Genomic DNA, 69,103 nt, shown 5'->3' on the forward strand with positions numbered 1-69,103 from the left:
TCAAAAAAAATATTACTTTTTGGAATTTGTTTATGGATTCATAAAATAGAGGGGATAAATAACAAGTGTGCAAAAAATCATTCAAAAATAATTAATTTTGCATATAGAAGTAAATGCATGAATATGTGAAGAAAACCATAACAAAATAATGGTAAAAAAACAAGGAAAGTGTGGCCAAGGGGGTTTGAACCCTTGACCTGGTGGTTGCAGGCTAAAACACTAGCAACTGTGCCATGCAGTACAGGGAATTCAAAGTTGCAAGAAGGCATAGGGTCATTGGTTTTAATGGATATGTTATGAATTAATCTGCACATGTGATTTTATGTTAGTTTTAGAAACAAATAAAAGTGTGAAGTTATGTGCAGCTAACTGGAAGTGTTTATTCATTTATTTTAGATTACCATTTTCAAGAAAAAATAACAAAATAATAAAAAGAACAATATGGAAACAAAATAACATTTTCATTGATTTAATTCTTGAAACACAAGCCCAAAGATTGTCACTTTCTCCTTAGGCATAACGAAAGGATTTTTTTGAAAAGAAAACAAACAAAAAAATATTACTTTGAAATATGAACAACAACAAGAACATCAATAGAGATCCAGTTTTGGCGAATCACTCCGCGAGCTATGAAGTTGGTCGGAACATCTTTAGGATCGTTTTCCAAAATGGCATTGGCTTAAGCTACTTCGTCTTCTTACCCCGTGATATATTCATGTTCTCTATGATGAGGAAAGTAGAAAGGCACATATGCATCTTTTTCCTCAAGATCGTATTCAGGATCATCACAGTAGGGTTCCCATGCTGAATCATCATCCTCAGTGATGACACTAACTTCTGGCAAAGTGGGATTGATGAACCTTCCATTATGGAAAGTTTCTTTGATTGAATGAACAAATCTTGTTCCTTATGAAATCTTCTTGGAAGTAGGAGAAAAGCCTAAACCCTATCGGTGTTTTTTTTTTAGGAGATCCAAAATTGTTCCCCAACCATCGGTTATACCATCATTTACTAGCCGTTGTGCATCCTTGAATGAAGAGATGGATACTCCTCTCTTGACATCTTTGTAAATAAAAGAAAAGGCTTGGAATTGAGTTCCAACAACTTCTTCAGGTTCAAGATAAGAGAAAGATGATAAGTGACTCACCACCAATGTTTGCTCCCCACAGACTGTCACTAGCTTCCCGTTCTTCATAAATTTAAGCTTCTGATGTAGAGTGGAAGTGACTGGCCCATCTTCATGGATCCAAGGACGACCCAATAAAAAATTATACGTGTCTTTTATGTCCATCACCTGGAATGTTATCTGGAAAGTGTGAGGTCCGATGGTCATAGGAAGGTCGACTTCCCCAATCACTGTTTTTCTGGAACCATCAAAAGCTTTGACAATAATCCCGCTACTCTTCATAGGAGCACCTTGAAAAGAAAGTCTGGAAAGTGCCGACTTCGGCATGACATTGAGAGGCGATCATGTATCCACTTACACACTTGACAAAGAGTCATTCATACAATTGATTGAGATATTTAGTGCCATGTTATGATTTCTTCCTTCTTCGGGGAGCTCTCCATTACTAAAACTCAAGTTGTTACGGGCTATGATGTTAGCAACAATACCATCAAACTGTCCAACCATCACATCATGTTCTACATAGGCTTGTTCTAAGACTTTCTGCAAAGCTTCACAGTGTGCCTCAGAGTTCATCAACAAAGATAACACATATATCTTGGAAGGTGTATGTAGTAATTGTTCCACCATATTAAATTCACTTTTCCTGATGATCTTCAACACCTCATCGTCATCACTTTTCGGATTCATGTTGTCAGATTGGCCGACCGGTTCAAAAGGGATCTCAACATGAGCCTGCTTTCCTACTGCGACATCCTTAGTCCTTTTTGAAAATATACACACACTCCTTGTGACTCTACTTACATCAGCGACGTTAACAATGTAGGGTAGAGGAACATCCTTTCCATTCTTAGTCATTGTAGCATTGTACTTGTAAGGCACGGCTTTATCAGATTGGTAGGGAACTGGGCCCAGTAAGTTAACGACTAGAGGAGTCACAGAAGTCTTCCGACTATCATAAGTAATCTGTATAGGCTCGGAGTCGTTGAACTGAGGAATTATGACATTCACTTCGTTGTCACTATTGACCATATTGACCTGATTATAATCTCTTGCTTGGTAGGCTACAATGTAACCTTGGTCCATTTGATCATGGAGATCCGTTACCACAGTTATGCATCCTTGAGAGTTCCTGGAACAAACCCTGCAAGAGGCGTAGTTATGTGGAGGCACAAAACCATTCTTGCTATATCTGGCATGTTCCTTTACTAAGTTCTCGCCCAACAGCCGTACATCATAGATCCGGAAACTTCCCGGGTAACCATATACCATGTTAACTCAGGCTGAACCGTGTTGCGGTAGAGGATTAACTTGAATATTGTGGTTTATGTCCTTAAATGAAAGGATACCACTCTTGATGAGCCTATGAACATATGACTTTAGACCAAAACAGTTTTCAATGCTATGTCATAGTGCCCCTTGATGGTAAGCACACAATTGATCTGCCTTACCAATAGGGAAAGTCCTTTGGCACGGGTGGTGGAGACCTTGTCTGGACATGATTTTTAGCTAGTAGTGTAGGAAACAATTATGTGTAGGACATTGGGATATGATTAAACTGTGGCCTTTTTTGAATACGATTTTAATTGTTGAATTGAGAGCGAGCCTAATGTGGAGGTTGTTGATGATGTTGGTTTGATGGTTGTTGATGAACATGTTATTGTTGCTGATGCTATTGAGGATACTATTGTTGATGTTGATGCGAGAACTGTGGCTGATAAATTGGCACTACCATTGATGGACTAATGATTGGTGAAACGGATGCAACATGTTGATACTTTCTTCTTTGTCTTCCATATGAAATGACACTAACATACGATTCTTTCTTCTTGGAGAAATTATTGGCGAATTTCTTAACATGACTAGAAACGTCAGTTTCCTTAGTCAAACGTCTCTCTCAGACTGCTTCCTTAAGTCGCATGCCCATGTTTACCATCTCAGTGAATTCACTGGGTGCGCTGGCGATCATGCGGTCAAAGTAGAATGAACTCAGAGTTTTCAAAAAGATTTTAGTTATCTCTTTCTCTTTAAGTGGAGGGAAAATCCGTGCATCCATTTCACACTACCTTTGAGCATATTCCTTGAATCTCTCTTTGTCTTTCTGAGACATGGCCCGGAGTTGATCTCTGTCTGGATCCATATCTACATTATATTTGTATTGACGAACAAAATCTTCACCAAGGTCGTTAAAAGTACGGATCTTCGCGCTGTCCAAGCCTATGTACCACTTAAGAGCGACACTAGTTAAACTGTCTTGAAAGTAGTGGATGAGAAGCTAATGGTTGTCAGTCTGGGTGGACATCTTCCTAGCATACATCACCAAATGACTTTGAGGACATGAATTTTCTTTGGATTTCTCGAAGTCTGGTACTTAGAATTTGGGAGGAATTTGAACATTAGGAACCAAGCAGAGTTCGGAAGCGGTTTTGCCAAAAAGATCCTTACCTCGAAGAGCATTGATTTCCCTTTGCATTTCTAAGAACTGATCTTGAAATCCCTCTAACCTTTAATCTACTCCCACAACTTTGCTTGGAGCAGCGTGATAAATGTTTTCTTCATTATAAGGAGTCGTATGCACCATAGGAGGAGGTTCAAACATCACAACATTCACTACTAGAGCTTTAGTGTTTTGAGGGTGGTATCCAGTTGGATTATAACCGTGAGGCATGCCCCAAGGAAACTGTGTGGCATGTGATATTGTTGGTCATTGACGTACACCACTGGAATGGGCATCGAGATGTTCTCCGAGATTGTTGTTCGTTGCAATGGATCTTGAAAATTGTTCGATGATTGATTCTGAGCATCCACCAAAGTCTCCATCATAGAATTAAGCCTTTCTAAACTGTGTTTCAAGGTGATTACTTCCTCCCTGAACTCTTGATTTTCTTGTTCAAGCTAACTCATCCTTCTCCAGCGATTGGCTCGAGTATTGTACTGGTGATTCAGTTTGACTATTGGAGGGAGAAGACATGTGTAAGTTTCTTGAAATGCAGGAACTTGTGCTTGGATGAAGCATGATATGAAGATGCAAAAGATAAGTTTTAATTTTTAAGAAACTCAATAATTTATTGCAAATATTATAGAGACAAAATTTGGTATAAGGTGAACAAAAACCTCTTTTTATTAAACAATTTGGGGATTACAAAGGATGAAATACAATTTCAACGATCCTAAACAACACAAAAGGAAAACAGCTAAGTGTATGAGTCATACGAAATCTCATTTGTTGAAGGTCTTGCTGCTGGATGATGCTTCCTCTTCTGCCTATTTAGCTTAGCGTTCTCGATCATAAGCTTGTCGATTATTCCCTTCCAAGCACCTGAGGTGGGAGGTATGCTGGAGTACTCATGAAATGGCTGGAATTTAGAGAGAATTAAACCTTCTTGTTCCTCTTGTTTATTCATAACTTGTTGTTCCAGAATCTCAATCAAAACATCCTTCTCCTTTAGGTGCTGTTCCATCTTCATCTTCTTATCATTCAAGACATGGTACTTTCCTTCCCAAGTGTCTCTTTCCAATTTTAACCTAGCCAAAATTTCTTGAAATTCTTCCCTATTTTCAATAGGAATGGTGGATGATGATTTTATAACATAAGGGAATGATGGCTTCTCAGAAGCATATGGCATCTTAAGTTCACTGGCTCTAGCACAAACCCATTGGGTGTAGGGATCAAAAGCAACACAATTATTTCTTCCTAATCGGGATTTTCCTTTCATGTGAATGTTGTGCCAAGCATTTATAATTATATCCTTCAAACTGGAACTCTCTTCTTTGTTGAGTTAAAAGAAACCTGACAACAGAAGGTTATCAGGTTTATCTTCCATAGGATATCCTAACTGGCGTCTGGCAAGGATGAGGTTGTAGTTAATTCCCCTATGTACACCAAGGAGAGGTACATTAGGAAATTCACCACAACTGTCAATAATTACTCCAACGGCATAGGAGGGGTCATACAAATGTATATTCCCTTGATCAATGGACATGAACCTCTAAGACCATATGAACTTCTATGCACAACAAAGAATGGTCCCAACGCCTTTTTAGTCATGTGATGGATAGAATAGTAGGTATCTCCAAGTAATGTGGGTACTGGGTTACCAATTAAGAAGATTCGTACAATATTAACATCCACAGAGTCATTATGTTTGGGAAGAGCACAATTCCATAAATGAGTAGAGCAAAAATGGCTTCAAAGGCATCTCTGCTATCTGATTCTGTAAAGATAAAGGGCTTCTCCATCAGGAATCTAGAGGTTAGACCTAGAATCCCTCCTTTTTTTTAATGAAGTTGGCCTTCACAACAGACGTTTCTAGGTGAAGTTCTTCTGTAATAGTTGCTGGTGTAGGGGTCTTCTTTGAACCACTGAATGGTAATTTGTCAAAGATTGGAAAACCAAACCAATAAGAGTATTCTTCTAGAGTAGGCATAAGCTGGTAGTCTGGAAATGTGAAGCAATGGTAAAGTGGATCATAAAACTGTACCAGGGTGTTCGGAACTCCATCTTCAACCTTGGTCTTCAAGATACCCACAACTCTTCTATACCGAGATCTAAAATCCTATGGACTAACTATCATAGAACCAAGCTTCTCCAACTCTGTTAAGTTAGGACTTTTGAAAGTGTATTTCTTGGTATTCCTCCTTCCAAGTTCCATTTTACCCATCGATATTTGCAAAAGAAAACTATTGAGTTTCTTGGTTTTTGTACCTGTAGAATAAGGTTCTAAAGTGGTCCCCAGAGTCAAAGATCCATCTTTCAGATATTATCGGTTTAACGACTTGCTCGCAGACCAATAATATTCTTAAGAGAAACTCATCTGAGTGTAACATTGCGTAACAATTACCTCAGATCTTACACCTGGGTAATCTCCACACTACATCCTAAAAAGGCTTAGAGAGGTTGAAAGGGTTCTATAGGTCCTCAGTTTCTTAGACTCCCAGGTCGAAGATAATAATGCCATTACGATTTACTCACAACAACAAATATTACCATTAAAGGGGTCTCCACTGAGCGGGGTTATATCATATGTTAATCATGCTTAGGATTACTCCAGACATGTAACTTTGATTATACCACCATCCTGTCTTATTTGTATTCTCTAATCCAGGTTAGGATTTCCTCACCACCTATAGATCTCCATAATGAAACCCAAGCAAACATAGCAAAAAATAATAATAAAAACATATAAACAATTTAGGTATCACCCACTTAATATTCTTTCCCCAGTGTAGTCACCATCTCGGTCACGGTGAAGAATCGGAGATCAAGCTATTGATTAGACTTGACTCATGAATCAAAATTTCACCACTAAACTTTAATTCATCCAAGGGAAGGGGAAAATATTCAAAAATAACCCAATATGTATATGCAAATCTAGAAGATTAAACTTAAGTTAAGCAAAAAGAGGAGGGGGGGGATATTCTAAGGTACGATGGTGTGTTATGAAAAGGGAAGGTATTGACACCCTAATCATCTATAGTAATCTATAGGAACCTTTTAAATATATGTGTTTGTTTTAAAATTGTTTGCTATTTGATTGGGGAGATGAGAAAAAGAACATCTTTTTATTGTTTGATGATTTGGAAAGACATTGAGTCTTATGCCTACGTACCCGTGAAGGATCAAAACCTCGTAGTTCGGGTTCAAAAGTAAGAAAGGATTTATTAGGATTGATTTTATGAGAAAGAGACAAATTGTCATCTTAAGGAGAAAACTCAATTTTTAACCACCACAAACATGTGGAAGATAGATCTTTGCATCAAATTGAAAGAAGGGCTCTCACTTGGATATAGAATCAAGAAGTATGCCACATACCTCTTCCAAATAGAAAAGAATCAATATCAATCTCAACAATGCTATGGGGTAGGAGATTTAAATCTCAACTAGGGATGACTCATGTTTAATCCTTTTATGAAAAGGTTTTAGACATGGAAAAGCCAAAGTGGCAAAAGGTTCTGAATTAAATTTATGTTTTTTTAGGTCTTATGAAAAGACTTTTGAATATTGTCACTACTAAAAAATTATGAATAATGACGGATATTAGATACGGAAATGTTTCCTTCTCAATTAGAGACGGAATTGGAGACAGAAATTTTAAGTTGGAGACGAAAATTAAATTAGACTATATATCGACCACTTTAGAGACGATTATTTCCGTCTCCAAATTATTCCGACTTTGAAATTCGTCTCCAATTAATAATTTTGATTTTATAAAAAAAGTACACGGTCAGAGACGGAATTTAGAGAAAAAATAGTTTCCGTGCGCAAAACAATCTGTCTCTATTTAATTAATTAAATAAATAAGTAATAAAACATTAATAGAGATGGAACTGATCGGTGTCTGAGTTGGTCTGTCTCTATCTTCCCTCTCTAGAAAAAATAAAATAAAATATTTCACTTAGGCGCTCAATTTCCACGAAAACAACAAATTGTTGCGCTCAATTTGCATTTTATTTTATTTCAATTTTTATTATTTTTTAATTATTTATATAGATAAATTCTATCTAACCCATTTTCTTCTCGAAAGAGGAAACAAAAATGGATTCTTCCATCAGTTGTTAATGGTAATCTCCATCTCATTTTTTCTTCGCAACTTTTGATTTCAGCCACAACTTTTGATTTAAGCACTTTTCTTTTAACTGTGTTTCAGTTTCAAATTTCTTCATTTCAATTTCAAATCTGTTCATTTCAATTTCAAATATCTTCTAATCTTCATCTTCAATCCTGACTATTTACTTTTTAATTTAATTTGTTGGTTTTTTGAGGTCTCATACCGTTGTGCTGTTGTGTTGGTGATGACTACGGTGTTTTTTTTTTTGGGTTTTTTGATGAACAATCAAATTTTTTGGGTTTTTTTTTAATGTTGTTCGTTTTGGATCTGATCTACGAACGATGGTTCCAATCATGAAAATTTTACCCTATACCCCTACAATTGTACCCATACCCCTACATTAAAATTTTTTTGACCAAAATACCCTCATATAAATAGGGTATATTTACCGTTTCAATTTTTTTTTACCATTTTCGTTGAAGACTTCCGGAGAAGACAAATTTTTGGCGTTTTGCACTGTATACCGGAACACTTAAGAGTAAGTCTTCCGGTTTGGATATTTGTACACCGGAACACTTCTCTAAAGAGTTCCGGTTTGTTGTCTTTAATGGACACTGAACCGGAAGTCTTTTAGAGAGTCTTCCGGTTTGTATACTTGTATACCGGAACACTTTCTTCAAGACTTCCGGTTTGGTTGATGTATACCGGAACTCTTTAAGAAAGTGTTCCAGAAGGCTTTTTGTTTTTTTTGCTAACCGGAACTCTTCTTGGAAGTGTTCCGGTACGTATTTTTTTTTTTTTTTTTTTTTAATTTTAATTATTTTTTTAACATTATTTTTGCAGTGGTTCGAAGAAGAGGTGCAGATGGCCGGATTCCAGTCCGCACGTTAGACCGGGGTGCATCTTCATCTGCAGTTGCAGCTGAGCCGACTGGATATCCAGGAGGGCCGTACGATACGTCTCTTTTGGTGAAGTACGAGCATCATGTTGCTCGACATATATGGTTCGGTGAGGTAAGTAAACGGGCTATATTTGAAAATGAATAATAGTTGAATATTTTATAATTTGTTTTCTAATATGTGTTTTAATTATTTTTAGGAAAGAGGACCAAAGAAAGAGTTGAAGGTTGCCGGACATGGACTGAAGTTGACTTCTAGGGTTCCATTGGCTCTTCCACCACAGATGGAGAGTTGGGTATCTAGATCCGGTTTAGCTTCACTGCAGAGAACGAGTCTGAACAAGATAGACACAAATCTTGTCTCTGCATTTGTGGAAAGATGGCATCTAGAGACATCTTCATTTCATATGCCGTTTGGTAAAATGAGCATTACTTTAGATGATATCGCATGTCTACTTCACTTGCCCATTAGGGGTATCTTTTGGAGTCCTCAGGATGTGACTGAAGAGCTAGCTGTTGAACTTGCTGTTGACTACCTAGGAGTGTCACAGGGTCAGGCACAGTCACATGTTCGGAGCTGCAGGGGGTCGTATTACAAGTTGGAGTGGTTATATGATATATTCGTACATCATAGGGCTGCTTCCAGCTGGGCATATGCGACTAGAGCATATCTATTGATGTTGGTGGGTTCCACCATATTTGCTGATAAGACATTTACACTTGTAGAGGCACGATACCTCCTCCTGTTTAGGGACTTGGATGGATGTTCAGGATATAGTTGGGGAGCAGCTGCACTAGTTACCCTCTACCGATATCTTGGAGATGCGTCCATGTACAGTTGCAAACAGCTAGGTGGATATCCTACTCTCCTACAGGTATATAATTTAATTTTGTTAATTAAGTGTTGGATTCATTTTATAAAATATTGTAACTTAATTTGTTTTATTTATTATGTTTTTATTTTGTAACAGTGTTGGATTCACGAGTATTTTCCAACTGTTGGAAAAAGAGGGGAGAATTGGAATCCTGCTGGAAACTGTGGTCTTCCCCGAGCGATGAGATGGTCGTATAGACAGGGAGTCCTGAAGGTCGATGATTTACGACCTATTTTGGACGAGCTGACACCTACCGACGTCATCTGGCGACCATTTGAGGATCATAGAGCATGGCGTGTATTTGATGAGATATGTCTTTACAGGGGCTGTTTGAAGTGGGGTGAAACAGTTGTTCCATACTTGCCTGATAGATGTTTACGTCAGTTCGGGTATAGGCAGTATGTTCCATCCCCATCTCTGGATTGTATGATGGCGACGGATATTGATGTTGATTGGATCAGTTACCATCAGAGTGTTGTCGATGTGATCGGTTCATCTTCCGTGGCCACCACTCCATCTGAGGTAGTAGACGGTTATCTGGAGTGGTATTATCGTGTTTCCCATCCACGGTTGGTCCCTCCCCATCGTGACGCTCCTAGAGAGGTACCCGTTCCTGTATATGACGCCGGGCCATCTGATCCTGATTGGGCTCGTGTATCTACATTGATTCGTCGCTATCTGAGACAGGTTAATGCTGAAGAGGAAGATCCACAGTTTTCTGATTTATTTGAAGCTTTGCATATTTCTCGTTCACATTGATTATATGTATTAAGCTTTGAATATAATAGACATAATAATATAGATTTCATGTTTTGATTACATATTTATGTTTTGATTACATAATCATGCTAATAAAGGTGTAAGTAATTGCCAATGTTGCATACGTCCTGCAAATCCTAGCATCCAAGTAGTTGCTATATGAGAACGAAATTTCTTCCAATCTAATGTGACCGATGGCAATGGAAACCCCTCTTTCATGTTAATCTGATAAAGTAAAATAATTAAAAGATTAAGTCATATAACATAAAATATTAACTGAAATAATTAAAATATTTAGACATATAAATACGTACCTGAACCCAATGATTCTGGTTAACAAAACCAATGCAATAAATAGAGACATTTGGTGAATGTGAACTTGTCATCGGAAAGAAAGTGATGCACGGATTGCCTAAATAGACAAGTACAACATTATAACGATTCGCTATCAAGTAACCCATATCTGGTAGACTCATCCATTTTTCAGGTGGCTGTGAACCAAACGATTCTATCATCAAAGATTCTCTCACAGTTGACAACCGATTAGAAAATAACTTGTCATACAAAGTTGACCTATCCTTGTCTATTAATTCCACTTTGGGTACCACTATCACTAATCTTGTGTTTCCCACCTTTATCACAACCAAATATTATTTTGTTACTTCTCCCTCTCTTCCCCGTTTCAGTATCTGAACGACTGATAATAACAGTTACTTTATTGTCGATTCCAACCTTTTTAATCCATCTGATAACCTCTTCTCGTGTACCAAATCTTTCCGTCGTCATAAACGCATCAGTAGTATCTACACATATTTTGGGAAGATTTTCCATTTCTGTAAAAAAAAAAAAAAAATTTTAAAAAAAAAAAAAAATTTGAAAAAAAAACGTACCGGAAGACTTTAGGAAAGACTTCCGGAACACACATAATGCATACCGGAACTCTTTGGAGAAGAGTTCCGGTATGCAAATTTTTTTGAATTTTTTTTTTATATGAACCGGAACTCTTTCCTTAAGTGTTCCCGTTTGTTTTTTTTTGTGTTCCGGAAGTCTTTCCTAAAGTCTTCCGGTTTGGAAAAATACATACCGGAAGTCTTCTCCAAAGAGTTCCGGTGCGAGGGGTGTGAAAGTGTAATTTTTGCAATTTTCAACAGAATGGTAAAAATGAAATGGTAAATTGGTTAAAACCAATTAAAGGTAAAATGAGAATTTTTAAATTTTTGTAGGGGTATGAGATTAATTGTAGGGGTACAAGGTAAAATTTTCTCCAATCATGTCCAAAACAATATCAAAACGAGTAGGCTAAGCTTGTCTTGGATTTCGACAACTTATTGGTCGGTTGACTATGAGTTTTTAATTTTTTGAGTTGTTTAGGTTGATTTTTTCTTTTGTTAGTTAAAGTATTTAATTAATTATTATGTAATTATTATTCCTCAATTAATGATGAAATGATATTGGACCGTTCTTTGAAATTTTTAGGCCTAGAAGAAGGAAGTTGTATGTAATTTGCTGGTAGTGAAATGCTTATTTGCGTTGTTCATGGTAAGTTCCAGTATCTCAGTTTTGGAAATTCTATTTGAATATCAAGTTTTTCTTTAATTTCACTTTTTAGCTTATTATTTTTTTACTGTGATGATTTAGTTAGTTACACACTCCAACTTTTCTTTTAGTTAAATAGCTTTTGGTTAAAAATATTATCTCACAATGTTATATATTGATATGTGGCTAAATCCTTCAAAAATGATTAGAATCAGATGTTAAGGGATGTCCGTCCAAGGATTTTGTGAAGTTTGATTATCGGTAGACATAATTGTCTTTTATAATTGACAACCTATTTATTACGATGATGCTGGAAAAATGAAAGAATATAGTAGTATAAATTGAATGGAACTCAAAAAAGTGTGGTTTAGCAACAAAAGGGAGAACACACCCAACACATAAGTGTTGAAATTATGATGTCATATAACTTGGATCACCTTTTAGTTTGTTTATGTGAAATTATAAGAATAAGTGCATGTGATTACAGTTTACTGAAATTAACATAGTTTACTTGTAATTTTATAGTAGTGTTAAATTGGTTTGAGTTATGGATATGTTCACAAGTGAAATAATGATAATATTTTGTGTATGATTTATGTTCACTAATCAAGTATATATTGTAACAGCGGTATCATGCTCTGAAGGTTTTTTGAAGGAACCGTTCAATATTAAGATTCTCCATAGAGAAAATTTGTGGTAAATATCATTCTCTTTTTCATAATTTATTCTTCCATTTAGATTATTTATGTTTAATATTGTATTTTCAAAGTATGTGGTAAATCTCATTCTCTTTTTCCGAAGTTATTCTTCAATACTATATTTTCTGTGTTATAAATTTGTATTACCGTGCCAAAGTAAAATGAATCGTTCGCTTAATAATAACTCGATTCGGTTCTTTGGATTTTTTTTGAACAACCATAGTCAAAGAACTCATATTGGGATTGTTTAAGGACACAATTCTCATTGAAAATACCATGGGAGGAAAGGAATTTATGCTACTCCTTTATTATACAATCACCTTCATTAAGACATATATAAATATATAATGTTGTCATGATTTTGCTAATTAATTTATATATAAATATATAATGTCTTATGATTTTGTTAATTAATTTATATTTATACTGTGTCATGATAAATGAAAGTTTATTATAATAAAATGATATAGGTTGGGTAGTATATTCACCAATGATGCCTTCTAAGAGTGTATTATAAATAAGAACTTATTATATTTATAACTTCTTTTTGTATACCTCAATTTGTTCTAAGAGTGTTTGTCTTTCGTTTGTTTTGTTTATTATTTTTCCAGAATATTAGTGATGGAAATGATTGGTGCAAAGCAAATGGAAACTCCCCTCAGCAAAGAAAATGTCTGAATGGAAAAGAAGTGTTTTTTCTTCTATTGTAACACATATTTGAATGACTTAAATCACAATGTTGTAGAGGCATATATAAATGGTGCTATTGACATATTACTTAATTTTTTATATCAAAATTTGTGATTTTTTTATGTATGATGTTGAATTGAAAGATGAACAACAATAACACAACATGATTAAAAAAATAGATTTAGAAAAACATAATGCTACACAATACAATAATAATAAAAAAAATTACAGACGGAATTAAAAGTTTCACTCTTCTGTCTCTATAGAGACAGATTTGATAGTTTTCCATTATTATTTTAGAGATGGAATATTTATTATAATCATGAATTTTATCTGTCTCTATCTTGAGACAAATGTACAAATCCGTCTCCAAAGAATTGGTGATCAAATTTTCACCGACTAATGTGTATTCCTCTCTATTTCCGTCTCTAAAATAATTAGAGACTGAATTCTTATAAATTAGTGACGAAATATGTTTGTCTCTAATTACAACTTTTCTAGTAGTGTGTAGTGGTAAATTCATGACCATCAAGCTATGGATAAGCGTAACGTTAATAAAACCAGAGTCGCTACTACGCTTTTATTGTTTCCAAGGGAAAAGGGAAAAGTACGAATAAGGGAAAAGTACGAACAAAACCCAAAGATAAGAAGTTTTCAAATCAAAACTAATAAAATGCCAGAGATTACAAGTAAGGGGGTTGATTACACAAAGGGAAGGTGTTAGCACCCAAAGTGTCCTAGGTACTCCTAGGGAGCCCTTTTTTATGTGTGTATGTGTTTTGGTATAAAAGATATTTGAGAAAAATAGAGTGTGAGGATGAGAAAAGAATTTATTGATTATATTTTTATGTTTGACAAGACCTTCAGACTTGTGCTTACGTACCAACATAACAATGAGGGATCAAAACCTCGTAGTTAATGGTATCAATTTCATAATGAGTGGATTGCTTTTGATCAAAATTTAAATTTAAAAGAGGCACAAAGGGCCTAAAAATAGTTTGAATGAGTGTTAGTTCTTTTTGTCTTTTGAAATTTTAAGTCAATATGGTTAGATTCATTTACAAGTTTGATTTAAGAAAATAGTTTAAAAATGCAATGGCATAAGACCAAAGTTTCTAATTTGTAATAAAGTCTAAGTTTAAAAATCACAAGCAAAGAAGATTTTTGAAAAAGGGGAGAGATTTTGAAATTTTAGAAAATGGGAGGAGATGAAGAGATTAATCCTAAGCATAAAATTAAAAGTTAAGAGTTGAAAAGATCTGACCAATGGGATGCCGTCCAATAGACAAGAATGTCATATAGAAACCCACTTTTCCTTTGGACTTTAGAATCAAGCAATATCAATAAACAAGTAGCAAGATGAAGAGCAACCCATCAAATAAAGATACCCATATCCAAGCAAGCAACTTCACAGTCTTCTTCTTAATCTTCCAATGTATCAGATGACACACTCCTTGATTGGCTCAAATTAAGGCATTAGACACATGTTCAAAGTAACATTTGCATCAAGACCATGTAGCAGATGAGTTCATGTGGATCCCCATACTTGCATCAGATGAAGGCTCAGTTCACAATAACTTTGTCTCAAAATGTTGGCATTGGCCAAGTCCTTTTTGCATAGGGAATGTTGCCTAATTCTAAGTCCAAAAGCTAAGATCAAATCTAACAGTCCACACAAACATTTTTTTAGGCTTTTTGTTGTTTATTAAGTATTTTAATGTCCTAAGACCACAAACACAAATAAGATACACAAACAAATATATACAATCACAATATATGGCTCAAGTGAGCAAAGTGAAAATGGCATAAACATAAACAAGTTAAATGATATGTAAATGGCAAATGAAATGGTAAATGACTTGAATTTAAATGACATAAGATAAATGACTTGAAATTAAAAGCAATAATAATAGAAGTTAGTCAAATGTTAGTTGATTAGATGTTAGTGGTGTTTTGCTTTTCAATTGATTAAGTCATTTTTTGGAGAACACTCAACCCTCTATTCACAAGCATGGATCCTTGAACCAGATATCTTCCAAAGGAAGGAAAAAATGCCAAGTTTCCATACGATACCATGAAATGGGGGAGACTTACAATCTCACTTACTAGAATTCTATGCCTTTGGGTCAAAACTTAACGCTATGTTAAGCAATCGTAATTGGACTTATGTAGAAGTCACAACTATCCGAGGTCGGGGAATAAGCGTTTTGATGTTAATGCATGTTAGAGATATGGAATAATGAACCATACTCCTAAAACATACCACACTCAAAAAAGAAAATGATCAAAGGATGGACCTAATCTCATCCATACTTGTATTGGTTCATCTAACACAATTATTGATGAACCAATTAGCCTTAGGATATTGAGACTTCATTGGTCAATGAGAGGAATGTGATAGAATGGGATTGAAGGTGAAGAGGGAAGGGAGATGAGAGAAACACAAATTGGTCATGGGAGGAATTTTATCAAATTAAAATCATTCATTCATTTTGGGAGATGAAATGTACATTTCATCAATCCCCTAAATCCAATGATTTTAATCCAACAAAAGTCAAATCAACCTTGACCAAGGCCAAAACACACATTCAAACTTCATAAGTCAATAAAAATGGCATGGATCATGATGAATTTTAGGTGGAAGTTTGGGAAATCAAACATATTTGAAAATTTTCTAAGTCTCAAGTCAAATGTTCACTTCTTCCACCTTGAATAACTTTTTCTATGGACTTCAAATGAGAAAATTTCCTTCATAAAAGTTGTATCTATTTCAAACCTCTTCAATTTGGTTACAAATTTGACCTCATTTGGGTTTGTCATGAAGGAGTTATACATTTTAGAAGTTGAGGAAAATCACTTGTTCTATGGTATTGGCCCAAAATGACCTATAATGTTTCCTCTTGGCACATGCACTTTCAAGTTAAATTTGAGCTTCATGCAAACATAAAAGTTTAAGTAGAAATCTTGAATTTGATAATGCAATTTTAATGGCTTTAATCTCATAAAAATTGAGCAAGTTATGGTCTTGGGAAGTTGGCCTCCAAACTAGGGTTCAGACAAAATGACCTATAATCTTTCACCATAAAACATCAATTTCCAAGAAAAGCTAGCTCTATACTTCAACATGGAAGTTGTTTGCAATTTCATTTTGAGTAACTTTTCTCTTCGAATCATTTTCATATGACAAAAATTGAAGGAGATAGGGTCTAGGGAACCCCGTTTTTGACCAGTTGACTTTCTCTGGTCAACCACCATGAACCATCTTGCTAGCTTGACATTCTCTTGACTTTTGGGACTCGTGGAGGATCATATATTTGTAGGATGATGTAATGTGAAGTATCTCTTGAAATATTTAATCAATTGTTGAAGAAACTTATTGAAGAAGTCACATAAGATATCCAGATGAATTAGGGTTTCCAAGGCAAACAAGATCATGGGATTCCATATATGATGCTTAGAGCCAATGTGAACCATTTCTTGATTACACTCCTTGCACTGAGGGTCTTAAACCCTAGTAATGAGCTTAATAGAGCATATGTGAGCATACACACTACCTACAAAAGCAACAAACTATACATTGACATATTTTTGATATTTTTGTTAGTAAATAATAAAAAATGAAATATGAGACAATCAAATGTGCTTGGTGATCTCTCCCAATGCAAACCCAATGAATGAGGGGTAAGGAGGATGCCAAGGTGTGATCCCAATGCCAATTCATATGATGAGATAACATGAGGGATTTTAGGGTCAAAATTGGGATCTTACAGCTGCCCCTATTTAAGGACGTTCTAGCTGAGGAGATGAAGGTTAAAATCTTCGTATCGACTAAGTAGAATGGACTTAAATAACATCATAGAAGCAAATTTTGGTCCCTAAGAGACCTTATAATGCATATGATATGAAATGTTAAAAATAATCTTTGCGGGGAAAATGTTGCCACAAAGGAAAAGAATCTGGAGAGACTGAAAGTCTGCAGGAGCATAATGCATTCCCTAAGGAAAACTCAATGGGGAGACAGAGACTCTGGGGGATAAAAAATTGTGCGTAGGATAGGCCACGACTTAAAACTGCTGGGGGACACGAGGGATTCCATGAAAGTAAATCAATGGAAAGACTTAGCCGGGGATAAAGGAAAAAATTACAGGGGGAAATGGGTAAATCAGGACAAAACTAAAATACTCAATCCAAACAGGGGACGACGATTTCACTATGGAAATACACACTCAAACTCAACTGGGGAAGAAATGAACTTCGACACAGGAGTACTAGAGATATATCATCTATTACCGGTTACTGGGTAAGGAGATAACATAATCTGACAGAGAGGACATCCATTACCGGTTAGGGTAAACATATCAAGAATGACTCGCTGAGGGCAACATGAGGTGTACTCATTACCAGTTACTGTGTAAGAATAGCCTGTTGAGGAAAAGCCAAATAGGATTTACAACTACCAGTTACTGGGCAAAAGACCGAAGGAAGAGGATATCCGTCACCGGTTAGAGTGAACATATCAAGGATAAACCCAAAGGGGAGAAAATCCGGCATCGGTTAAGATGAACATATCAAGGATAGACTGCCAGGGAAAAGTAGGAATTACATATATCAGTTACTGGATAGAATACCAATAGAGAGAATATCCATCACTGGCTAGGATGAACATATCAAGGATAGACTCCGAGGGGAGAAAGTAGGATTTACAACTACCGGTTACAGGGCAGAAGACCGCAAAGAGGAGGTGTAAGACCCCAATTTTGACCCTAAGATTCCTCATACAATTTCATCATAAGCATTGGCATTGGGATCATACCTTGGCATCCTCCTTACCCTCTTTCATTGGGTTTGTTTGGGGAGAGATCACCAAGCACTATGTGATTGTATCATACTTGTATATCATCATTTTACTAACCAAAATACCAAAAATATGTCTTTGCATTTGCCTAACTCTTTTGTAGGTGGGGCATGATCTCTATTGATCTATCAAGTTCATATCTAGAGTTTGAGACCCTCATGACAAAGAGCACAACCATGAATTAATCCAAGAATGGTTATTAGCATCATATATGAGTTCCATTGATTTCCACATGTTATATTGATCAAATTTTCTTCAAGAGTTTGAGGGTGATTTTCCTTGGAAACCCTAGGTATCTTGAGTAACTTCTCCAACAAGCTATCTTACCAATTGATCAAATTTCTCAAGGGACACTTCAAAATTCATCATCTTATGCATATATGATCTACCATGAGCCCAAAAAGTCCAAAGAATTGAAGGTTAGCAAGTTGGTTGATGGTGGTTGGTCAGATGAATTCATCTGATCAAAACTGGGTCTCCCTAGACCCTATCTCCTACAATTTTCACCATATGAAAATTATTCCAAGAGAAACGTTACTCTAAATGACATTCCAAACAACTTTCATGTTGAGACCTAGAGCTAGTTTTGCTTGGAAAGTCATTTTCTATGTTGAAACATTATAGGTCATTTTGTCTAAACCATAATTTGAAAGTCAACTTCCCAAGGCCATAACTTGCTCAATTTTTATGAGATGAAAGATTTCCAAGTTTCACCATTAAATTCAAGATGCCTACTTAAACTTTGATGTTTGGAGTGAGATCTAATTCAACTTTTATGAGCATGTGATATGAGGTTATATTATAGGTCATTTTTGACCTATACCATTGAACAAGTGATTTTTCCAAACTTCAAAAATGCATAACTCTATCATTCCAAATCCAAATGATATGAAAATTGTGACCATTGTGAAGGTCTTTGAAAGAGATACAACTTTTATGAAGACTCTTTTCTCATTTGAAACTCACATAAAAATTGAAGTAAGGTGGAATATTGAGATATATGGCTTAACACATAGAAATTTTTTCAACATGTTGAAATTTCCAAACTTCCACCTCAAAATTCTCCATGTTCCAATCTCCAAATGAAAAAGTATTGAACATCAAACTTGTTCCCCTTGATCCAAGATTTCCAAAGAACCCAAGTTCATGCATTTTGGATGAGGTTTGCTAGGTCTGCGCATGACTTTAACAGGGTTGCATCATTGGAAAGAATCAATTGCATAAACTTCAGTTCACAATGCCTTGCCATTCAAGCTTCATTCAAACCTCAATTGGAATCATTTTGGACCTTTTTGCATTGCATCATGGGCCTATACATGCCCATTCACTCGTGCCATCAACATTGCTAGTTTTGGATAGATTTTTGAAGTGTGCAAATATCATTCATCCATGTTATAAATACATGACCTCTGTGCTCATTTGAATCACACTTTACACGCCATCTTTGCCCCCCCATTGAAACCCTCACATTCTAAAGGAAAACTTGAGAAATTTCAATTTGAAATTTGAGTTTGAATCTCAACTGTTGGAGATTCAAGAACTCTAGGATCCAAAGCCTTGCAACCTCTCTAATCACTTCCTACTAGCTTCTCAAGTATGAGCAGATCGTGTTTGGAGCAAGCAACATCAAGAACTGCATAGCATTGAAGGTAATTTTCAGAAAACTTCATCTTTTTTATTCTCACTCAATTCTACTTAATTCTCTTGGATATTTGGTTGTCTGAAGTCCTACCAATATAGGCAAGAAGATTGAGTTGCTTAGAGGTCAAATCGAAGCAACTCAGTTGACACATCTCAAAATTCAACTCCTCATATCTTTTTATATATGTGAAGTTAGTTAAAATTAAGGTCAGATTTGTGCTCTACACCATTTTTTCTTTCAGATCATGTCCTCTTTTTTCATTTATGTGATGGTGATGACTGAACCAGTCCGGTGAGCCTCGCATGAGAAGGTGACCGGAGGTCCAGCGCCGGTGGTGTGCTGGACAGGTTCTGAGCCACATGATCATTTCGAAATGTTTTAATCTCACGCGTCCATTGTGATTACCATCCCTGCAACATGCTGACTCGTGTGTTTGGTGGAACACGCGTTTTAGGCCACTTGATCTGCCACCTCAATTAATGAGGGAGATCAAGTAGCTCACATTTTTTCACATTTTCTGATTTTTGTTTTATTCCTTTTATTTAATTTAAATTCTTTATTTTAGTATTTTTAATTTGAATAAATGCCAATTAATTGTGTTAACCAATTGTGTTGACTTGTTTGAGTTTGACTCTTGTTGTTGGGCCTTGGTCAAGGTTGATTTGACTTTGTCAAGTTAATATAATTGGATTTAGGGGATTGATGGAATGTACATTCCATGTCCCAAAATGGATGATTGATATTAATTTGGTAAAAGTCCTCCTTTGACCAATTTGAATTTTGATTCATTCCCCTCCCTCTTCATCTCATTCCCCTTCTTTATGCATCCAATTATTTGGCCTATGATATCACAAAGTCCTAAGGCTAGTTGATTGAAAAATCAACATAAGTATGGATGAGATTAGGCCACCTCTTTTGCATATTCTTTTTGTGTGTGGTATGATTCTTGAGCATAGTCCATTATACTATGTCTGTAACATGCATTGACACCAAAATTCTATTGCCCGACCTCAAATAGTTGTGACTTCTACATAAGTCAAATTACGATTGCTTAACATAGCGCTAAATTTGTGACACAAAAGGCATATCGTTCTAGTTAGTGAGATTCTAAGTCTCCCCTCTTTCATGGTATTGTGTGGAAACTTGGCCTTTTTTCCTTCCTTTGGAAGATGTCTTGGCTCAAGGATCTATGCTTGTGATAAGTGGGTTGAGTGTTCTCCAAAGAATGTCTTAAAATGAAAAGCAAAAGCAAAACCATACTAAATTCTAACTCATTAACAACTAACTTTTAATTTCAAGCAATTTACTTTAATGTCATTTAAGTTTAGTCTTTATTCATTTGCCATTATTCATACCATTCTAATTGTTTATGTTAATGCAATTTTCACTTTGTCCACTTGGACCATATTGTGTGATATATCTTGTTTGTGTGGTCTTTGACCATTAATGTACATAATAACAACAAAAACCCTAAAAAACTTTTGTGTGGACTGTTGGCTTGATCTTGGACAAATGGGCTTAGAACTTAGACAACATTCCTATGCTAAAGGACTTGGACAATGCCAACTTTTTGTGTAAACAAGTGCTTGCAATTTGAAACTTCATCTGATACATCATTCAAGATCCTTTTGAGTTCATCTGCAACATGATCATTGTGAAGCTGTTATTTTGAACTTGTGACTTGTGGAATCCATCTGTTGCATGGGTTAATTTGAAGAAGATCATGGAGTGGCTAAGCTTGGGTGTGGCTATCTTTATTTGATGCCTTGCTCTTCAAGATAATATAATTGTGCATTTGAGTGTTGCTTAACTCTAAATGTCCGAGGGAATTCTGGATTTCTATTGACATTCTTGTCTATTGGATTGCTACCATTGGTCAGATCTTTTTAACTCTTAACTTTTAATTTTGTGCATAGGATTAGTCTCTTCATCTTCTCCCCATTTCTTTAATTTCAAAATCTCTCCCTCCTTTTTCAAAATCTTCTTTGATTGAACTTGTTTTGTTCTAAACTTTCACCACTTTGCAAAAAGATAGAAACTTTGGCCTTATGCCATTGCATTTTCAAACTTCTTTTCTTAAATCAAATTTGTAAATAAACTTAATTATACTTGACTTAAACTTTAAAAAAAAGCCAAAAAGAAACTAACTCATTCAAACCATTTTCAGGCCTTTTGTGCCTTTCAAACTTAATTTTTGTTAAAAGCAATGCATCCACTTTGAATTTTGTATCACGAACTACGAGGTTTTGATCCCTCATTTTTATGTTGGTACGTAGGCACAAGTCCGAAGGTCTTGTCAAACACAAAAATATAATTAATGAATTCCTTTCTCATCCCCCCATTCTATTTGTTTGTGAACATCATTTTCGTACCAAATACATATGCACACAAAAAGGGCTCCCTAGGAGTACCTAGGACACTTTGGGTGCTAACACCTTCCCTCTGTGTAACCAACCCCCTTACCTGTAATCTCTAAGATTTTATTAGTTTTGATTTAAAAACTTCTTACTTCTGGGTTTTGTTCGTACTTTTTCCCTTTTCCCTTGGAAACAATAAAAGCGCGGTGGCGACTTTTGTTATTTGATCTCTAGCTTACCCATAGCTTGATGATCATGAATTTACCGCTACAGGAGGAAACCCGTCATCGGTTGGGATGAACATATCAAGGACTAACCCTCTGGGAATGAAATAGGGATTACAACTACCATTTTATTGGGTAGAAAACCAAAAAGGGGAGAATATCTATCATCGGTCAAGATAAACATATCAAGGATAGACTACCTAGGGAAACGTAAAACGAATCCGCTGGGGAAAATAAGAGAAAGTAGATTACTATTACCGAGTATTGGGCAAGAATAAAGTACTCACAAATTGAGAAGAATATTACTAGTTACCGGGTAATAGACTCTCAGGGGACCAAAATCATCGATCTAGGTAAGAGATAGAAAGAAAAGGTCAATCAAAGACTCGACCCGGTGAGGACATAACTCAATCGACGTGGTTCCATCCAGATAATCGATTGGGGAGGAAACTGAAATAATAATCATCCACGAGGAAATAACTCAGTGGGGAATGAGAAAGGTTAAATTCTTTCTACTTAGGGGGATGATACTCTACAATTGAGGGAGGACAGACACGCCAAATCTGCGTGGGGAAATGATATCACCATAGCAGAGGATCAGAAAAATAATGAATATCAAAGTGCCATAATAATGCAATAATGAAATTTATGAATGTATATGTATATGTATATGTATATGATTGATGATTATGCTGACAAAGATAATCACGAAGGATACAAATGTCAACGGTATGAATCATTGATATAACACTCGGCTAATCTTGACAGGATGGAGGCATCGACTGGAGAAGAAGAATTGGGGGTGGTCATAAACCATCCACCTCAAAGGCTTGACCCTGGTTGGGGAAAGAGAACAAATTTGCTGAGGATTTGAATCGTCAACCCTACGGGGAATTTTAGGTCAACACCAATCAAATGGGAGACAACCTCTTAGAGGAACAAAAATACTACTCAAGAATCAACATTACCGACGGGGATCGGGAGAGAACTCTGATGGCGACTTGAGGGGAATAAAAGTCTGTACTGAATCTATGCAAACTGTTGAGAATACGCGTCTATAAATCAGCTAGGGAAGCGATCTCAAAAGTCGGCTGGGGAAACCAACTTGCTGAACTAACTGCTTGGGGCAGACCAACAATGCTTCGCATTTCAGGACTTACATGTTCTCAGGCTGCTGTTGATATTCCTAAATGAAATCGATTTCTCCTTAAAAGTAATTACTTTTATTATTTTTTTAAGAAGGACAATTTTTTTGATTTTTAAAATTCAATTTCAAAATGATCATTATAAAATTTAATTCTATTTAGCTGAAAAATAAATAAGAGTAGAAACAATTGGATGAAAAGCTCAACTTTATTTAATAGAATGATAGCCTGTAGATGACAAGACTCCATAGATCTTTACAAAAGTTGAAAATGATAATTTACATGGAAAAATGCTACATTGAATACAATGATCACTAATCCTTCTACCAACTTCAATATCCATTATGCTCTTGGCTTTGGTTAAAGATGACGAATCAGAACCAAATGACGTGCTCAAGAATGTGTTCAAGAATGTGTTCAAGAATGAAGATCAACCAAATGCAGTTAGTTGCCATTATCTTTAATTTTTGCATAAATTTCCCCAAGGCGTGGATCGGGATAAATTCAATCTATCGGGATAAATTTTTCTGTTTTATGTAATTCATAGTAACTTTTCTCTTGGAATGATTTTCATATGGTAAAAATTGTAGGAGATAGGGTCTACGGAGACCTAGTTTTGATTAGATGAATTCATCTGGCCAACCACCATCAACTAACTTGCTAACCTTAAATTCTATTGACTTTCTTGGCTCATGGTAGATCATATATGCATAAGATGATGAATTTTGAAGTGTCCCTTGGGAAATTTGATCAATTGGTGAGATAGCTTGTTGGAGAAGTTACTCAAGATACCCAGTCAAACTAGGGTTTCCAAGGCAAATCACCCTCAAAATCTTGAAGAAAACTTGATCAAAATGACATGTAGGAATCAATGGAACTCATATATGATGCTCATAACCATTCTTGGATCAATTCATGGTTGTGCTCTTTGTCATGAGGGTCTCAAACCCTAGATATGAACTTGAGGATCAATGAGGATCATGCCCTACCTACAAAAAGTTAGGCAAATACAAAGACATATTTTTGGTATTTTGGTTAGTAAAATGATAATATAAAAGTATGATACAATCACAAAGTGCTTGGCGATCTCTCCCAAAACAAACCCAATGAAAAGGGGTAAGGAGGATGCCAAGGTATGATCCCAATGCTAATGCTTATGATGAGATTGCATGAGGGATCTTAGGGTCAAAATTGGGGTCTTACAGCTGCCCCTATTTAAGGACATTCTTACTGAGGAGGCGAAGGTTAAAATCTTCATGTCGACTCAGTAGAATGGGCTTAAATAACAACATATAGAAACAAATTTTGGTCTCTAAGAGACCTCATGATGCAAATGGTATGAATGCAAAAGTTAATACTCTGTGGGGAAATATTGCCACAAAGGAAAAGAAATCAGAGAGACCGAAAGTCCACAGGAGTATAACATATTTCATAAGGAAAACTCACCGGGGAGACAGAGACTATGGGGGGAAAAATAGTTATGCGTCGGCCAGGCTATGACTTAAAACTACTGGGGGACTCGAGGAATTCCATACAAACATGGAAAAGACTCAGCTGAGGAACAACAACATCTGCAGGGGATACGAGTAAGTTAGGATTAAACTGAAGTATTTGAATCATGCAGGAAAAGCAATTTCACTAAGGAAATGCTCACTCAACTCGACTAGGGAAGAAATAAACTTCAACATAGAAGGAGCAGAAATCTATTATCTACTACCTGTTACTGGGTAAGGAGATAATCAAGATCTGACAGAGAGGACATCCGTCATCGGTTAGGATGAACATATCAAGGATGACTCGCTAGGAACCCATAGGAGCGAGTATTCATTACCGGTTACTGGGTAAGAATAAGCCTTGCTGGGGAAAACTGTAGAAAGTAGGATTTACAACTATCAGTTACTGGCCAGAAGACCAAAGTTGAGAATATCCGTCATCGGTTAAGATGAACATATCAAGGATAAACTCAACAGGGAAGAAGATCCGTCATCGGTTAAGATGAACATATCAAGGATATAATTGCTTGGGAAATGTCAAGGAGGATATCCATCATCGGTTAAGATGAACATATCAAGGATAAACCAACTGAACAAAAAGTAGGAATTACATCTATCGAATGCTGGATAGAAGACCAATCAAAGAGAAAATCCGTCACCGATTAGGATGAACATATCAAGGATAGACTCTGAGAAGGGAGAGAATAGGAATTACCTCTATCAGTTAGTGGATAGAGTACCAAGAGAGAGAATCCGTCACTAGTTAAAGTGAACATATCAAGGATTAACTCTGCGAAGGGGACAAAAGAAGGATTTACAACTACCGGTTACTGGGTAGAAGACCGCAAAGAGAAGGAAACCCATCATCGGTTAAGATGAACATATCAAGGATTAACTCTCTAGGGAACAAGCATAGGGATTACAACTACCTTTTTACTGGGTAGAATACCAAAGGTGAGAGTATTCGTCATCGGTTAGGATGAACATATCAAGGATAAACTCAGGCGGGGGAGAGAAAGATATCCGTCACCGGTTAGGATGAACATAATCAAGGATATACTTTCTAGGGAATAGATCCACTGGGGACTCTACTGAGGAGAAAAACAACGGTACTTTTGCCGGGTATTGGGCAAGAAGTAACAAATTGCCAACTAAGAAGAATATTACCAGCTACTGGGCAATAAACTCTTAGAAGACTCGAAACATCTATCTAGGTAAAAGCCAGACAGAAACAGTCAATCAAGACTCAACCCAATGAGGATATAACTCAAGAGAAGTGATTCCATCCAGATAAACAAATGGAAAGGAAACTGAAATAATAATCATCCACGAGGAAACAAACTCAATGGGGAAGAGGAGAAAAGGTTAAAGTCTTTCTGCTTAAAGGGCTGACGCTCTACAATTGAGGGAGGACAGACACCGAAACTTGTATGGGGATAAAGTACCGCCATACAGAGAATGAGAATCTCAAATTGACAAGTTAAACAAATGTGCTGGTGCAAATATGCAATTATGAAATTATATGAATGTATATGTATATATATATATATATATATATATATATATGATGATTATGCTGAAAAAACGATCACAAAGGATACAAAGGTGTTGTAAAGAAATTGAATCATCGGTACAGTCCCTGGTCAATCCACAAAAATAAGGAGACAACTTCTGGAGAACAGAGAAATCAACAACCCAAAGGCTCAAACCTAGCCGAGGGAGGAGATCTGCTGAGGAGAGGCGAAATTATCGAGTTTGCAAGGAATTTTATATGTATATATATATATATATATATATATATATATATATATATATATATATGATGATGATGATTATGCTGACAAAACGATCACAAAGGATACAAAGGTGTCGCAAAGAAATTGAATCATCGGTACAGTCCCTGGTCAATCCACAAAAATAAGGAGACAACTTCTAGAGAACAGAGAAATCAACAACCCAAAGGCTCAAACCTAGCCGAGGGAGGAAATCTGCTGAGGAGAGGCAAAATTATCGAGTCTGCAAGGAATTTTAGGTCAATACCATATAAAATAGGAGACAACCATACAGAAGATAAAAACAAATAGCTGCTCAGAAACCAGGAGGGATGTCTGATTGGGAGCGAGTCGGACAACGACTGGTGGGGAAACCAATGTGATCTACTGGGGAAAAGATCTTACTCTGCTGAAGATCAACCCTGATGGGGAAATACCAAAACACTGCCAGAAAATAGCACGTTGCAAGGTACTGTATCAACCAACTTAGCTGGGAAAAAGAATCGGAACTCCGCTAGAGAACAAACACTCCGTAGGGGAACCAGATCAACACAAACAACTAGGGATACCCGAAGGGTCAATTGCTTGGGGAACCTCTGATGCTTAGCACTTAAGGACTTGCTTCTCTTTTGAAGTGCTGTTGATACTTCTTTTTTAATTTGCTTTGAAAATTTCTTGTTTTTATATGCTTTAAGAAAAAGGTTTTGATTAAAATTTTAAAATTTTAAAATGATCGTAATAAAATTTAAACTATTGGCTGAAGTAAATAAGAGTAGAAACAATTGGATAAAAGCTCAACTTTATTTAATGGGATGGTAGTCTGTAAATGACAAGACTCCATAGATTTTTACAAAGTTGAAAATGGTAATTTACATGGAAAAAGGGTTACATTGAATACAAATGATCCTTAGACCTTCTACCAACTCTTGATATCCACTGTGCTCTTGACCACTGCTGGGATGATGAATCGACATCAACCCTTGTGCTCAACAAAGTCTCCAAAATTGGACGATCAATAGACTGTAGTTACTTGCCATAATCCCTAATTTTTGCATAAGTTTCCCCAAGGTGGGGTACTCAACTTATCGGGAAATATTTTCTGTTTTTTATGTCTCTAACTTTTGCCTGGACTTCCCTTTCGAGTTTTCAATCGACCGAGACACTCTTTTTTGCTTAAGCCGCCCTTTCGGGTTTTCAACTTAGCGAGTTGTTCTTTTCTTTTTAGGTGAAGTATTTCTTGACTGCATTTGCGTTCACGGGACGAGTGAACTCTTCACCATCCATAGTTGTAAGAATTAAAGACCCACCTGAAAAAGCTCTCTTAACAACATACGGGCCTTCATAATTGGGAGTCCATTTTCCCCTAGAATCTGGTTTGAATGACAAGATCTTCTTGAGCACAAGGTCACCTTCTCTGAACACACGAGGTTTGACCTTCTTATCAAAAGCTTTTTTCATTCTCTGCTGATATAACTGACCATGACACATGGCAGTCAATCTCTTCTCTTCAATCAAATTCAACTAGTCAAACCTAGTCTGGCACCATTCAGCCTCAGTCAACTTGGCTTCCATGAGCACACACAATGAAGGAATATCAACCTCTACGGGGAGCACTGCTTCCATACCATACACAAGCGAGAAAGGGGTTGCCCCTGTTGAAGTGCAGACGAATGTACGATACCCATGCAAAGCAAATGGGAGCATCTGATGCCAATCCTTGTACGTGACAACCATCTTATGAATAATCTTCTTAATGTTCTTGTTCGCAGCTTCAACAACTCCATTCATCTTGGGCCTGTAGGGAGAAGAATTATGATGTGCAATCTTGAAGTCTTTGCAAAGGGCTTCCACCATGTTGTTATTCAAGTTTGATCCATTATCAATAATGATCTTACTTAGCACACCATAACTGCATATAGTCTGATTCTTGATAAACCTTACAACAACTTTCTTGGTTACATTTGCATACGATGCCGCTTTAACCCATTTTGTGAAGTAGTCAATTGCCACCAAAATGAAACGATGTCCATTCGAAGCTTTGGGTTCAATCATCCCAATCATATCAATTCCCCATGTGGAGGAACATGAATCTTATCAGCATAAATTTTATCAGCATAAATTTGACACTTATGGCATTTCTTCACAAATTTGCAACAGTCAGATTCCATTGTCAGCCAATAGTAACCTGTTCGCAACATCTTCTTCGCCATTGCATGTCCATTGGAATGAGTACCAAAGGAACCTTCATGCACTTCAGTCATCAACAAGTCTACTTCGTGTCTATCCACGCATCTGAGCAAAACCATGTCAAAGTTTCTCTTGTACAGTATATCACCATTCAAGTAGAAATTATCGGCCAATCTTCTCAAAGTATTCTTATCTTTCAAAGATGCCCCAGGCGGGTAAACCTGACATTGGAGGAAACATTTGATGTCGTAATACCATGGATTCTCGTCTTTGATCTCTTCAACAACAAACACATGAGATGGCCTATCAAGATGCATCACAGACAAATTGGAAATTTCATTCCAATACTTTACCACAATCATTGATGCCAACGTTGCAAGAGCATCTGCCATCCGACTCTCATCTCGAGGGATATGATGAAACTCAACCTTTGTAAAGAAAGTTAAAATCCTCCTCGCATAATCTCTATATGGTATCAAACCGGGTTGATTCGTCTCCCATTCACCTTTGATTTGATTCACAACTAAAGTTGAGTCTCCGAAGACATCTAAATACTTGATTCTGAGATTCATGGCCTCTTCAAGCCCCATAATGCAAGCTTTATATTCTCCCATGTTGTTTGTACACTTGAAAGTCAATCTAGCTGTAAATGGTAGATGCGTGCCTTGTGGAGTAATGATCACTTCCCCAATGCCATTTCCATATTGATTAACAGCTCCATCAAATACCATGCCCCAACGGGAACCAGGTTCTGGCCCTTCTTCAAGAAATGGTTCATCACAATCCTTCATTTTCAAGTATAAAATCTCTTCATCAGGAAAGTCATACTACACTGACTGGTAATCTTCAATCGGTTGGTAAGCCAAATGGTCAGCCAAGATACTACCTTTGATCGCTTTCTGAGATCGGTATTCGATATCATACTATGATAACAACATCTGCCAACGGGAAAACCTCCCAGTTAAAGCAGGCTTCTCAAATATGTACTTGATCGGATACATTTTGGATATCAACCAAGTGGTATGATTCAACATATACTGACGCAGACGCTTAACAGCCCAAGCCAATGCGCAACAAGTTTTCTCAAGCATAGAATACCGAGTCTCACAGTCGGTGAACTTCTTACTGAGGTAATAAATTGAAAATTCTTTCTTTCCAGTCTCATCTTGCTGACCAAGAACACAACCCATACTATCTTCCTGCATAGTCAAATACATGATCAACGGTCTTCCTTCAACAGGTGGAGACAAAATCGGAGGTTCAAGCAAATATTCTTTGATACTGTCAAAAGCTTTCTGGCAGTCTTCGGTCCAATCACAAGATTGATCTTTCTAAAGAAGCTTCAATATAGGCACACATGTGGAAGTCATGTGGGAAATGAATCTGGAAATATAATTCAAGCGGCCGAGAAAACCTCTGACTTGCTTCTCAGTTTTGGGCGCAGGCATCTCTTGTATTGCTTTGACCTTGGCAGGATCAACTTCAATACCCTTCTCACTGACAATAAAGCCCAACAACTTACCAGAACGAACACCAAAAGTACACTTATTGGGATTCAAGCGGAGTTTATACTTCCTTAATCGCTGGTCATTGATTTAGCAATCATGTCATCGACATAAACTTCAATCTCTTTATGTATCATATCATGAAAAAGAGTAGTCATTTCTCTTTGGTAAGTTGCACCAGCATTCTTTAGACCAAGAGGCATCACTCTATAACAGAATGTTCCCCAAGGGGTAATCAATGTGGTCTTCTCCATATCTTTGGGTGCCATCTTGAGCTAATTATATCCGGAAAATCCATCCAGAAACGAAAAGACTTTGAATTTAGCAGTATTGCCTACCAACATATCAATGTGTGACAGAGGGAAATCATCTTTCAGAGTGGCTTTATTCAAATCTTTATAATCGACACACATGCAGACTTTTCCATCTTTCTTCGGCACGGGCACAATATTGGCCACCCACTGCGGATACTCAGCGGTCACAAGGAAACTAGCATCAATCTGCTTCTGCACTTCCTCCTTGATCTTAACAGCCATATCATGATGCGTTCTTCTCAACTTCTGCTTGACTGACGGGCATTCTGGCTTCAATGGCAATCTATGCTCCACAATCTCATAATCCAAACCAGGCATGTCTTGATAGGACCAAGAAAACACATCTAAATACTCTCAAAGAAGACCAATCAACCCCTTCTTGACATATGGACACAGTCGAGACCCAATCTTGACTTCCTTCACATCATCCTCGGAACCCAAGTTGACTAGCTCAATATGCTATTCGAACGGCTGGATGGTCTTTTCATCTTGCTCAAGAAGACGAGATAATTTATCACTCACTTCTACATCACTTTCCTCCTCGGCCTCAAACACAGGGAATTCAAAATTTGGAGAAGGAGAAGGATCACTGTATTCAATGGGGTTAGGAACCAACCTGCATAATGATTTGTTATTTTGATTTTAGAGAAGTGGATTTGTGACCAAATATTATGCAGATGGACAATTATATTATTTATTTATGTTTTTTATGATTACCATTTTCAGAATAAAGCAAAAACATTTATGTTTTCTATGATTACCATTTTCAGAATAAAGCAAAAAGTAAAAACAAACATCATAGATGTGGATGAATAGAATTAATTTTATTAATGATCAATTTGAAAATTCCCAAACAATGTTCACTTCTCCCTTAGGCACAAGAGAAGGATTACAAACATATAAAAGCAATTACTTAGATTGATGCAAAATAACAGGGACATCAACAACAGTCCAATTGTTGCAAGCCTTTCCATGCATCATAAAATTGGTGCAATCTTCCTCTTCGCCATCCCCTAGCACAGCAGCTAAGTGTTGTTCATTGCCATGAATGAACCCTCCGCTATGGAAGCTAAGTTGCATATCTTCAGTCCTTGCAGTTGATGAACCTTTCTGGAACCCCAAACCGGTTTTGCCCTTGTTATCGGAGACCTCTACCATGCGCCCCCACTGATCAACATCGCCTTCTTCCACAATCTTCTTAGCATCTTTCAATGAGGACATAGGTGCCCAACTCTCTTTTCAACAGCAATAGATAAGGCCTGGAACGGAGTTCCAACCTCATCCTCAGCTTCAACATTCAGCAACGAGTCGGTGTCAACAAGATAGCTTTGATAAGATAGGCGCTCCTTGATAAGATAACTATACCTCATAGGCGCTCCTTGATAAGATAACTTTGACATAGTTGACTTCGGAAGCACATTCAGCAACGAGTCGGTGTCAACAAGCACATTTGACAAAGCATCCTCTTTGCAATTCATGGAGATATGCAAAGCCAAGTTATGATTTCTACCCTCCTCAAGGAGTTCTTCATCATAAAAGCTAAGATTATTGCAAGAAGTGATGTTAGCCACGATATGATCGAATTGGTCTACTGTAACATCATGTTCTATAAATGCTTGTTCAAGAACTCTCTGCAGTGCTTCTCTGTGCGCTTTAGAATTCATGAGCAGAGACAACACTGAGATTTTTGAGGGGGTTTGGAGCAGCTGCTCCACCACATTAAAGTCGCTCCTTTTGATCAACCGAAGCACCTCATCATCATCATTGGCCTTCACATTGCTGGATTCACCAGACTTACCCTTTGAAATACCAACTGGATCTTCAACAGGTACTTCCACCTTCTTACTCACAAGTGATTCTTCCTTATCCTTTGGGAACACTGGCCCAAACACACGGCCACTGTGGATCAACTTGGTAACATCAGCAATGCTCACCACATAGATAGTCATAGGCAACGAAACCTCTTGACCACCCTCTATCATTGTAGTATTATACTGGTACGGAACAACTTTATCAGATGAATATGGGACTGGGCCCGTTAACTGTATTACCAACGGTGATACTGATCTATTGCTGAGATTGTTACTGTTACTGCTATCGTACTGGATTACCAATCTCTCTTGTTGCTTGAAAACGGGAACTATGACATTTACATCGTCATCTACATGACGGGATTGAACAATTTGAATCATGCCTTCATCCATCAATCACTGGATGTCCCTTTTCACAATTTCACACCCCCTCGGGTTAACACTACAAACAGCACAACCATCATGGTCATGCTCACAATCACTTACCAAACAAACATCCTTATGCATTTGCACCAAGGACCTCCTGATAAAACGCATGTCAAAAACTTTGAATTCGCCAGGACAACCATCCACCATATTTACAGAAGAGTTCCCATGGGCGGGCAACAAATTTGCTTTCACATTTGGCGCGCGGTCCTCGAAGGACACCATTCCACTCTTCATCAGCTTTTGAACCTCATACTTGAGTGGGTAGCAGTTCTCAATATCATGTCCGGGTGCTCCCTGATGAAAAGCACAACGGAGCTCAGGTTTGTACCACCAAGGAAGTGGTTCTGGAATCTGCAGCGGGTTTCTTGGTTGAATCAGGTTCTTGAGAACCAAGGATGGATACAATTCTGCACAAGACATAGGAATCGGGTCGAAAGAGACCTTCTTCCTCTCAAAGTTTTGTTGATGATGATTGTTGTTGGTATTGTTGTTGTTGTAGGTGTTTGCTCGTTGTTGCGGTTGTTGTTGTTGATGTTGTGATTGTTGATTAGAAAATACCGGAATAACGGAAGATACTTGATTGTGATGTTGACGGGATGTTGGACTCCTTCTGATCTGAGGCCTCCTCTGCCTCCCACTACTTATTGAATTCACTTAATTGTCCTTTTTCTTGCTGAAACTACTGCCATACCTCTTACTTGTTGATGCCTCATCTTTGGACAAACGTCCCTTTCAGACTCCTTCCTCAAGCCTCATCCCCATGTTTACCATTTTGGTAAAGTCACTGGGGGCACTAGCAATCATATGTTCATAATAAATGAACTCAGGGTCTTTAGAAAGATCTTTGTCATCTCTTTTTCCTCCTTTGGAGGAGTGATCTGGGCAGCCAATTCCCTCTATCTCTGTGCATACTCTTTAAATGTATCTTTAACTTTTTGAGACATAGACCTCAGATGGTCTCTATCAGGCGCCATGTCCACGTTGTACTTATATTTCTTGACAAAAGCCTCTCCCATGTCATTAAAAGTGCGAATGCTTGCACTATCCAATCCCATATACCATCTGAGCGCAACACCGGTCAGACTGTCTTGGAAATAACGGATCAACAGTTGATCATTATCGGTATGAGTAGACATCTTGCGAGCATACATCACTAGATGACTGAGTGGATAGTATTCCCCTTATATTTTTCAAAGTCAGGCACTTTGAACTTCACCAGGCTCTTGATGTTGGGCACTAAACACAACTCAACAACACTCTTTCCAAACAAATCCTTACCCCTTAATGTCTTCAATTCCTTGCGCAGCTCAAGAAACTGATCCTCCATTTCATCCATTTTCTCATAGACACTCGGACCCTCAGACGGCTCGGAGTGATAAATGGTGTCCTCTATACGAGGTAACGAGTGCACAACGGGAGGTGGCACAGACATGACCGGGCTAGATGTCGGCATGGAAGCAAAAGTAGGCACAAAGCCTTCAGACACAAAGTTGGACGGCATTCCCCACGGGAATTCGGCAGGCATAGTGGGTGCGAAATGAGTGGCAACAACAGGCAAGGTAGAGGTAGCCACCTCTGAAATAACTGTCCTTGGAGGAGGAGTCGCAGGCGTTGGAGAAGATTGACTCTGAGCAGCAAGAACTGACTCCATCATGGCAGTCAGGCGGGCGATCTTGTCCTTCAACTCTCTGTTCTCTTGCTCTAGATGCTCCATAATTTTGAAGTGATTGGCGCGGGTGTTGTACTGGTGAGTCAGCTTGGCTAAAGCACAAAAGAAACACTAATGAGACATCTAGCGAAAGAGAAACCTGCTTATGCAAATGATACATGAAATGTAATGCTTGATTATTTATATTTTTTTTTATTTCAAGGAACTTACTATATCATTTGCAAACATATATATCAAAAATTTCAATAATTTTTATATGACCAAAAATCATTTTTCATTTATATAATTGGAAGGATTACACTGAGTACAATTTCAGAAACCAAATGAAAAATACAAGAGAAAAGGAGACTAGTCATCCTAAGGATCCCTAACAACGTCAGAAGATATGGCTGAAGGCGCGTACTTCCTTCGAATGCGATGAATCTCGGTCTCAAAAGAAGCCTTCATCTGAGTCTTCTCGAGGACAAGCTGGTCAACAATCTTCTTCCAAGCAACAGAAAGCCGAGGCATGCTAGAAGATGAAACCTCTGGCTCTCTCTGTCTCTTTGCTACTCGGTCTTCAAGTAGCTCAATGAGTGCATCCTTGTCCTTAGACTCCAACTGCAACTCTTCATGCTTCTTGCTCAGAGCGCGAAAACACTCTTCCCACATATCCTTCTCTTGCTTCATCTTGACAAACGCGTCTTCCAACTCCTCTACATCTTAGTTAGGGAGAGTTAATGGCTCAACCACAACCATAAACATAGGTCTCTCATAAGGATAAGGCATCTTTAATACCAAAGCTCTCTTCTTCACCCAAAGAGTGTAAGCTTCCAAAGATACACAATTGCGAGGACCAAACTCGAATCTTTCCTTCCTATGCACATTATGCCAAGCATGCACAATCTTCTTCTTTAAATGTTGGGGATCTTTACCCTCTTGATAGAAAAAACCTTCTAACAAAGTGTTATTAGGTTTGTCTCTCAAGGGGAACCCAAGTTGACGAAGAGCCAAAGCAGGGTTGTAGTTAATTCCTCCTTGTGTACCAATGAGAGATACATTAGAGAATTCACCACAACTATCAATAATCTCCAAACTAGTTAAAGACGGATCATACGAAACTATATCATCATTAGTGAGAGACATAAGTCTCTGAGACCACCTTAGACACTGTTTGTTCTCCACAAAAGCAGGTGTCTAAGGCAAGTGAGAAATAAACCACTTGTACAGAAGAGGAATGCAACAGACAATAGTTCCACCACCTTTAGAATTCCTTAGATGCAAAGAGAAATACGTATCACCCAACAAAGTAGGAACGGGATTCCCAATCAAGCAAAGTCTAATGGTGTTAACATCAAAAAAACCGTCAATGTTAGGGAACAAAGCTAATCCATAAATGATCAACATAAGGAAAGCTTCAAAAGCATCCATCCTACCGGCTTGAGCAAAGGAAGTAGCTTCCTTGATGAGGAAATCAGATGGCAACCCAAACAATCCTCCTATGTTCACCCAATGAGCCTCTATCTCAGACTTCTTCAAGTGAAGAGCTTTATCAATAAGATGGGATTTGGGAATTTATTCCAATCCACTAAAAGGTACCTTGCTAGAAACAGGTATCCCCAAAAGATGAGAATACTCCTCCAATGTAGGCACAAGCTGAAAATCTGGGAACGTGAAACAACGGTAGAGAGGATCATAGAACTGCACCAATACACTCAAGAGTCCTTCAACTACATCAGCAGACAAGATAGACAGAAGCTTCCCATGGCGTTGTTTGAAGTCCAAGGGATCTAATACAAAAGATGCTAGCTTCCTTAATTCTTTCAAGTCAGGACATCTGAAACTGTACTTCTTAGTGTTCCTTCATCCACAATCCATGGTCTGAAAATATTTGCAAATGATACCTTAGTTCCTCGAAATTTTCGTGTGATGAATGTTATGATGCGCATGAATGCATGAATGCATCAATCACAAATAAAGGATCACACATAAGGCAAACAAAGGTCAAGGGATGAATCAAGTCTTTGTCAAGATCAATCATCCATTTTTGTGGATTATGGTTTACACCTTATCAACACCCAAGTTCCATTGATATTGATAAGACTTGATTGGATCAACCAAGAATCAAGGGTTTGTTGTAAGTCACGAGCATGGAGTCTGGGTAAGAACCATCCCAAAGGAGTGAAATAAGGATAAAAACCTGTAGATCATGTTCTAAAAAGTTCCCAGAGTCTTAATTCCATCTATCGGATATTACAGGTTAAGATGACTGACTCATCGACCCATAGTATTCTCAAGAGAAACTCGTCTGAGTGTAGTATCGCGTAACAACTGTTATCAAGTCTACACTTGAACAGTCTCCGGACTACGCCCTAAATAGGTTAAGAGGGGGTAAATGTTCTACGGTCCTCAGCTTCTCGGATCCAAATTAGAAATAGTAATGCCTAACCATAAATACTTGTGTGACATTTCCAAATCAAAAAGAGTCTCCACTGAGCAGATGGATCTCAAGCCAACTTGTTAAGGACTACTCCACACAAGTCGAACATGACTATACCATCCTCCTATCTTAATTGCACTCAAGTTCGGGTTAGAACTTATCTCACCACTCAGAGATCATCAAGCATAACAAGCAAATTATATCAGACATACATATATATAAACATCACATATATACAAATACACACAAAAGTAGGCTAAACCCACTGGAGACTACTCCCCAGCAGAGTCGCCACTTAATTTTTGTAGCGGTAAATTCATGATCATCAAGCTATGGATAAGCTAGAGATCAAATAACAAGATTCGCCACCGCGCTTTTATTGTTCCCAAGGGAAAAAGTACGAACAAAACCCAAAAGTAAGAAGTTTTCAAATCAAAACTAATAAAATGTCAGAGATTACAAGTAAGGGGGTTTGTTACACAGAGGGAAGGTGTTAGCACCCAAAGTGTCCTAGGGAGCCCATTTTGTGTGCATATGTATTTGGTACACAATGATGTTTACAAACAAAATAGAATGGGGGGATGAGAAAAGAATTCATTAATTATATTTTTGTGTTTGACAAGACCTTCGGTCTTGTGCCTACGTACCAACATAAAAATGAGGGATCAAAACCTCGTAGTTCGTGATACAAATTTCAAAATGGATGCATTGCTTTTAACAAAAATTAAATTTGAAAGGCACAAAGGCCTTAAAATGGTTTGAATGAGTTAGTTCTTTTTGTCTTTTTGAAAGTTTAATTCAAGTATAGTTAAGTTTATTTACAAGTTTGATTTAAGAAAATAAGTTTAAAAATGCAATGGCATAAGGCCAAAGTTTCTATATTTTGTGAAGTGGTCAAAGTTTAGAATAAAATAAGTTCAATCAAAGAAAATTTTGAAAAGGGAGGGATAGATTTTGAAATTAAAGAAATGGGGAGAAGATGAAGAGACTAATCCTATGCACAAAATTAAAAGTTGAGAGTTGAAAAGATCTGACCAAATGGATAGAAATCCAATAGACAAGAATGTCAATAGAAACCCAGAATTCCCTTGGACATTTAGAATCAAGCAACACACAAATGCACAATTATATTATCTTGAAGAGGAAAGACATCAAATAAAGATAGCCACATCCAAGCTTTAGCCACTCCATGATCTTCTTCAAATTAGCCCATGTATCATATGAATTCCACAAATCACAGGTTCAAAATAACAACTTCACAATGATCATATTGCAGATGAACTCAAAAGGATCTTGAATGATGTATCAGATGAAGTTTCAAATTGCAAGCACTTGGTTTCACAAAAGTTGGCATTGACCAAGTCCTTTAGCATAGGAATCTTGCCTAAGTTCTAAGTCCATTTGTCCAAGATCAAGCCAACAGTCCACACAAAAGTTTTTTTTAGGGTTTTTGTTGTTATTATGTACATTAATGGTCAAAGACCACACAAACAAGCAAAGTATATACAAACAAGATATATCACACAATATGGTCCAAGTGGACAAAGTGAAAATTGCATTAACATAAACAATTAGAATGATATGAACAATGGCAAATGAATAAAAGCTAGAATTAAATGACATTAAAGTAAATGACTTGAAATTAAAAGTTAGTTGTTAATAGGTTAGAAGTTAGTATTGTTTTGCTTTTGCTTTTCATTTTTTAGACATTTTTTGGAGAACACTCAACCCACTTATCACAAGCATGGATCCTTGAGCCAAGACATCTTCAAAAGGAAGGAAAAAAGGCCAAGTTTCCACATAATACCAAGAAAGAGGGGAGAATTACAATCTCACTAACTAGAATGCTATGCCTTTTATGTCACAAATTTAGCGCTATGTTAATCAATCATAATTGGACTTATGTAGAAGTCACAATTATTTGAGGATGGGCATTAGAATTTTGGTGTTAATGCATGTTAGAGACATAGTATAATGGACTATGCTCATGAAACATACCACACACAAAAAGAGATATGCAAAAGAGGTGGCCTAATCTCACCCATAATCATGTTAATTTTTCAATCAACTAGCTTTAGGACTTTGAGATATCATAGGCCAAATGAGATGAATGCATAAAGAAGGGGAATGAGATGAAGAGGAAGGGGAATGGATCAAAACTCAAATTCATCAAAGGAGGACTTTTAACAAATTAATATCATCCATTCATTTTCGGAGATGGAATGTACATTCCATCAATCCCCTAAATCCAATGATATTAACTTGACAAAGTCAAATCAACCTTGATCAAGGCCCAACAACAAGAGTCAAACACAAACAAGCCATCACAATTGGTCAACAAAATTATTTGGCATTTATTCAAATTAAAAATAGTACAATAAGGCATTTAAATTAAATGTGGTTTGTCAAATTCCTAAAACCTCATCAAAACACCAAAGAAATGGCCATGAGATTTATCATAGGTCAAAGAAGGTCAAAGGACCTTGGAGAAAAAATTTCAGAATTTTTAAAGACTTAAAAGTATTTTTAAACAATTAAAAACAAATGCAAAATCAATCAAATCATGAAAAATATTAATAATGATCCAAAAAATATTTTTAATTCAGAATATGAAAGAGGAAATTATTTGAATTTTTTTGGTGAAACTCCCATATTTTTTGGATCGATATTAAAATTAATATGAATTTATGAAAATAAAGCAATTAAAATGAAATTCAAATAATCAGAAAAAAGTGGACCACTTGATCTCCCTCATTAATTGAGGTGGCAGATCAAGTGGCCACCAACGCGGGTTCCATGGTGCACTACAGTCAATGCGGCATAGGCTTGGTATTTATAAGCAACATATGAGATTAAAACAATTTGAACCAGATCAATGGTTCTGTTCACATCCAACGCATCGCCAGCGTTCAAAGGCCGATCATCTTCTCCGGTGACCTGGCCGGACTGGTTCACTCATCACCATCAAGAAAATGAAAAAGAAGGACATGATCTGAAAGAAAAAATGGCGTAGAACACGAATCTGACCTCAATTTTAACTAACTCCACATATATAGAAAGATATGAGGAGTTGAATTTTGAGGTGTGTCAACTGAGTTGCTTCGGTTTGACCTCTAAGTAACTCAATCTTCTTGCCTACATTGGTAGGACTTCAGACAACCAAAGATCCAAGAGAATTGAGTAGAATTGAGAGAGAATCGAAGAGATGGAATTTTCTGGAAAATACCTTCAATGCAAGTCTGGATTCACTTGTTCTTGCTTTGACTCGTGCTTGATCTTATTCAGGATGCTTGTAGAAGTAGATTAGAATGCACAAAAGGTCTTGGATCCCTGGAGTTTTGAATCTCAAAACAGTGAGAATTCAACTCAATTTCCAAAGGAAATTCTCAGGATTATCCTCTCAAATGGAAGGGTTCGGTGTTTGGGATCAAAGATGGCGCGAAGGGGTCCTCAATTCTGAGCATATGGAGCTCTATTTATAGCTGAATCATATGATATTTGCACCTTCCAAATGAGTTTCTAAAATTGGCAATGAGTGATGCATGTGTGCATGGGCGTGTATAGGCCCATGAAAACATTCCTTTTGGTCCATAATTAAGTGTGAACAAGTCTGGAAGTGAATTGGAATGCAAGACAAATGTGTACAACTGTTTGAAGTTTGATCTTTGCCAATTGATGTTGCAATGTTCATGCCATGCGCAACCCTAGCAATTCTTATCCAACATGGATAAAATTGGACTTTTTGGAAAGGTTAGACTAGGAGGAACAACTTTCATGTTCAACACTTTTTCATTTGGAGCTTGGAACATGAAGAATTTTGAGGTGAATGTTTGGAAATTTCAACATGTTGAAAATATTTCTAAGTGTCAAGCCATATATCTCAATATTCCACCTTACTTAACTTTTTATGTGAGCTTTAAATGAGAAAAGTGTCTTCATCAAAGTTGTATCTCTTTCAAATACCTTCAAAATAGTCACCAATTTCATTTCATTTGTATTTGAAATGATAGAGTTATGCATTTTTGAAGTTTGGATAGATCACTTGCTCAATGGTGTAGGTCAAAAGTGACCTATAATGTAACCTCATATCACATTCTCATAAAAGTTGAATTAGCTCTCATTCCAAACATAAAATTTGAATTAGACACCTTGAATTTTATTGTGCAACTTGGAAATCTTTCATCTCATAAAAATTGAGCAAGTTATGGCCTTGGGAAGTTGACTTTCAAATTAGGGTTTAGACAAAATGACCTATAATGTTTCAACATAGAAAATGATTTTACAAGAAAAATTAGATCTAGGTATTAACATGAAAGTTTTTTGTAATGTAATTTTTAGTAACTTTTCTCTTGGAATCATTTTCATATGGTAAAAATTGTAGGAGATAGGGTCTAGGGAGACCTAGTTTTGATCAGATGAATTCATATGGCCAACCACCATCAACCAACTTGCTATCCTTCAATTTTTTTTACTTTCTTGGATCATGGTAGATCATATATGCATAATATGATGAATTTTGAAGTGTCCCTTGGGAAATTTGATTAATTGGTGAAATAGCTTGTTGGAGAAGTTACTCAAGATACCCAGTCAAACTAGGGTTTCCAAGGCAAATCACCCTCAAACTCTTGAAGAAAACTTGATCAAAATGACCTGTAGGAATCAATGGAACTCATATATGATGCTCATAACCATTCTTGGATCAACTCATGGTTGTGCTCTTTGTCATGAGGGTCTCAAACCCTAGATATGAACTTGAGGATAATGAGGATCATGCCCTATCTACAAAAAGATAGGCAAATACAAAGACATATTTTTGGTATTTTGGTTAGTAAAATGATAATATAAAAGTATGATACAATCACAAAGTGCTTGGTGATCTCTCCCAAAACAAGCCCAATGAAAAAGGGGTAAGGAGGATGCCAAGGTATGATCCCAATGCTAATGCTTATGATGAAATTGCATGAGGGATCTTAGGGTAAAAATTGGGGTCTTACAGGATATGATGGAATTCAACCTTTGTAAAGAAATTTGAAATCCTCCTCGCATAATCTCTATATGGTATCAAATCGGGTTGATTCGTCTCCCATTCACCTTTGATCTGATTCACAACCAAAGCTGAATCTCCATAGACGTCCAAATACTTGATTCTGAGATCAATGGCCTCTTCAAGCCCCATAATGCAAGTTTCATACTCAGCCATATTAATTGTACATTTGAAAGTCAATCTAGCTGTAAACGGAAAGTGAGTGTCTAGAGGAGTAATAATCACTACCCCAATGCCATTACCATACTGATTAACAGCTCCATCAAATACCATGCCCCAACGAGGACCAGGTTCTGGCCCTTCTTCAAGCAATGGTTCATCACAATCTTTTATTTTTTGGTACAAAATCTCTTTATCAGGAAAATAATATTGCACTGATTGATAGTCTTCAATTGTTTGGTGAGCGAAATGGTCAGCCAAGACACTACCTTTAATTACTTTTTGAGATCGATATTCAATATCATACTCAGATAACAACATCTGCCAAAGGGAAATCCTCCCAGTTAAAGCAGGATTTTCAAAAATATACTTGATTGGATCCATTTTGGATATCAACCAAGTAGTATGATTCAACATATACTGGCGCAGACGCTTATCAGCCCAAGCCAATGCGCAACAAGCTTTTTCTAGCATAAAATGCCGAGTCTCACAGTCGGTGAATTTCTTATTGAGGTAGTAAATATCATATTCTTTATTTCCAAATTCATCTTGGTGACCTAGAACACAACCCATACTTTCTTCAAGCACATTCAAATACATGATCAACGGTCTTCCTTCAACATGCGGAGACAGAATCGGTGGTTCAAGAAGATATTCTTTGATACTATCAAAAGCTTTCTGGTAATCTTCGGTCCAATCACAAGACTGATCTTTTCGAAGAAGCTTGAATATAGGTGCACACGTGGAAGTCATATGCGAAATGAATCTTGAGATGTAATTCAAGCGGCCGAGAAAAGCCCTGACTTGCTTCTCAGTTTTGGGCGCAGGCATCTCTTTTATTTCTTTGACCTTGGCAGGATCAACTTCAATACCCTTCTCACTGATAATAAAGCGCAACAACTTACCAGAACGAACACCAAAAGTACACTTATTAGGATTCAAGCGGAGTTTGTACTTCCTCAAACGCTGGAATAACTTCAACAAATACTCGACATGTTCTTCTTCATCACTGGATTTGGCGATCATATCATCGACATAGACTTCGATCTCTTTATGTATCATATCATGAAAAAGAGTGGTCATTGCTCTCTAGTATGTTGCACCGTAATTCTTTAAATCGAAAGGCATCACTCTATAACAGAATGTTCCCTAGGGTGTAATGAATGTAGTCTTCTCCATATCCTTGGGTGCCATCTTGATCTGATTATAACCCAAAAATCCATCCATAAACCAAAAGACTTTGAATTTAGTTGTATTGTCTACCAACATGATAATGTGTGGCAGAGGGAAATCATCTTTCGGACTAGCTTTGTTCAAATCTCTATAATCAACACACATGCAGACTTTTCCATCCTTCTTCGGAACATGCACAATATTGGCCACCCATTATGGATATTCAGCGGTAACAAGGAAACCAACATCAATCTGCTTTTGCACTTCCTCTTTGATCTTCACTGCCATATCAGGATGAGTCCTCCTAAAGTTTTGCTTGTCTGGCGGGCATTTTGGCTTCAACGAAAATCTATGCTCCACAATTTCAGAATCCAAACCAGGCATGAATTGATAGGACCAAGCAAACACATCTGAATACTCTCGGAGAAGATCAATCAACCCCTTCTTAACCCCTGGATACAACTGAGGCCCAATCTTGACTTCCTTCACATCATCTTCGGAACCCAAGTTGACTAGCTCAATCTGTTCTTCGAATGGTTGGATGGATTTTTCTTCATGCTCAAATAGACGAGATAGTTCATCAGACACTTCTTCTTCAGCCTCTTCCTCAGCCTCAAACACAGGGAAATCAAAGTTTGAAGAGGGAGTAGGATCATTGTATTCAATGGGTTTAGAAATCAACCTGCATAATGATTTGATATTTTGATTTTAGAGAAGTTAATTGTGACCAAATATTAAATAGATGGACAATTATTATTTATTTATGTTTTTTGTGATAACCATTTTCAGAAAAGCAAAAAGTAAAAAATAAAAACATCATAGATGTGGATGAATATAATTGCATTTTATTGATGATAATTTGAAAATGCCCAACAATGTCCACTTCTTCCTTAGGCATAGGAGAAGAATTTTTCTAAAAAATAATGAAAAAAGCAAATTACTTAGAATGATGGATAATAACAGGAACATCAATAGCAACCCAATTGTTGCAAGTCTTGCCATGCGTCACAAAATTGACGCAGTCTTCATCTTCATCGCCTTCGATCACAACAGCTGAGTGTTGTTCATCACCATGGATGAACCCTCCTCTACGGAAAATCAATTTCACTTCTTCAGCTTTGATATTAGACGGCCCTCGCTGGAATTCCAATCCGGCTCTGTTCTTGTTCTCAGCGACCTCTACCATATGGCCTCATTGGTCTATGCTACCTGCCTCAATAACTCTCTGAGCATCCTTGAAAGAAGACATGGGTGCCCCAACTTTCTTTACCTCGGCAATAGACAAGGTTTGGAACGGAGTCCCTACCTCTTCCTCAGCTTCAACATATGAAAAGGACGACAAATGGCTCACCAAAAGTGCTTTCTCTCCACCAACGATGACAAGCTTGCCATTCTTCACAAATTTCAATTTCTGGTGCAGAGTGGATGTTACAGCTCCAGCTTCATGGATCCATGGGCTTCCCAACAAACAGCTATAGGCCGAGTGGATATCCATTACTTGAAAAGTAATTTGAAAATCACTCGGACCTATCTTCACTGGAAGGTCCATATCTCCTATAACAGTCGTGTGAGAACCATCAAAAGCTTTAACAATCACGCCACTGTACCTCATAGGGGCAACTTGGTAGGATAATCTAGACATAGTTGATTTGGGGAGTACATTCAGAGAAGAACCAGTATCAACCAACACATTTGACAACGTATCCTCCTTGCAATTCACCGATATATGGAGTGCCAGGTTGTGATTTCTGCCTTCCTCGGGAAGTTCTTTATCACCAAAGCTCAAGTTGTTGCAGGAAGTAATGTTAGCCACAATATGGTCAAACTGATCCACTGTCACATCATGCTCGACATAGGCTTGCTCCAACACTCTTTGCAATGCTTCTCTGTGCGCTTCAGAATTCATCAACAGAGACAACACTGAAATCTTCGAAGGAGTTTGGAGCAGTTGCTCCACTACATTAAATTCACTCTTCTTGATCAAACGTAGTACCTCATCATCATCATTAGGCTTCAATTTGCTGGATTCATCAGACTGACACATTGGAGCACTAACTGGGCTTACTGCAGGTGCATCAACCTTCTTACCATCCTCTAATACCTCTTTTGGAAAAAAACGGGACCAAATACACGATCGCTACGGGTTACCTTCGTAATATCGATTATATTCACAACAGAACTGGTCGTAGGCAACGAAACCTCTTGGCCATTCTCCACCATCATGGTATTATACTGGTATGGAACAACTTTATCGGATGCATACGAGACGAGGCCTACTAACCGTATCACTAACGGCGATACAAATCTGTTGACGTTGTTACTGCTGCTACTATCAAACTGAATTACTACTCATTCAGGGGTTCTAAACACTAGAACAATCGCATTCACATCATCTATATCCCTAGATTGTTGAATATGTATTACATTCTCGTCCATCAACTTCTGGATATCCCTCTTGACGATCAAACACCCACGGGGGTTAACACTGCAAATTGCACAACCATCATGGTCGTGCTCACAATCATGATGGTACACAGGGTTCTATGCATATCCATCAAGGATCGACGAATACGTCACACATTGAAGACTCAGAAGCTTCTTGGACAACCATCTACCATATTAATAGAGGAATTACCATGAGCAGGCAATGAGTTAGCTTTCACATTGTGCACGGTCCTCAAAGGACACCATCTCACTCTTCACTAACTTCTGTACCTCATACTTCAATGGGTAACAACTCTCAATATCATGGCCGGGAGCTCCTTGGTGAAAGGCACAATGGAGTTCGGGCTTATACCACGATGGAAGTGGTTCTGGAATTTGAGGCGGATTTCTTGGCTGGAGTAGGTTCTTGAGAACCAAATACAGGTAGAGTTCGGCATATGATATAGGAATAGGGTCAAAAGAGACCTTCTTCCTCTCGAAGTTTGGTTGTTGTTGATTATTGTTATTGTTGTAGTTGTTTGTTCTTTGTTGTGGCTGTTGTTGACATTGTTGTTGAACTGATATTGATTAATTATTTGAAAATACTGGGATAACTGACGAGACTTGGTGATGATGTTGATGCGATTGTGGATTTCTTCTGACATGAGGCCTCCTCTGCCTCCCTACAGATACTGCATTGGTTTCTCCTTCCTTCTTCTTGGAAAAACTGCTCCCATACTTCTTACTAGATGACACCTCTTATTTAGACAACCGTCCCTTTCGGACTCCTTCCTCTAATTTCATCCCCATGTTTACCATTTCAGTAAACTCATTGGGGGCACTAGCAATCATGCGTTCATAATAAAACAAACTCAGGGTCTTAAGGAAAATCTTGGTAATCTCTTTCTCTTCTAACAGAGGATTAATCTGAGCGGCAAGCTCTCTCCACCTTTGGGCATACTCTTTGAATGTCTCTTTGTCCTCCTGAGACATAGACCTCATTTGGTCTCTATCAGGCGCCATGTCCACATTGTACTTAGACTTCTTAACAAAAGTTTCACCCAAATTGTTGAACGTGCGAATACTTGCATTGTCTAGTCCCTTGTACCATCTCAAAGCGGCACCAATCAGACTGTCTTGGGAGTAGTGAATTAATAACTGATCATTATCAGTTTGAGTTGACATTTTCCTGGCATACATGACAAGGTGACTAAGAGGACTGGTATTTCCCTTATACTTTTCAAAGTCAGGGACTTTGAACTTCATCGGGATCTTAACGTTTGGTACCAAGCAGAGTTCAGCAACACTTTTACCGAACTGATCTTTCCCTCTCAATTTATTCAATTCCTTACCGAACAAATCCGAAGGAAGTGATCCTTCATTTCATTCATCTTCTCATAGACATCAGGGTCCTCAGACGACTCAGAATGGTATATGGTGTCTTCAACACGAGGCAAGGTATGAACAAACGGAGGAGGCACGAATATGACCGGGCTAGATGCCGTCATAAAAGCAAATGTAGATGCAAATCCTTCAGGCATAAAATTCGGTGGCATTCCCCACGGGAATCGAGTAGGCATAGACAGACCATATTGAGTAGCAGCAACAGGCACAGTTGAGGTAGCAACCTCTGAGATGACAGTTCTCTGAGGAGGAGGAGTTGCGGGAGTTGGAGAAGACTGATTCTGAGTAGCTAGAACAAACTACATCATAGCAGTTAGACGAGCAATCTCATCCTTCAGTTCTCGGCTCTCTTACTCTAAGTGTTCCATGATTCTCGGTTGATTGGCGCGAGTGTTGTATCGGTGAGTCAGCTTGGCTGAAGCACATAAGAATAACCGATAAGACATCTGACAGAAGAAACCTGTTTATGCAAATGATGCATGAAATGCAATGTTTTTGTTTTATTTTCAAGGAACATACTATTTTATTTGCAAATATATACTAACAATAGTAATAATTTGATTGACCATAAAATCTCTTATATTTATAAAATTTGGAAGTATTACACTGAGTACAATTTCAGAAACCAAAATACAAATACAAGAGAAAAGGAAACTAATCATCCTAAGGATCCGTAGCAAAAGTTTCAGATGATCTGGCTGCAGGTGCGTACTTCCTTCGGATGTGTCGGATATCAAACTCAAAAGAAGTCTTCATCTGAGCCTTCTCAAGGACAAGCTGATCAACAATCTTCTTCCAAGCACCAGCATGCTGAGGGATAATAGAGGAAGATGGACCCTCTGGCTCTCTTTGTCTTTTTCACTGCTCGGTCTTCAAGAAGTTCAATAAGTCCGTCCTTATCCTTTGACTCAAGCTGCAATTCTTCATGCTTTCGGCTCAAAGCATGGAACCACTCTTCCCACATATCTCTCTCTTGCTTCATCCTGGCGAGTGCGTCTTCCAACTCCTCCACATTTTTGTTAGGGGAAAGTTGATGGCTCAGTCACAACCAAAGACATAGGTCTCTCACAAGCATACGACATCTTCAATTCCAAAGCTCTCTTCTTCACCCAAGTAGTGTAAGCTTCCAAAGATACACAGTTGCATGGACCTAGCTCGGATCTTCCTTTCCTATTCACATTATGCCAAGCATGTATCATCTTTTGCTTCAAATGTTGGGGATCTTTACCCTCTTGATATAAAAGACCTTCTAACTGAGTGTTATTAGGTTTGTCTCTCAAGGGGAACCTAAGTTGACGACAAGCTAAAGCAGGGTTGTAGTTGATTCCTCCTTGTGTACCAATGAGAGGCACATTATAGAATTCACCACAACTATCAATAATATCCAAGCTACCTAACATAGAGTCATACTAAACTATATCATCATTAGTGAGAGACATAAGTCTCTGAGACCACCGTAGACATTGTTTGTTCTCCATAAAAGCAGGCGTCTGGGGTAAGTGCAAAAAAAACCACTTGTACAGAAGAGGAACACAACACACAATATTTCCACAACCTTTAGAATTTCTCAAATGCAAAGAGAAGTACACATCACCCAACAGAGTAAGCAAAGGATTCCCGATCAAGAAGATAATAATGGCGTTAACATCAACAAAACCGTCAATGTTAGGGAACAAAGCCAAACCATAGATGAGGAACACAAAGGTGGCTTCTAAAGCATCCACACTACCGGATTGAGCAAAGGTAGTGGCTTTACCAACGAGAAACTCAGAAGTCAACCCAAACATTCCTCCTTTCTTCACCCAATGAGCCTCAATCTCAGACTTCTTCAGATGAAGAGCTTCATCTATAATATGATATCTGGGGATCTCCTCCAATCCACTAAAGGGAAACTTGTCAAAAACAGGTATTCCCAAGAGATAGGCATACTCCTCTAACGTAGACATATGCTGATAATCGGGAAAAGTGAAGCAACGATAGAGAGGGTCATGAACCAAAACACTCAAGAGTCCTTAAACTACATCAGCGGATAACACAGATAAAATCTTCCCATAACGTTGCTTGAAGTCCAAGGGATCTAATACAAAGGATGATAGCTTCCTTAACTCTTTCAAGTCGGGACATCTGAAACTGTACTTCTTAGTGTTCCTTCGCCCACAATCCATGGTCTGAAAATATTTGCAAGTAAAACCTCAGTTCCTTAAAGTTATTTTTCGTGTGATAAATGTCATGATGCGCATGAATGCATGAATGAAACAATCACAAATAAGGGATCACACATAATGCAAACAAACAAAGGTCAAGGGACGAATCGAGTCATTGTCAAGATCAATCATCGATTTTGGTGGATTATGGTTTTCACCTTATCAACATCCAAGTTCCATTGATATTGATAAGACTTGATTGGATCAACCAATAATCAAGGGTTTATTGTGAGTCACGAGCATGGAGTCAGGTGAAGAACCATCCCAAAAGAGTGTACTAAGGATAAAAACTTGTAAATCATGTTCTAAAAAAGTTCCCAGAGTCTTAATTCCATCTATCTGATATTATAGGTTAGGATGACTGACTCATCAACCCATAATATTCTCAAGAGAAATTCGTCTGAGTGTAGTATCGCGTAACAACTGTTATCAAGTCTACACCTGAACAGTCTTTGCACTATGTCCTAAATAGGACAAGTTGGGTTAAATGTTCTATGGTCTTCAGCTTCTCGGACCCCAAATCAGATAAACTAATGTCTAACCACAAATAACTTGTGTGACATCAAGAGCTTCAAAAGGGTCTCCACTGAGTAGATGGGTCTCAAGCCAACATGTTAAGGACATGACTATATCATCCTCCTATCTTAATTGCACTCAAGTTCGGGTTAGAACTTATCTCACCACTCAGAGATCACCAAGCATAACAAGCAGATTATATCACACAAACAAATATACAAACCTCAAATATACAATTTTATACACATAAAAAAGTAGGCTAAACCCACTAAGGACTACTCCCCAACAGAGTCGCCACTTAATTTCTGTAGCGGTAAATTCATGACCATCAAGCTATGGATACGCTTAACGTTAATAAAACCAGAGTCGCCACCCCGCTTTTATTGTTTCCAAGGGAAAAGGGAAAAGTACGAACAAAACCCAAAGATAAGAAATTTTCAAATCAAAACTAATAAAATTCTAGAGATTACAGGTAAGGGAGTTGGTTATACAGAGGGAATGTGTTAGCACCCAAAGTGTCATAGGTACTTCTAGGGAGCCCTTTTTTATGTGTGTATGTATTTTGGTAAAAAATATGTTTGAGAAAAATAAAGTGTGGGGATGAGAAAAGAATGCATTGATAATATTTTTGTGTTTGACAAGACCTTCAGACTTGTGCCTAAGTGCCAACATAAAAATGAGGGATCAAAACCTCGTAGTTCGTGGTATCAATTTCAAAATGAGTGGATTGCTTTTAATCAAAATTTAAATTTAAAAGAGGCACAAATGGCCTAAAAAGAGTTTGAATGAGTGTTAGTTCTTTTTGTCTTTTGAAATTTTAAGTCAATATGGTTAGATTCATTTACAAGTTTGATTAAAGAAAAGAGTTTAAAAATGCAATGACACAAGGCCAAAGTTTCTAATTTGCAATAAAGTCTAAGTTTAGAAATCACAAGCAAAGAAGATTTTTGAAAAGGGGGAGAGATTTTGAAATTTAAGAAAATGAGAGGAGATGAAGAGACTAATCCTAAGCATAAAATTAAAAGTTAAGAGTTGAAAAGATCTGACCGATGGGATGCCGTCCAATAGACAAGAATGTGATATAGAAACCCACTTTTCCTTTGGACTTTAGAATCAAGCAATATCAATAAACAAGTAGCAATATGAAGAGCAAGGCATCAAATAAAGATAGCCACATCCAAGCAACCAACTTCATAGTCTTCTTCTTAATCTTCCAATGTATCATATGACATACTCCTTGATTGGCTCAGAATAAGGCATTAGAAATAGGTTCAAAGTAACATTTGCATCAAGACCATGTAGCAGATGAATTCATGTGGATCCCCATACTTGCATCAGATGAAGGCTCAGTTCACAATAACTTTGTCTCAAAATGTTGGCATTGGCCAAGTCCTTTTTGCATAGGGAATGCTGCCTAATTCTAAGTCCAAAAGCTAAGATCAAATCAGCAGTCCACACAAACTTTTTTTAGGGTTTTTGTGTTTATTAAGTATTTTAAGGTCCTAAGAACACAAACACAAACAAGATACACAAACAAATATATACAATCATAATATATGGCTCAAGTGAGCAATGTGAAAATGGCATAAACATAAACAAGTTAAATGATATGTAAATGGCAAATGAAATGGTAAATGACTTAAATTTAAATGACATAAGGTAAATGACTTGAAATTAAAAGCAATAATAATAGAAGTTAGTCAAATGTTAGTTGATTAGATGTTAGTGGTGTTTTGCTTTTCAATTGATTAAGTCATTCTTTGGAGAACACTCAACCCTCTATTCACAAGCATGGATCCTTGAACCAAGACATATTCCAAAGGAAGGAAAAAAGGCTAAGTTTCCAAACAATACCATGAAAGGGGGGAGACTTACAATCTCACTTACTAGAATGATATGCATTTGGTTCAAAATTTAGCGCTATGTCAAGCAATCGTAATTGGACTTATGTAGAAGTCACAACTATCTGAGGTCAGGCAATAAATTGTTTAGTGTGAATGCATGTTAGTGATATGGTATAATGAACCTTACTCCTAAAACATACCACACTCAAAAAAGAAAATGATCAAAGGATGAACCTAATCTCATCCATACTTGTATTGGTTCATCTAACACAAAGTTATTGATGAACCAATTAGCCTTAGGATATTGAGACTTCATTGGTCAATGAAAGGGATGAGATAGAATGGAATTAAAGATGAAGAGGGAGGGGAGATGAGATAAACACAAATTGGTCATAGGAGGAATTTTATCAAATTAAAATCATTCATTCATTTTGGGAGATGAAATGTACATTTCATCAATCCCCTAAATCCAATGATTTTAATCCAACAAAAGTCAAATCAACCTTGATCAAGGCCCCAACACATAGTCAAACTTCACAAGTCAATAAAAATGGCTCAACATAATTTCTACATGTTTAATCAATTAAAAATCAAATTAAAATGCATTTAAATTAAATTATGTTTGATCAAAAACCTAAAACCTCTTCAAAACACCAAATAAATGACTAAGAGATTTATCCTAGGTCAAACCAGGTCAAAGGACCTTAGACAAAAAAATTCATAATTTTTGAAAAGTCAGAAGTATTTTTAAACAATTAAAAATATGCACAAAAAATATAAATCATGAAAAATATCAAACTTAATCCAAAAAATAATTTTAATTCAGAAAATGAAAAATAAAAATATTTGAATTTTTTTGGTGAAAGTCCCATATTTTTTGGAATTAAAAATGAAATTAATATGAATTAATCAAAATAAATGGATTAAATGGAAAAATCAAAAAATCAAAAAAATAGAGCCATCTGATCTCCCTCATTAATTGAGGTGGAAGACCAGACGGCTAGAAACACGCGTTCCACACGCACACGAGTCAAACACGCTGGAAGCATGATAATCAGTTTGGACACATGAGATTAAAACACTTCAAATAGATCAGATGGCCTAGATTGATCCAGCGCACCACCGGAGCCCTACCTCCGGTCATCTTCTCCGGTGAGGGCCACCGGACTGGTCCAACCAAAACCTTATGGAAAATGAAAAGTGAACACACTAATTTGAAGAAAAAATGCTCAGGAGCACGAATCTGGCCTCAATTTTCTCCAATTCCAAGTATATAAAAAGATATAGGGATTTGAATTTTGAGGATCATGAACTGAGTTGCTTCGATTTGACCTCAAAGCAACTCAATCTTCTTGCCTACATTGATAGGACTTTAGATAACCAAAAATCATATAGAATGGTGAAGAATTGAGAGAGAATCGAAGAGATGAAGTTTCTGAAAAATAACCTTCGAATTGATCCAATTTCACTTGATCTTGATCTGGATTTGATTGCTTTCTCTTCCCCTTGCTTGCAAAAGCCAATTGAGATGAAAAGGGAAATGAGTTTCTGGAGTTTGAACTTCCAAACAGAAGATGAATTTCAAGCTTGATTTCAAGAGAAATATTTAGAAATTCTATGGCAGTGGGAGTTTGAATTAGTCTTGGAAATCTTGGGCAAGGTGTTAATGTTGATTCTGAAGCCTTGAGCTTGTTTAAATAGGCAATGCATTTGATTTTAGCACCACTTGAACTTTGGCCAAATTTGGAAAACTTCTTGCATGGGTGCATGGCCAATGGTTTGGGTCTAAGTAATGATGTAATCTACTTCCAATTCGTGTGCAAAGTGTACTAAATTCATCATCTGGAAGTGTAAGACCCTAATTTTGACCCTAAGATCCCTCATGGCATCATAACATTTGCATTGACATTGCCTCAAGGATCATGAGCATCTTGGCTCCTTATCTTGGGGTGGGACCTCTTGTGAGTTGCCTTGAGATCACCAAGCATACTTTAATTGTATATCATTGCTTTTCTCATTTTTCTCACTAACCAAAAGCACAAAAATATGTCACTAACATCTCTTGTTTGTAGCTTGAGCAGTCACAAGGTCCAAAGCTTCTAGGAGATCCTATATACATTGATATGGTCAAGAGAAGATGAAAGCAAGCATGGCTATGGTTCCCAAAGCTCTCATCCATCAAATATGCCTCCCAAGTGTCTCAATTCATCATTTTGATCAAAGCAAATCAAGGGGCTTGAGGCTTGTTTCCCAAGGAAACCCTAATTCATTTGTTCATCAACCGTGCCTTGATCATGAAGAAACTTCAACCCATGGTCAAATGCAATCAAGGTAAGTTCTTTAATTCATAATTTAATGCATATTTGAACTTATTTGAGTGTCCTCAATCATCAATTCATCAAGATATGAGGTTTGGACTCGAGAAGTTGATCAGTCAATTCATCTGACTATTTTGAAATACACTGAGACCTGACTTTTTATGTGTTTGTCAAATGGAGATGACCCCAAGAACAAAACTGTTCTTAAGGACAATATGAACAACTTTCATGTTCATCAAAAATTTATTTGAAGCTTAAAAGGTCATCATCCATTCCAAGACATTATAGGTCACTTTGACTAAAACCCTAATTTAGGGTCATCTTCCCAAGGATATAACTCATTCATTTTTCATGATTTGGAGGTTAGACCAAGTGCATTGGAAAGCTTAAGATGTCTACTTCAAATGTTATGTTGAGAAAAATTGCAAAATCTCAAAATAAATACATGTGATAATGTAAAACATTATAGGTCATTTTGGACCAAATGCATTGAAATGTGAAAAAGTCCAACTTCAAGTGCCCATAACTTCTTCATAAAAAATCCAAATGATGCAAAATGTAAGTCCAAATTGATTGCCTTGAAAATATGTATAACTTTCATGTTGAAGATTTTGTCATTGGGAGCTTGCACCATTGAAACATAAGGGCTTGAACTTTGGCCAATTTTGAAAATTTCACATATGCATGTTTTGCACCCCACACTTCAAGTTCAATTTTCATTAATTTCCAAGGCCCAAATGGAGTTTTGATCAACATTACATTTTTTCATTATGCAATAAGCTTTCCAACCATCACACATAAGGCTATGTTTCATTTTTGGAAATGCCATTTTCGAAGAGGAGAAAGATTTGGTGCATTTTTGGAAACCAATTGAAAACACATTGCATGAGCTGATTACATCTATTTTGCACGACCATCTCATCTAATTGTGATCTCAGCTTGCCAAACCAAGTGGAATTGGGCCCTCCATGCGCCTGTACAGGCCCATGCATGGAGGCCCTCTTCATCCATGCACACACTTTGCTCATGCTTGCAGCTCCCTTCATCTATAAATACAAGGCCTTGGCTTCATAATTTGACAACCTGAAGGCGCCTGTTGTGCTGCAAAGATCCCTCCATAGCCATACTTTAAGGAATTTCCACTTTCTTCTCAAAAATTCAGATCTGAATTTCAACTACATTGGTTGATTTTCAGACCTATAATTCCATGACCTTGCTTCATCTTCATCACTAGATCCTACTGCAAGCATTAGTTGAGGAGAATTGTGCTCTCAAGATCCACATTTCAAAGGTGGATATCAGAACTTATTTTCTTCGAAACTCTTTATTCATAGCTTGTTTTTTGTATTTATTGGGTTGGCTGAAGTCCTCTCATCAGAGGCAACTTAATCGTACTTTGAATTTTACAAATCCATCAAGTTTCACTTGAACACCATATTTTTCAACCTCTGATTTCTCTAACCATTGAGATATAGAGTGAAAATAGATGGTACAGGGGTGATGTACATCACCCCAGCTTTCCATTGTTATATAGATCGCCTCATTTGGTGGAGGTTTATTTCCTGCAACTCTCGCCGGAATCTCTGGTCTCGCCGGAGAAGACGGTGGTGTACACCACCGTCCGTTTGCCAGTTTTGATCCAGGCCATTGATGATGATTCCCAGATTGAACCAGGGCTCTCGGATCTTATGACTTTTTTTAAATGTTTATGTTGCTCAGTTGACTTAGGTCCATGATACGCGCGCATGCCACAACCGTCTGATGCGCCAGCTCAATTAATGAGCTTGGATCCAACGCGTGTGGATTTTCCTGATTTTTTATTTCTGATTTTAATTTCCATTTTATTTATTTTATTCCATTTCATTTCAAAAAATCATATCTCATTCATTATTGGTCCAAAAAATGTGAGACCAATTGCATTATTTCTCTTTTAATTTCTAGTTTCTAAAAATGATTTTTAATATTTTTTATCTTATCATTTGATATTTTTCATGAATTTTCTCTTTTATGGTTATTTTTAATTCATTTTAAATAGTTTTTGATATTCAAAAAATACAAAAATATTTTTCCAACCTCTTTGAATGATGGCAGATCCATGAAAAATATTCTCATCAGTTTATTAATTGATTTGTTGAGATTTTAGTTCAATTAGGTTATTTTTATTCATTTTTAATTGATTTAAAATAGTTTCTGACTTTTAAAAATGCTGAAATTTTTTGTCAAACTTTGTTTAACCTTGTTGAACTTGGGATAATTCACTTTGACTTTTCAAAGATGGTTTGAAGTGAGTTTGAAGTTTGACCTTTCTTTATTATTTTAATTCAAGTTTTATTTTAATATTAAAAAATGCCAAAAATATTTTATTTTTTTCTTGACTTCTAATTCTCATTTTGCTTTTGTTTTCTATTATTTGACCTTGATCTTCTCTATCTTTGGTCATGGCTTGATGATTATCTCATTCATTTCATTTAATGCACTTTAATTCTTCTTCTTTTTCTTCTTCTTCTTCTTCTTCTTCTTTTCTTTCTTTTTTGATCAATGAGTTAAAGATTAGTGGTTAGCATTGATTAAGGAGGTTTAATCTTCCTTGATTCAAATCTAATTCATCTTGATCATGGATCAAGTGAATGGCTTTGCATTAAGGATAAATTGCTTCCTAAATCATACAAAGGACCTAAATCAATACAAGATCATTTCTCATCTCCTTTTTGGCATGGCAAGTTGTTGGAGTTTGATTCACTAATCAAGACCTCTAACTTGTGTTGTTGCCTACATTATTATTGACCGGTCTCAGATAGTTGTGACTTCTACATAAGTCCAATTACGATTGCTTAACATAGCGCTAAATTTGCCTTATGGCACACTAACTACTAACATTAACCATTAACTATTAACATTTACTTCTTGCACTTTACATTTATGCAATTTAATATTCTTGTACATATTATTCATTTGCTTTTCCCCCTTTGCTCATTTTAGCACATGTTTATGTTAATGCAATTTGCCTTTTGCTCACTTGAGCACATAATTGTGTATATATTATTGTGCTTGTGTTTTGTTTTGATTGTTGTGGACTAAATGCAAAGAAATGGACAAATGGACTTAGTTTCTAGGATATTCCCTGTGCAAAAATGGAGTAAAAAGGACCTTAATGTTGAAGATGGATTAGAAGGACCAAATCTCTAAACTCACTCTTGTCCTTTCTTGATTTGCTTCATAAAACTCTTTGATGTGTGTGCTTTTGTGTTAGGGGATCCTATGAGATCTCAAATTGAAGAACCATTGCCATGTTCATCCAAAGTGAAAGATACAAGAGACATTTGGGGATCTTCTAAGAGCTTGTTTGATTATGTTGATTGCTTGAGCTTACATCTATTTTGCTTGCATATTCCAAAGGATGGGAGCTACTTGGATCATCAATATGATCTCAAGAGAGGAATTCCATTTGTGGTCTTGTTTCTTATCCCTCCTCTCTTGTATGATTAGGACTTTAGCCATTCTTCTTCTTCCCTCCACTCTAACCCAAGCCAAAACTTTTTGTGCAAACATGAACTCTTCTTTCTAAACATTAGAAACCTAAGCCTTATGCTTTTGATTTTCAAACTTTCTTTTCATAACACTTATTTTGAATTGAATCTTTAAATCAACTTTGACCATATTTTGTAAATACTTTTCATTGGTAAATATACCTCATTCAAATACTTTTTGTGGTTTCAATGGCCATTCTCTTAATCAAAACCTTTTCATAACCTTTAGCTATTAGGTTTGAGTTATCCTTGAGGTAGATGTAATACTCACCTATATCCTTAGTGATGGACAATGAGTCTTCCATGCTTATTATAGGGTTAACCTCTCACTAGCATGTTGAAGCTATCCTCACATGGTGGATTTGTGGTTTTAGGTTGAGTTTTCTCCCTTGGATAACAAAAGACCTTAAGGCTTTTGGGTCAATCAATTCACCAACTCATTTTTGAGATTTTTACCCCGAACTACGAGGTTTTGATCCTAATCTTTTTTTAAGATGGTACGTAGGCAATGGGTTTTATCCATCCAAACATAAATTGTAAATAACTTGTATATTCTCTTCTCATCTCTTCAATCATGTTTGCACAAATAAACTTTCACAAAATACCAACTTTACAACAAATGTTAAAAGGGCTCCCTAGGAGTACCTATGATGTTTTGGGTGCTTAAAACCTTCCCATTGCATAACCAACCCCCTTACCCTGATCTCTGACATTTTTACTAGTTTTTGATTCGATAAAACTTTTAGGTTTTTGTTCGCTTTCTAACCATTCCTTTGGATAAATAGAAGTGCGGTGGCGACTCGACTTGTATGGTTTACCTTAGATTTAGTCAATATCTCTAATGGTAACGAATACCCGACTACAAAAAAGTGGCGACTCTGCTGGGGATACATTTGTCTAGTAGGTTATGCCTACTTTTCATATTTGTTGTATCGTATTGTATATTATTTTGTGACATATTTTTTGTGCAATTTGGGATTACTGTATTGTATGTAATGGTTGAATTGCTTGAATATTAATTCCTTGTATGCTTGGTGATCTTTGTGAGATGAGTTCTATACCCGAACTCGAGGGCACTTAGGATAGGAGAATAACATAGTCTTGTTGACTTGTGTGGAGTTATTCCTTAGCAAGTTGACTTGCAAGCCCATTCACTTGGTGGAGGTCATGTTGGGATCAATAATGTCACACAAGTAGTTGTGGTTAGACATTACTCTTTCCAATATAGACCTTAGTAGCCAAGGACCTTAGTTTACCAAGCCCATCTTGGCCTATTCTTAGGATGTAGTGCGAAAGTCGTTCAAGTGTAAGATTTGATACGATTGTTACGCGATACTACACTCATAAGAGTCTCTCTTGAGAATATTTTTGGAATACGAGTAGTCGTTTATCCGATAATATCCGAAAGATGGGATGATGACTATGGGAACCTCTTGTAGAACATGTTTGGCAGGTTTAAACCCTAGTACACTCCTTTTGGGTGGTTCTTAACCGAGACTCCATGCTCATGACTTACAACAAACCTTTGATTCATGGTTGATCCGTCCTTGTATCCTTAATATCAATGGAACTTGGGTGTTGATAAGGTGTAAACCATAACCCACCAAAATGGATGATTGATATTAAGGATGACATGATCCATCCCATGACCTTTGTTTGGTGTGCTTTGCTTGATCCTTGAGTGTGATTGTTGCATTCATGCATTCATGCACCCATTTGCATCCATATCATCAATAATAAGAAAATTTTCAAGGAACTTAAGAGGTCTATTTGCAAATTTTCAGACATGGAAAGACAAAGAAGGAATATGAAGAAGTACAGTTTCAGACAACCCGACTTGAAAGAGATAAGGAATTTGACATCCTATGTATTAGATCCCTTGGGTTTCAAGGCTCGTTTTGGGAAGCTTCTATCTGTTCTGACTACTCAAGTGGACGAAGGATTGATGAGTGTATTGGTGCAGTTCTATGATCCCTTGTACTGTTGCTTCACATTTCCGGATTTTCAGCTTTTACCCACGCTTGAGGAGTATGCCTACCTTGTGGGTACACCTATCCTAGACCAGTTGTTGTTCAGATGCTTCGAGAGTGTTCCTACTTCTCAAGAGATAGCTGATATGTTGCATATAGATGAATCTCTGGTTGGTGCTCATATGACTACCAAAGGTGGAATTCAAGGTCTCCCTTCTGAGTTCCTCATTGCTCAAGCTACTATGTATGGGAAGGCCATGAGTGAGGACGCCTTTGAGGCCATATTTGTACTTCTCATCTATGGGCTAGTGTTATTCCCCAATATTGACAAGTTTGTGGATGTGAACGCTATTAGGATTTTCTCTACTCTTAATCCCGTTCCAACTCTGTTGGGTGACACTTACTTTTCTTTGCATATGAGGAATGCAAAGGGTGGTGGTACCATTGTGTGTTGTTTGCCTCTATTGTACAAGTGGTCTATTTCGCACTTGCCACAGACGGTCGCCTTCAAGGAGAACAAAGGATGTCTACGGTGGTCTACGAGACTTATGTCTCTCACTAATGATGATATCTTTTGGTACAGCCGTGTATATGATGGTGTGCAGATTATCGACTCTTGTGGTGAATTCTCCAATGTGCCTCTTCTTGGTACATGTGGTGGGATTAACTACAACCCTATTTTAGCACGTCGTCAGCTTGGGTTCCCCCTAAAGGATAAACCTAATAACATTCTGTTAGAGGGTGTGTTCTTTCAGGAGAGTAAAGATCCCCAAGGCTTGAAGGGCACGATGGTCCGCGCTTGGCGCAAGATCCATAAGAAAGGAAGGAATGAGCTAGGTCCGAAGAACTGTATCGCTTTGGAACCCTATACCTCTTGGGTTAGGAGGAAAGCTTCCGAATACCTCATGCCGTATGAGTATCCAAGACCTACACCTCTGGTTGTGGCTGGGCCTTTAACCCTCCCTAACCAAGGAGTAGAGGAGTTGCGAGACGAAGACCGTTCGTGTGATTGGATCCGTGAACGAGAGGAGTTGCTTCAGCAGATCAGTGAGAAGGATGCTTTGATAGAGTTCCTGGAGCACCAGGTTATTGATGAGCCTGATGACGCGTTGACTTCTCTACTTCCTCAGTCTTCCAAGTTTTGGAAGAGGAAGTACGATCGACTCGCCAAAGAGAAGGCAGGCATGGAGGCAGCCTACGAGAGGGAGGTGAAGAAGCTTCGTGCATCTTATCTTCCAGTCTCCAGAGCTTTAGATGATTGCTTCTAGGGTTCCATAGGATGTCCATTTTCCTTCTCTCTTGTATTGTATTTGGTTACCAAGACTGTACTTCTTTGGTGTAAAAATATTTTCCAAATATTATTTGATGTAATATTTCCATATGCGATAAATGTTTAATATTCCCAAATATTTGCAAATAGGACTCTAAAGTTCCTCTGATATAAAAATTAAATCATATGCATTGCATACATCATGTGCATAAGCAGGTTTTGCTCCAGGCTTCTTGATCTATGGTCTAACTCTGTGTTCTTCATTTATTTCAAAGACAAGCTGACTCACCGGTACTACACCCGAGCCAACGCATCAAGACTAATGGATCATTTGGAACAAGAGAACCGTGAGCTTAAGGAGGAATTAGCCAGATTGACTGCCCTGATGGAGTCATTCATGGCTGCCCAGAGCCAGTCGTCTCCGACACCCTTAACTCCTCCCTAGAGGACAGTCATCTCCGAGATTGTCTCTTCAACCGTGCCTGCGGCCAGCGCCCACTTCGCACCAACAGCCATGCCAGTCGGGTTTCCGTGGGGGATGCCTCCCAACTTCATGCCTGAGGGTCCCGCACCCATTTTTGCTTCTCTGCCAGCATCTAGCCCGGTCCTAGCTGTTCCTCCTCCTGTCGTGCATACTATGTCCAGAGTAGACGACACCATCTATCATTCTGAGCCGCTGGGGGAGAAAGAGATGACCAAGATCTTTCTGAAGACCTTGAGTTCTTTTTATTACGAGTGGATGATTGCCAACGCTCCTTCTAACTTCACCGAGATGGTGAATATGGGGATGCGTCTGGAAGAAGGGGTCAGGGAAGGACGCCTGACCAAAGAAGAAGGCTCTTCTGCCAAATGTTATGGGGCGTTTGCGAAGAAGAAAGATGGCGAGGCACATGCTGTGACCTCCCATGTTAAACTGAGAAGACCCTCAGTAAGGAGGAAGACCGTGCGTTCTGCCGGTAACCAGCATCAGGTGGCTCACATAGCACCTATTTTCAGAGACAATCAATAATATCAGCATCACAATAATAATTAGCAACAACAACATCCACAATATCAACAACAACAGCACCGTCCACAACAGCAGGCCTACCAGCCTCGAAACACTAATGAAGCCAGTACAAGCTATAAGAGGAAGAGGGTCACCTTTGATCCTATTCCCATGACCTATGCCGAGTTATATCCCTCTTTGATAGAGAGGAAGTTGATTACTCCACGAGACCCACCGGCTATACCTACCAACCCTCAGTGGTGGTATAAGCCCGAGTTACAATGTGTTTATCATTCCGGTGCTCCCGGACATGACGTGGAAAACTGCTACCCACTGAAGACCAAGGTTCAAGACCTTGTGAGATGTGGTATTCTGTGTTTCGAGGACGTAGGTCCTAATGTAAAGAAGAACCCATTGCCCGAGCATGGGAAATCTGTTAACATGGTCCAGGGTTGCTCTGGTAAATACAAAGTCAAATATGTCAGCCATATTCGACAATCTCTGGTCGAGATGCATAGATTGCTGTATGAATACAGTCATTATGAGCACGACCACGACATATGTCGAGTTTGCTCTGTCAATCAAAGAGGATGTCGCCAAGTGCGCAAAGTGTAAGACCCCAATTTTGACCCTAAGATCCCTCATGGCATCATAACATTGCATTTGCATTGCCTCAAGGATCTTTAGCATCTTGGTTCCCTTTGCCTTTGGGTGGGACTCCTTGTGATTGGTTTGAGATCACCAAGCATGCTTGAATTATACATCATTGTTTCTCTTACTTTTGTTTACTAACCAAAAGCACAAAAATGTGTCACTAACATCTTTTGTTTGAAGCTTGAGTATCATCCAAGACACTTTGTGGGTTCTATTTAGATGATCAGTCAACACAAGGGAATAGCTTGAGATACTTCCAACAGGTTCAAATGAGGTCTATTCGTCAGTCAAAACGTTAATCTTGAAGGAGCAAAAGTTTGTTCATGAGCTGTCATGCTCGCTAGGCGAGCAGAATGGGTCGCCTAGCGAGTCCCAAGAAAAGCCACCAGAATCACCTACGCTCAGAGGAATTTCTTGAACTGTCATGCTCGCTAGGCGAAGCCCACGTGTTAAAAAAAAAAGAAAAAAAAAAGAAAAAAAGAACGAAAAACGAAAACGAAAAAAATAAAAAATGAAAAAAGAAATAAATAAATAAATAAATAAAATATAATAGAAAATTTTTGGATTTGGGCCTCTCTCATTTGAGCCCACGGGTCCACAAAAATCAGGTTATAAATTCAGAGTTTCAGTGAAACAAAAGGTCATTCTATTCCTATTACCCTGGTAGGAAAAAGATAGTGAGAGAAGAGCTAACAGAGTTCAGAGCAACCTCCAGGGACTGAAGGGAACTCATCGGCAAAGAACCAATTCCCTCTCATATAAACCCTAAGAGTGCTTTGCAAACCCAACCGGGCAATTCAATTTCATTCGATCTCTCCAGTCAGGTTTGCCTTATTCCCATTACTTTATGCTTTTAATTTAAATGCTCTGAATATATGAGGTATTATGGGTGAATTTGATACTCTTTTGATGCATGTGTTTGACAAGAGGTTTAGGCCTCCTACCCTTGGTTGCTTTTTGTGAATTTTAATGGCATGATTCATGTGGTTACATTTTGATTTGGGGGTAACTCTTGATTACCCTACCTTGTTTCTCTAACCTGTTTGTTGAGTTTTGTTTTGAGAGGGCTCATATGACTCTTGCAGAGATGGCTTGCCTGGTGTTCCACTTTATTTGTGGGATACCACCTGGAGGTTTATTCCGATTACCTGTACTGACTCACTTTCTTTGATGGTGCTAGCTTGAGAGATATCTGGGTTTCTTATCTCTTTAATTGTTGTTACTTTAGATCTTTATCCGTACGGTAGATCTCGCGATCCCTTTACTTTTCCCGCATGTTACCGATTTCTTAGGTTTCGTATAGCCTCTCGTGGCATGTCATTTAAGGTAGCGCGGTTCCTTCATATAGGACTGCCTTTTTGCATGAGCATCCTTAAACACCCCAAACTCATTGATTTTTCTTCTCGTAAGAACATGTTATCTCCTTCTACTACAGGCGAGTAAGTCTCCAAAGGTCGAGCATCCGGTAGATTGCGTAGTAATGTCGTTCACCCCAAAACACAACCCTTACCCCATAGGTGGTCGAACTATGTTTTGCTCTGATTTTCATCCCAGATGAGATACGTAGGCATAAGACGCGATGTCTTAGCGAGCACACTCCTCTTTAACCCATAGGTAGCCAAGCTACGAAGACTCTGATTCTCAGATTCAGATGAGATACGTATGCAGTGGATGCGACGTCCATGCGAGTCATTTTCTTTTGACCCTTCTTTTAGTAAGTAGTACATTAGATAAACATACACACTTTTCTCATCCCTTCAGTCATGTTTGCACAAATAAATTTTCAAAAAAACAACAACCTTTGCAACAAATGTGAAAAGGGCTCCCTAGGAGTACCTAGGATGCTTTGGGTGCCTAACACCTTCTCATTGCATAACCAACCCCCTTACCCAGATCTCTGACATTTTTACTAGTTTTTGATTCGATAAAACTTTTAGGTTTTTGTTCGCTTTCTAACCATTCCTTTGGATAAATAGAAGTGCGGTGGCGACTCGACTTGTATGATTTACCTTGAACTTAGTCAATATCTCTAATGGTAACGAATACCCCGCTACAGAAAAGTGGCGACTTCAGTGGGGAACATTTGCCTTGTGGGTTTTGCCTACTTTTCATATTTGTTGTATTGTATATTTTTCTTTGTGTGACATATTTTTGTGCAATTTGGGATTACTGTATTGTATGTAATGATTGAATTGTTTGAATATTAATTCCTTGTATGCTTGGTGATCTTTATGAGATGGGTTCTATACCCGAACTCGAGTGCACTTAGGATAGGAGAATGGCATAGTCTTGTCGACTTGTGTGGAGTTATTCCTTAGCAAGTTGGCTCGCAAGCCAATTCACTTGGTGGAGGTCATGTTGGGATCAATAATGTCACACAAGTAGTTGTGGTTAGATATTACTTTTTCCAATATAGACCTTAGAAGCCAAGGACCTTAGTTTACCAAACCCATCTTGGACTATTCGTAGGATGTAGTGCGAAAGTCGTTCAAGTGTAAGATTTGATACGATTGTTACGCGATACTACACTCATAAGAGTCTCTCTTGAGAATATTTTTGGAAGACGAGTAGTCATTTCTCCGATAATATCCAAAAGATGGGATGATGACTATGGGAACCTTTTGTATAAGATGTTTGGCAGGTTTTAACCTTAGTACACTCCCTTTGGGTGGTTCTTAACCTAAACTCCATGCTCGTGACTTGCAACAAACCCTTGATTCATGGTTGATCCGTTCAGGTATCCTTAATATCAATGGAACTTGGGTGTTGATAAGGTGTAAACCATAATCCACCAAAATGGATGGTTGATATTAAGGATAACATGATCCATCCCATGACCTTTGTTTGGTGTGCTTTGCTTGATCCTTGAGTGTGATTGTTGCATTCATGCATTCATGCATCCATTTACATTCATATCATCAAAATAATGAGAACATTTTCAAGGAACTTAAGAGGTCTATTTGCAAAAAATTTAGACATGGAAAGACAAAGAAGGAATACAAAGAAGTACAGCTTCAGGCAACCAGACTTGAAAGAGTTAAGGAATTTGACATCTCATGTATTAGATCCCTTGGGTTTCAAAGCTCGTTTTGGGAAGCTTCTTCCTCTTCTGACTACTCAGGTGGATGAAGGATTGATGAGTGTATTGGTGCAGTTTTATGATCCCTTTTACCGTTGCTTCACGTTTCTGGATTTCCAGATTTTGCCTACCCTTGAGGAGTATGCTTACCTTGTGGGTATACCTATTCTAGACCAGTTTCCATTCAGTGGCTTGGAGAGTATTCCTACTTCTCAAGAGATAGCTGACATGTTACACATAGACGAATCTCTGGTTGGTGCTCATATGACTACCAAAGGTGGAATTCAAGGTCTCCCTTCTGAGTTCCTCATTGCTCAAGCTACTATATATGGGAAGGCCATGAGTGAGGATGCCTTTGAAGCCATATTTGTACTTCTCATCTATGGATTGGTATTTTTCCCCAACATCGACAAGTTTGTGGATGTGAACGCTATTAGGATCTTCTCTACTCTTAATCCCGTTTTGACTCTGTTGGGCGATACCTACTTCTCTTTGCATATGAGGAATGCAAAGGGTGGTGGCGCCATTGTGTGTTGTTTGCCTCTGTTGTATAAGTGGTTTATTTCTCACTTACCTCAGACGGTCGCTTTCAAGGAGAACAAGGAATGTCTACGGTGGTCCACGAGACTTATGTCTCTCACTAATGATGATATCTCTTGGTATAACCATGTGTATGATGGTGTGCGGATTATTGACTCTTGTGGCGAATTCTCCAATGTACCTCTTCTTGGTACATGTGGTGGGATTAACTACAATCCTGTTTTGGCACGTCGGCAGCTTGGGTTTCCCTTAAAGGATAAACCCAATAACATTCTGTTAGAGGGTGTATTCTTTCAGGATGGTAAAGATCCCCAAGGCTTGAAAGCTAGGATGGTTCACGCTTGACGCAAGATTCATAGGAAAGGAAGGAAAGAGTTGGGTCCTAAGAATTGCATCGCTTTGGAGCCTTACACTGTTTGGGTTAGGAAGAGAGCGTCTGAGTATCTCATGCCTTACGAGTATCCGAGACCTACACCTATGATTATGGCTGGGCCTTCAACCCTCCCTAATCAAGGAGTAGAGGAGTTGAGAGACGAAGACCGTTCACGTGCCTGGATCTGTGAACGTGAAGAGTTGCTTCAGCAGATTAAGGAGAAGGATGCGTTGATTGAGTTTCTTGAGCATTAGGTTATTGATGACCCTGATGATGTATGGAATTCTCTACTTCCTCAGTCTTCTAAGTTCTGGAAGAGGAAGTATGATCGACTCGCCAAAGAGAAGGCCGATATGGAGGCAGCCTACGAGAGGGAGGTGAAGAGGCTCCGTGCGTCTTATCTTCCTGTGTCCCGAGCTTTAGATGATTGTTTCTAGGGATCCATAGGACGATTATTTTCCTTTTCTCTTGTATATGATTGACGATGCTGCACTTCTTTTCCCTGATATTATTTGATGAGATATTTCCATATGTGATGAAATGCTTAATATTTCTAAAATTTGCAAATAAAACTCTAAAGTTCCTTTGAAATAAAAAACAAATCATATGCACAAGCATTGCATGCATCATATGCATAAACAGGTTTTGTTTCCGGTCCCTTGCCCTGTGGTCTAACTATGCGTCCTTCATTTATTTTGAAGACAAGCTGACTCACCAGTACTACACTAGAGCCAACATTTCAAGACTGATGGATCACTTAGAGCAAGAGAACCGCGAGCTGAAAGAGGAAGTGGCCAGATTGACTGCCCTGATGGAGTCACTCATGGCTTCCCAGAGCCAGTCTTCTCCGACACCTTCAACTCCTCCCCAGAGGACAGTTATCTCCAAGATTGTCTCCTCTACTGTGCCCGCTGCCAGTGCACATTTTGTTCCAACAACCATGCCAATCGGGTTCCCGTGGGGGATGCCTCCCAATTTCATGCCTGAGGGTATTGTTCCTACCTTTGCTTCTCTGCCGACATCTAGCCCAGTCCTTGTCGTTCCTCCTCTTGTCGTGCATACTTTGCCCAGGGTAGACGACACCATCTATCATTCTGAGCCGTCTGAGGGTCCAGATGTTTATGAGAAGATGGATGCTATGAACGATCAATTTCTTGAGCTTCGTAAGGAATTGAAAACTCTCAGAGGGAAGGATCTTTTCGGCAAGTCTGCTGCCGAACTCTGCTTGGTTCCAAATGTGAAGATCCCTGTGAAATTCAAGGTCCCTGATTTTGAAAAGTACAAAGGAAATACTTGTCCTCTCAGCCACCTGGTCATGTATGCCAGGAAGATGTCGACTCAAACCGATAATGACCAACTACTCATCCACTACTTTTAGGACAGTCTGTCCGGTGCCGCTTTGCGTTGGTACATGGGTTTAGACAGCGCGAACATCCGATCCTTCAATGATCTTGGCGAAGCCTTCGTCAAGCAATACAAGTACAACGTGGATATGGCTCCCGATAGAGATCAATTGAGAGCCATGTCCAAGAAGGATAAAGAAACATTTAAGGAGTACGCCCAGAGGTGGCGAGAGGTGGCAGCACAGATCGTGCCTCCGCTAGAAGAGAAAGAGATGACTAAGATCTTTTTGAAGACTTTAAGTCCTTTTTATTATGAGCGGATGATTGCTAGTGCTCCTTCTGACTTCACCGAGATGGTAAATATCGGGATGCGTCTAGAAGAAGGGGTCCGTGAAGGACGGTTAACCAGAGAAGAAGGCTCTTCTGCCAAACGTTATGGGGAGTTTGAAAAGAAGAAAGATGGAGAGGCACATGCTGTGATCTCCCATGAGAAACCAAGAAGACCCTCTGTGAGGAGGAAGACTGTGCGTCCCGCCCGTAACCAGCACCAGGTGGCTCATATAGCACCTGTTTTCAGAGACAATCAACAGTATCAGCAACATAGTAACAATCAGCAACCACATCCGTAATATCAGCAACAACAGCACCGACCGCAACAGCAGGCCTACCAACCTCGAAACAGTAATCAAACCAGCACGAGTTACGAGAGGAAAAGGGTCACCTTCGATCCTATTCCTATGACGTACGCAGAGTTATATCCCTCTTTGATAGAAAGGAAGTTGATTACTCCGAGAGACCCACTGGCTATACCTGCTAACTCCCAATGGTTGTATAAGCCCGAGTTACATTGTGTTTACCATTCTGGTGCTCCCGGCCACGACGTGGAGAACTTTTACCCTTTGAAGACCAAGGTTCAAGACCTTGTGAGGTGTGGTATTCTATGTTTTGAGGGCGTAAGTCCTAACATGAAGAAGAACCCATTGCCCGAGCATGGGAAATCTGTCAACTTGGTCCAAGGTTGCCCTGGAAAATACAAGGTCAAATATGTCAGTCATATTCAACAGTCTCTGGTCCAGATGCATCGTTTGTTGTGTGACTACAGTCATTATGAGCATGACCATGATAGATGCCGAGTCTGCTCTGTTAACCGATTGGGTTGTTCCCAGGTGCGCAAGGATGTTTAGGAAATGCTGGACGAAGGAGTCCTTGAGATCCTTCAAAACAGGAATGTTGATGAAAATGAGCCTGAGGTCAACGTGATTTCCCCAGTTTTCCGGATACCCGAGCCTGTTATCATCAAGTACAATGGTAGCAAGCAGAA

General features: G+C 38.0%; 1 protein-coding gene and 1 long non-coding RNA gene across 2 annotated transcripts; both read left to right on the plus strand.

Annotated features, from left to right (window-relative positions):
• Positions 1–8,979: 8,979 nt before the first annotated feature.
• LOC127122672 (protein MAIN-LIKE 1) lies at positions 8,980–10,268 on the plus strand. The gene is made up of 2 exons (XM_051052973.1): positions 8,980–9,447; positions 9,544–10,268. Exons 1-2 carry the CDS (start codon positions 8,980–8,982, stop codon positions 10,204–10,206), a joined length of 1,131 nt encoding a protein of 376 aa, XP_050908930.1. The 3' UTR covers positions 10,207–10,268.
• Positions 10,269–12,165: 1,897 nt separating this feature from the next.
• On the plus strand, positions 12,166–13,253 carry LOC127118962 (uncharacterized). Its single transcript, XR_007802488.1, has 2 exons — positions 12,166–12,438; positions 13,052–13,253. It is a non-coding gene; the product is annotated as an uncharacterized LOC127118962 (long non-coding RNA).
• The last annotated feature ends 55,850 nt before the right edge of the window (positions 13,254–69,103 follow it).

This window comes from Lathyrus oleraceus, chromosome 2 (genome assembly GCF_024323335.1).
Source record: "Lathyrus oleraceus cultivar Zhongwan6 chromosome 2, CAAS_Psat_ZW6_1.0, whole genome shotgun sequence".
Lineage (NCBI taxonomy): Eukaryota > Viridiplantae > Streptophyta > Magnoliopsida > Fabales > Fabaceae > Lathyrus > Lathyrus oleraceus.

Bases quoted from the DNA above. Each gene is read 5' to 3' on its own strand.
- LOC127122672 (XM_051052973.1), top strand. From the start codon at position 8,980: ATGCCGTTTGGTAAAATGAGCATTACTTTAGATGATATCGCATGTCTA. The intron at 9,448-9,543 runs GTATATAATTTA...ATTTTGTAACAG, and splicing joins GATATCCTACTCTCCTACAG to TGTTGGATTCACGAGTATTT.